Source organism: Vigna unguiculata, chromosome 7 (assembly GCF_004118075.2).
Source record: "Vigna unguiculata cultivar IT97K-499-35 chromosome 7, ASM411807v1, whole genome shotgun sequence".
NCBI classification, from domain to species: domain Eukaryota; kingdom Viridiplantae; phylum Streptophyta; class Magnoliopsida; order Fabales; family Fabaceae; genus Vigna; species Vigna unguiculata.
The window spans coordinates 3,366,474-3,438,562 of record NC_040285.1 but is presented as its reverse complement, the minus strand read 5'-3'; the positions used below and the strand labels follow the sequence as shown (position 1 = coordinate 3,438,562).

The 72,089-nt window shown below is 31.0% G+C and overlaps 7 protein-coding genes and 1 long non-coding RNA gene across 11 annotated transcripts; 4 read left to right on the top strand and 4 right to left on the bottom strand.

Annotated features, from left to right (window-relative positions):
* Positions 1–147: 147 nt before the first annotated feature.
* On the top strand, positions 148–1,061 carry LOC114192351 (22.0 kDa heat shock protein-like). Its single transcript, XM_028082049.1, has 2 exons — positions 148–285; positions 383–1,061. The coding sequence occupies exons 1-2, from the start codon at positions 204–206 to the stop codon at positions 937–939; spliced, it is 639 nt and encodes a 212-aa protein (XP_027937850.1). The 5' UTR covers positions 148–203; the 3' UTR covers positions 940–1,061.
* Positions 1,062–6,578: 5,517 nt separating this feature from the next.
* On the bottom strand, positions 6,579–11,052 carry LOC114192656 (S-formylglutathione hydrolase). Its single transcript, XM_028082431.1, has 7 exons — positions 10,835–11,052; positions 10,616–10,733; positions 9,790–9,837; positions 9,076–9,272; positions 7,362–7,460; positions 7,217–7,282; positions 6,579–6,927 (listed from the first exon to the last, which is right to left on the bottom strand). The coding sequence occupies exons 1-7, from the start codon at positions 11,045–11,047 to the stop codon at positions 6,745–6,747; spliced, it is 924 nt and encodes a 307-aa protein (XP_027938232.1). The 5' UTR covers positions 11,048–11,052; the 3' UTR covers positions 6,579–6,744.
* A 1,906-nt stretch (positions 11,053–12,958) lies between these two features.
* Positions 12,959–18,546, top strand: LOC114190043 (probable glycerol-3-phosphate dehydrogenase [NAD(+)] 1, cytosolic). The gene is made up of 5 exons (XM_028078797.1): positions 12,959–14,436; positions 15,350–15,571; positions 16,734–16,981; positions 17,740–17,879; positions 18,260–18,546. Exons 1-5 carry the CDS (start codon positions 13,779–13,781, stop codon positions 18,384–18,386), a joined length of 1,395 nt encoding a protein of 464 aa, XP_027934598.1. The 5' UTR covers positions 12,959–13,778; the 3' UTR covers positions 18,387–18,546.
* Positions 18,547–27,239: 8,693 nt separating this feature from the next.
* Positions 27,240–28,838, bottom strand: LOC114190134. The gene is made up of 2 exons (XM_028078916.1): positions 27,719–28,838; positions 27,240–27,649 (listed from the first exon to the last, which is right to left on the bottom strand). Exons 1-2 carry the CDS (start codon positions 28,836–28,838, stop codon positions 27,240–27,242), a joined length of 1,530 nt encoding a protein of 509 aa, XP_027934717.1.
* Positions 28,839–44,181: 15,343 nt separating this feature from the next.
* On the bottom strand, positions 44,182–47,681 carry LOC114190615. 4 transcript variants are annotated; one of them, XR_003605833.1, is made up of 5 exons: positions 47,528–47,681; positions 46,738–46,930; positions 46,555–46,645; positions 45,267–45,362; positions 44,182–44,702 (listed from the first exon to the last, which is right to left on the bottom strand). XR_003605833.1 is itself a non-coding variant. In XM_028079571.1 (5 exons), exons 2-4 carry the CDS (start codon positions 46,912–46,914, stop codon positions 45,293–45,295), a joined length of 330 nt encoding a protein of 109 aa, XP_027935372.1. In that variant the 5' UTR covers positions 46,915–46,930; positions 47,528–47,681; the 3' UTR covers positions 44,182–44,702; positions 45,267–45,292. The 4 variants fall into 4 exon arrangements, 3 of the variants coding, with proteins under 3 accessions (XP_027935372.1, XP_027935373.1, XP_027935374.1); XM_028079571.1 differs by having other exon boundaries at positions 45,267–45,354; XM_028079572.1 differs by having other exon boundaries at positions 45,267–45,354; positions 47,503–47,663.
* A 5,192-nt stretch (positions 47,682–52,873) lies between these two features.
* LOC114190119 lies at positions 52,874–60,422 on the bottom strand. The gene is made up of 5 exons (XM_028078888.1): positions 60,388–60,422; positions 60,198–60,292; positions 60,052–60,146; positions 59,866–59,956; positions 52,874–53,086 (listed from the first exon to the last, which is right to left on the bottom strand). The coding sequence occupies exons 1-5, from the start codon at positions 60,420–60,422 to the stop codon at positions 53,013–53,015; spliced, it is 390 nt and encodes a 129-aa protein (XP_027934689.1). The 3' UTR covers positions 52,874–53,012.
* LOC114191956 lies at positions 53,272–55,712 on the top strand. The gene is made up of 3 exons (XR_003606042.1): positions 53,272–53,776; positions 54,424–54,534; positions 54,714–55,712. It is a non-coding gene; the product is annotated as an uncharacterized LOC114191956 (long non-coding RNA).
* Positions 60,423–66,102: 5,680 nt separating the features above from the next.
* On the top strand, positions 66,103–71,488 carry LOC114190530. The gene is made up of 5 exons (XM_028079456.1): positions 66,103–66,257; positions 70,131–70,173; positions 70,271–70,362; positions 70,450–70,542; positions 71,210–71,488. The coding sequence occupies exons 1-5, from the start codon at positions 66,183–66,185 to the stop codon at positions 71,246–71,248; spliced, it is 342 nt and encodes a 113-aa protein (XP_027935257.1). The 5' UTR covers positions 66,103–66,182; the 3' UTR covers positions 71,249–71,488.
* Positions 71,489–72,089: the final 601 nt, after the last annotated feature.

Genomic DNA, 72,089 nt, shown 5'->3' with positions numbered 1-72,089 from the left:
AATAAGTTCAAAACCCTAAGAGAGGAATTGCAGAGATGTATAAATGTTTCCTGAAGAACACGAAAAGAAACGTAGAGCTAGCGTGGAAGTTAATTCACAAAAATGAAAGCACATGTCTTCAGTTTCTCCTGAATGCAAAGTAATGGAGCAAAATGATGATGTATAAATGAAGCATAAGAGAAGAGATCAAACTTACTTCAACAATGGCACAATACGAAGATTTTGAACCATCTTATGAATGGGCTCAAGATGCAGAAAGCGACACGCTCATTCTTGTGCTCAAAGGTCATCATCTTCTTAATTCCCTCTAACTTAATTTAGTTCATTTCATTCATGGTTGTTTCTAGTTTTTCTGAAACAAAAGTGTTTGAACAATGTGCAGGGTTCAGAAAGGAGAATTTGAGGGTTCAAATAGGCACAAACCGTAGACTAAAACTGAGTGGTGAAGAAGAGATAAGTGAGAAGAAACGGCGTAGAATTAACAAAGAATTCAGCATTCCTTCTCATTCTAGCACCAACGGGATCAAAGCCAAGTTAGAAGGTGGCCTTCTATACATAAGGATTCCCAAAAACATCACTGAAGTTAAGCCACCAACACAACAACCTTATGAAAATCAAAAATATCCAAGAGAAACCAGAGAAGCACCAACACCAACACCAGAGGAAGCAAAGAAAGGGGAAGATGATAGAAAGGTTGATGAAGATAGAGTGAAAGCTACCAGTTCTAAAGCTAAGGAAATGCATGAAGGAGTTAACCAGGTTGAGAAAAAGGTTTACCAGAAGTTACCAACAACACTTTATGGTTTGGTTGGGGATATTATGAAGCAAAACAAATTACCCAACTTGGTTGTTGCCATCTTCTTGTTCTTGGCCATGGGAATTTATGTCAAAAATGTAATCATGTCAGCTTTTGGAGGATCATCAAACCAAGACCATTAAATCTTGCTTCGCTAATGTATTTATATACATAATATGCCACATATGATATAAATTTTATTTGTACTTGTAAGCATCAATTGCATCAATTGAATCATTAATAGTAACTGTTGATGGTTATTATGATAAATAAAAGTGTATTTTCACGGCTAAAAATTCTCATAAAATAATTTACAAGAAAAAAAAATTTCTGCTATCGTGAATAATTATTTCTTATAAAATTATAAAATTTATTAGTATATCTTACAAATTTTTTTGTGAATAGTATTTTATACAAAATATTTTACAAAAATATTAGTAGTAATATTTTGCAAATCTTTTTTCATAATCAAATTTGTAAATATTTTTTGTAAAAAAAATTTAAAATAAAATTAGTAGAAAATATGAATTTTTTTTAATAATTTTAAACGTATATCAAGCAAGAATTTTTTTTTCATGTAATGATTAGGACGAACTTATTAATATTATGTTAGATATTTTTTCATTTTAATAACCCACCTCCAACTGTTTGATTAAAAGATATTATTGAATTGAATAGATACGATTTTTTTTAATAAAATTTAAAGTTAGTAGAAGATTTGTTAAATATACATTCAATTGAATGAATAATATACTTTCACTCTTTAAGTAAATGAATATAAAATTATCTGTACCTAAAGTCTACGTTATCCAAAAACTAATGTATATAATTATTGAGATAATATTAAAACATTTTGTAAATTAAATATGATTTCACTTATTCTATGACAACATTTTTGTAAACTAATGTATCGCACAACTATATTACAAAAAAAACATTGATTTACAGCTCATGTGTGATATTTTTAACTCCAAATAATACTCCACATCCATATCCTATAGCCACTGGTTTTCAACCAAATCCAAATTTCTCTTCCTTCAAACTCACCAACAACATTTGGAATCTCACCTTCAAAATTATTGTTTGATAAATCAATGTCTGCAAATCTTACAGGAATTTTGGTGAATGTCAAACTCATAGCTTTTGTTGTGACAGTCACATAATCAAGATATGATTTTCCAATCGTTGTTATATATCTTTCAATGTATTGCAAACTACCATCCACCAGAAATTGATTCTTCATGGCCTTAAAATTTTTTACGTATGTTTTTGGGATTAGGCCACTGAAGTTATTGAGTGAAATATCAAAACAGTTTTCTTTGTTGTCTGATTTCAACTATTTAGTTTATTTCATTCGTGATTGGTTTTGTCCAACAGTGTTTGCATTAAATTGGCCAAAATAATTTAAAATAGTTGAAGTAACAATTGAAAATAAATGAAAGGAATAGAGAAAGAAACAGGTGTGAAATTTATTATGTGCTTCATTAAAAATGTCCAAGAATCTAAATAAGAAGCATTGCTACTTAAATAGTTCTGAACTTAATTTCATTTTGTTATTAACATGCACCACATCAATTTTGATGGAAACTATTATTTCAACATAATTATTTATTTGTAGTTGAATAAGAAGAGTAATATATACAAAATTTTATTTAAGGTTTTAGATAAAAAAGATGACGTCTTTTTATATGAATCTATATACTATTTTTTTCTTGTCAAATTTTGCAGTGTCTTTTCTTAAAGGGTTATAGTGTTTTTTTTTTCAACTTAATTATTATTATTCAGTTATTATAGATAGATTTCGTTTTGGTTGTGCTAAAAATCAATCAAATAATCATAATGAATTCACAGGTAATCTTCCACTTTCTTCCTGAAATATCTGCATAATTTTGAAATAGTTTAATAATGTACAGAATGAATATAATATATTTATTATTAAGTGCCATATGACAAAACCAATCAAACTAACTTTTTTTCATTTTCCACCCTTTCTAATACGCTTAATTTCCGATTCTGCTTTTTTGTATTGACTTGACATGCTTTCCAATTATGGATAATTACACGTTTGATTTTCATCCATAAACTTTAGTTTTTCTTTTACAATTGATATTTTCACTACTAAATTTTAATAATTTTCTCTTATAATTTTAGATGATATATTTTGAGTGGCTTTCACTTTTTTCATTTTTTTATTTTTTAACACCTCATTTAAATAATAAAGCTAATTAAAGGAAATGTCACACAATATAATATAAGAAGCAAGATCAATGGAGTATAATGTCACTCCTACATATATCCCAAGCACTTAAAGGACAATAATGCCAGATACAAAGTAATGTCAGAGAGAGATAATAATTTAAATAAATCCCAAGAGAAATCAATACATGGGCCTTAGCCCTAGATGAAAAGCCCAAAAAAACATGAAGCCCAGTCCCAACAAACAATGCAGCGGAATCAACCTTTCCTGGTTGACCTCGAGTGCCTTTCGCATCTGCTCACATCAATAAATTGATGATTATCGCAAAAAAGGAGAAGAACCACATACAAAGCAACCAAACAAGCAAAAGGGTAAGCTAGAGTATACAATAGTCTATCATACAGTTACATGCCATTCCACATTTCCAATCAGTATATATATATCCAAACATGTTATGACCTTTCAAACAATACACTAAGACTCAGACTCGACTCATCCGGATACATATAATCTAGTTGGATTCAACGGATGCTTGCACTTGTGGTGGATTACCCTGCTCACCCCCGAGCTAAGTGTTACAATGTTTCAATCCCCTACACACAAGGTTAGCCCTTAATAAGTTTCAGGCCTCCTGCTACTCTCACCACAAGAGTCAATCCGCTCTAAGTGAGACTAACTGACTCCTTAGAGTGTCAGGATGCAACCTTACCTTGAATCATTACCAAATTATATAGATGGGGCACCACCATGAATTCCCACTAACAGGGATCATGGAATTACGTCCTGACCACTGAAGCACGATCCTGAAATCTCACCTAGATATTTCAAGGGATTACGTATTGACCACATACCAAACATATACAAACAACCAAGTAATATATTTATCACGCATATACATCTCATGTCAACCTTTATAATCAACCTCTTTTATATTCCAGGTTAAACCCATACCAATTCCTCATACTCCATCCATGAATATAGAATTTTAACTCATCTCATTACCATGCCACTTTCATAACCAACCAACTCATGTTCATTACATACCAAGAATTATCCAAGTTCGTCATTCACAACCCATACACCCTCCCACTCATGCATATTCATCCCCCCTCATGCCATTACACAATAATCTAATCAATTACATGCCAAACATCCAAGAACAGGGAAAAATACCAAACCAGAACGCACTCTCGCCTAGTTCTTCGCTCAGGCTGAAGGGTCTCGCTCAAGCGAGAGGGTCTCTCGCTCAGGCGAGCTCCCTTCGCCTAGGCGAGAGCTCGACATACAGGAACAGTGGCCTCTGCGCATTCTCGCTTAGGCGAGACTCTCCTCGCCTGAGCGAGACGCTCGCTCGCTCAAAACTGAGCTGGTCGCCTAATCGACTACTCGCGTGAAAAGGCTTGGACGAGTCTCTGCTCATCTCGCCTAGGCGAGGCATACTCGCTTAGGCGAGATTATCAGCCTTCGCCACTGCTCACTCGCGTAACAGACCAAAAATCCAATCCAAACAATGCAATAACACATTTCATAAGCTTATAGCAGTATACCATCCATCATATCACGAAAATATTATCAAGGCAATCATGGAAAACAACGATTTAGCAAAACCCTAACTTCCCTTACCTGGAATGAGCTAGTAACTACTACGACATCTAAGCCCACCACCATAGCAGCTCCAAGAGCATATTTAAGAGGTGTAGGAAAAACTGAGTTGAACTGACTTGAACGGGACGAGGAGCAAACCCTAGCATAGCACAGTTTTGGAATAGAAGAGCAAAGCGGCTGTTTTTCTGAAAAATGAAGAGAGTGAAAGTGTTTCAGTTGGTTTAGGGGCTTTGCTTCCTATGGGCCAACCTTAGGCTCAACTGATGTGGGGCAGCCCCTTTAAATTTTTAGGGCAGAAAAAAGAGGGTTTTACAATTTTTAATATTCCAAAACCACTTAAAAGATGTCACGTCATGTTGTAAGAGAAAGTAGTTAAAATTTAGCAGTCACAAAATTATTATTATTTTTTTTGCCAAACAAACATTTTTTTTCTCTATCCCATCTTTGTAACTATTTTACTCCAAGACTTTAGGATTCTTATAACACAGAGTCTATAGTAAAACATTATTAACAAGTGACACTTTGTTAAATACACATTTCTTTTATGTAAAAAGAGTGCTCTTAAATTTCCTAAACATAAAAAGAGTGCTCTTAAATTTCCTAAGCACACGTACTAGTATGACTATCTATCAAACCGTCTAGTTTTAAGACAAACACATTATTATATTTTTCATCTAATGAAATTAGTTTTCATTCAATAATGTATATTTGTATAGCCTTCCCCATACGTAGTCCCTTAATTTAAATATAACTTTTGTAAAAAAAAACATAAAAAATATTGGTTAAATCAAGAAGTAATCTCTATAAAAAAATATTCAATATTTTTAATTTTAATTATGTTTGAAGTTTCTAATAAATTTGGACAATTTTAATTGAGTTCATAAGAAATTTTGATGGAGGACTCAATAAACTTAAAATTTTTAATTGAACTCACGTGGTTAATTTCTTTTGTTAACTTAGTTGTCATGTTGTTCTACGGCTAATTTCTTCTGTTAACTTAGTTGTCATGTCATTTTACTAAGTTTTCGTCATAGGTAATCTTATTATTAACTTAATTATATTTTAAATTTACGATAAATTTAAATTTTTTAATTTTATTATGTTATAGTTTTATAATTATATAATTATATAATTTTATAATTTTGTGAAAATCGTTTTTATATATTAAAATAAAAACTCTAACAAATATAAACGCCAGTTTATTAAATCATCTACCAAATGCTTCATGTTTTTTCAAGCATCTAGAAAAAAATAAACCCACATCCCAATTATAGTTAACATGTTATTTTAATAATGCTGATAAATAATTGTTATTTTAATAATAATTCTTACTATACATAACTTCGATATCTAACTTTAGTTTTCTACAAAATTTGTTCTCTTTTTTCAATGGTAGTATTTTAGGACATTAAGATAAGATTGATGTACTAAGATGATTACATTTAAATAGTTTTAATTTTCAAAAATAATTTAATCCATTTTATTACGTATCCTATACATGAAAATAAAGCTGTCTTCAACAATATTCGATTATCCTAATCTTTAAACAATCATATTAATTAATAATTTACAAATTACAATTAGACAGTGACAACTTTTATACATTACATTAAAACTATAATTGATCATTATCTTTATCCGATATTAATTCTCAATTTTTCCACTAACAACTATAAGACTTGATTATTAGATTTCATCTTGATCAGAGTTTTTTTTTTTCAACAAATCATATCATACTATCGTTTTGAATTTGAACTAATATATTAACATGATTATTTTTCGTACTTCGCACTGGTATGATCTAGTTTTAGTAAAAGTTCAATTGTCTTCCATAGAAAAATCCTCAGGAATAATACATTGTTCCACAGTTAAAACACAATCTCCATGATTCATTGATGCAAGCGAGGAGAGATACTTTAGTAAATTATTTAACATACTTTAGTAATAAAAGATAATATAATGTATAATAAACTTTTCAGAAGAAGAAAAAGCATATTTCATAGTAGACAAAGGATTAGTTTTTAACTAAAATGAAACAAGTTTCATTCCAAACTGAAATGCAACCCAAGGAAGTACTAGGAGAAAATTAACAGAGTAGATTCAGCAGAGTTCAGAAAAGTACATAATTCATCAAAGTGCACACATCTTAATTAAGCCTAAGAGCCTGTGCATGATGTCGGATGTGATCATCTACGAATGTGGCTATAAAATAGTAACCGTGGTCATAACCAGGTTGGAAACGTAACAGTAGCGGAACATTGGCTTTTCTGCAAGCCTCTTCAAAGTTTTGTGGCAGCAGTTGATGAGGAAAAAAATGGTCATCTTCGCCCTGAAAAGTGGATTAACAGTGACAAATATAAAACCAGTAAAAACTCGATAAGATCATTTAAGTACATGCTTATATAAACTGAAACCATGCCATACGACAGATAGCACAATATCTGCCAGATCAGATCGTATTGATTTACTCATATTCATGCTAATGGATTTCTTAAAACATAAAAAAATTAAGTACAATTAGATGAAACCGTGCAGGACAAAAATTAAAATATTTACCACTTTAAATCAATCATTCACAAGTATTTTGAAAATAGTAAACCAAAACCAAAATCTTTTACCTGATCAATCAAAATGGAGGAAGAGACATTGGGAAACTTCGTTACCAAACAAGTCGCGTCATACTCCTGCATTTTTCCACTTCTTATTATAATGAAATATAAAGACTTGTTTAAAGTCAACATGCAGTTTCCTCATCAAATTTACCTCCCAATCAGATTTATTGTCACCGAGATAATTTGAGAATGCCTTCTGTCCCCAAGGACAATTTATAGGATTTGTAATCGGAGCAAAGGCAGACACTGACTGAAACAAGCATGTTATGTAAACCAAAATAAGTAAGAATCTGAATAAGTAAATAAAAGTTATTTATCATGACAAAGTACGGTCTATATATCTTATTTTACAAATTATGTTCTACAAATTTCATAAGGTCACCCAAAGGATTAAATAATTGGTTTGGTTCTAATTTACAAAGGACATAAAATGCTATGCAGATTGCGTCAAGTTTACATTACATGTTTTTGGAACAATAAACTATAAATAAACTATAAATGGGTGTCTAACTTCTTCTCAGTAGCTGTAATGTCAACTTCTCCTCAATACATTCGTTTCTAGTCTTATCCGTTCTGTCCCACCATCTCCCCCTCAACATACTCTTTTCCACTGCATTTTTTTTTTCTCTTATTAGCACTGTACTGTTCTACAACATGCACCACACCACTATAGAGCATTTCAAGACTTCAAGACTTAAAAGAATCCGGTACAGTTTTCCTCTCATAAGCATACGCAAAGACAAGATATGGTTGAACATTGTTTAGTTCATCCACTGAACTAGAATATTGTATGTGTTGCATCTCCATCACCTCATAAGATGGATGCGCAAGACTGCTAACAATACAATTGGTGATATAATCCCTAATTTTAGCTTCAAAACATGGTTAACTGGTATTTTGCTAAGTTTGCATAGCACACACTCCTGGACGCATCAACTAAGACTCAATCATCTCTAAGAAGTATCATTAGTATTATGCACTTTAATGTGCCCCCATAATGTACATAAAGCTATACTAAGGTAAGAAAATATGGTCACAATGTCAAATGTTGGTGCAAACCTACAGGAAATCCTTTTGTTGACTCCCAACTCTAACTTAGAAGCTTCAAAACTAGTAAAACTCCTAAAGAAATATCCTAACATTCAGTATTCAATCTCAATGCAGAGAAGATAATTGGTGTCATTTAACCAGAAAACAGGGCTCTCATATCTTGAAGCTCACAAGTTTTATGACTGAGTGACTGCCATGTTGCTATCAGTATTCATTTTCAGCTGTTCTGATAAAGGTCAAGCAATAAACATCAAGTTCGCTGCACTCATTACCTATTCATTCCAAACTTGCCTAGTTAAAACATATGAAAAGGGAATGTTCTAATTGGACCTCAAATGAAACAAAACATGATTATCATTTAGAATTTGGTACCAAAAATCCAATAAGGAAAACATTCATCGTCCATTGACATTTTTTCCAACAGTTAAATAGGACAAGTTCAACATAAAAGATTAGCATTATACACATCACATCTAGAGTACCACATATCCTGAAAAATATCTTAAGCCTCTAACCTCGATGCAAAGTGAACTCAAGAAATAAAAATTCATCATTAGTATAAAAAATCCAATAGGGGAAGGTAACTAATAAGAAACCTGTACAATGTATTTGCAGGCAAATAAAATAATAGTAATACCGGTACAATGAGCATGAAACATACAAATTTATTAACGTGCAATATCACAGTTAGGGAAGGTAACTAATAAAAAACCATATGTTGCTTAACAGTAAAACTATCCTTTATTTTCAGGAAATTCAAATATTTTCAAACTAGCACTTTAACTTAAAGTTTTCAGTTGCATAATGATCAAAACCTTATACTTATCCTGGTTTTTCAGGTAGATAGTCAGAGCACCATGTCCGCCCATAGAATGACCAAATATAGAAGCCTTTGATGTTTCGAGCTGTGGAAAATTATCACTGAGAAGCTTTGGCAATTCCTTGACAACATAGTCATACATGCGCCAATTTTTCCATTTCTCTTGTGTGGCATTGAGATAAAATCCAGCACCTGTTTCAGAATTTACATGAAATTAAAATATCTTCTGTATATTAAAACGTATACATTGAACATTGCAAGTTAACTCTTTAGTTATAGCCCATAACAATTAAAATTATCCCACACAGCAATGACATTGAAGGATGAGAGAAACAACACTCGTTCACAATAGTACTTCTATATGCACAATATATTCATCCCCAAGTGTGCAGCACATAATTGGGTAATACAAAATGAAAGTTTACCAACTTAGCCACAAACAACAGAGGCAGAAGAATACAGAACATCATTAAGTCTAGTACCATACCAAAATGTCAATTTCAAGAAATTCAACATTCTCATATGACAAACAAACAACAAGACTTCCTTCCTTCAAAAATAAAAACAATCAAACATGAAGCTGGCCAAAGCTTAAGTCTGATAATTTTCAAACAGGCCCATCCCCAAGCCCAACCAAGCCAGGCACAGGGTTAATGTCCAGTTCTATTCAAAATTCAAAGCGCAAATGTAATGGTCTCACACGGCATACCTACTCCAAAGTCCCAGCTGTCGGCTTCTCCTTCCACATTCAAGCCTCCTGCATCATCAAGTGAAGACTGAGAACATATAAAAGCTTAACAACGAAAGGAAAAGTATAAACTCCACAACCAATTCATATAGTAGACAAAAATATATCCATGTAGAATATAACTTTTCGCATCCAGCCCTCTTAATTTTTTCTCTGTTTTGGTCTCTAAAATTTTCTTTTTCATGTCGGTATTCTCTTCTAAGTAACGACATGACTTAACAAATATTAGAAAATATGCATTGCTTCTTAACATGGACTAAAATAAAAATCTACCCACAATAGCCCATACCAAAAGTTTACCATTTTATAAACAACTTCAGAGAGTAAAATGAAAAAATAAAATTACAAAGTATCAAAACACAAATAATTTCAGAAAATAAATATGCATGATGGTTCTTACCATGGACTAAAATAAATATCTTCCCATAAAAATCTATCAGAAGTTTACAATTTTATAGGGCAGAATAAGTATCATCCGAGACTAAAACGGAAAAAAAAAAGCACTAAAATAATTTTAGGATGAAAAAACGAAAACATCTACTGGTTTAACAGACATGCAATCAGAAAAAAAAATCTTCATGTGAATTTTAAGTAATTATTATAAAAATAAACAAACTCATTATACTTGAAGGAAAGTATAAAAACACCCTCACACTGTCCATGCATTACTAATTCAACATGACATTCTGAACAAAAAAATTACCCAAGCCCCTTTTATAAAGTTTCGCAGTTTTATTTGGGGAATTCGTGGCAAAAATTAAAAAAAAAAACTAAAAAACTGATTTACTTGGGGAAGTGTCGGGAGTAACCAAGGCAATGCCCTCAGCAGCAGCTGCGCGTTGAGCACCAGACTTGAATAGGAAGTTTTCATCGGTGCATGTGAGGCCAGACAGAAAATACAGAACCTTTTGATTGACAGCATAACAACAGGAGGAAACGAAGAAAGTGTGAGAGGTTGAATTGGGGTGAATTGGAATGAGAAAGGGAAAAATTGAGAGGAACTCACTGGGAATTTGTGAGAGGGAGAAGGCGAAGGAGGGAAGTAGATGTGGAAGTTCATGGAGCAGCCGAGTGTGGGGCTGAAATGTTTGAACCTCTTGTTGTAGCCTCCGAACATCTTGCCGCTGCTGATCTCACTGGGCTTCGTCTCCATCGCTCGATTCTGATTACGACACTCACACAGGAAGTTGGGTTTGAGTGGTGAGGGAAAATCTCTCATTACAGTGACCTTTTATATGCCTCATTTCCAATGTAATTTTCATGGCCACCTTTCGTGAGATGATAATTGGGTAACACATAGGCCCAAATTCAAAACAAAAAGAAAAGTGTGATCCATTTTTTAATTGATTGCAATTTTCAAGTTTATACATGGGCTATTTGAATGTATCCAAAATTAAAAAGTGTACAAAAGATAGCTAGACATAAATAATAATGAAAAATTGTTACATAAGGTCAATAGGCACAATATCAAAAGACAAAAGATTCCTATTAGAATTTAACTTTGATACAAAATAAGAATTAATTTCTAGTCTTAAAATTTTTGATACATTTCTATTCTTAAACTTAAAATATAAATTGATATAATTTTTTTAACTTAATTACATTAATTTTTTTTATGTATATAACATGTTTCTTAATAAATATTGAAGTGAAAAAAAAAATGTTAAAAGGTTAATGTTTAACACATAAAAAATAACACATAAAAAAAATTGATGTAACTAAATTTAAATGATTATATCTATTATTTTTAAACTTTGAAATCAATTTCTATATAAAATTTTCGAACATAAATAAATTCTAAATTCGAGTAAAAGTTCAAAAATTAAGACTATACATAACCCAACCCAACTATAAAGAACTGTAACAGTTAATAGGATATCTAAAAAATATATTAATTAAAGCTGTAAAAGCAAATATAATGGTAAACTTAATTGTATTTCAATTTTTATTGAATTTTGATAAATCATTTCTAGTCTTAATTTTTTTAAATAAATATATTGATGAAAGATAAAATAATAGATTGATTTGGTTTAAGTGAGAGAAGGGAAGATATCCCTGATGATGAAAATAAGATAGATTTACTTCTTGATCTTCTTTACATATCTTCAAATATGATACTAAGATTCAATAATTGGATTAGGGAAATCATTTCTTAAAGATTCAAATAATTATAAGTAAATATTTTATATTAATTATTTCAAACTTAACTATTAACCAAGAAATATTTTTAAATATGAGAGTATCAAATGAGTAAAAAGTGAAAAAGATTTTAAATGGATTATGTATCAAATACAATTTAAAAACTGTCATTTTTCTAAAAAGATATTCAATACTCAATTTTATATATATATATATATATATATATATATATATATATATATATATATATATATATATATATATTAACAACCCTAAGCCCTATATACTATGCATGAATCTGTTATTTTAAAAATTATGAATTTTGTACTTTACTTTATGTATATCATATATTATTGAAGAGTTATATATACACCTTAACATTGAAAATATATTTTGTATGGATTTCAATCTAACTTTTGAATTTAAATTTATTCGCAATTAAAAATTTATTTTTAATAACCTTTTACTGAAACATTTCTACTGTAGACATGTATAACCACGTGTTCTTTCAATTTTTTTAACATTTTCTTATTACTCTTGATATGATTCCATTTGTAAAATAAAAATAATATGTTTTAAGTTGAAAAATTAATTTAGCAAATTTATACGGTAAATAACAATATGAATACATATTTAAAAATAATAACAACGTAAATATATATAAATACAAAATATATATAAAAAAAGTTGGACGACCAAATGGCTAAAAACGAACAAAAAGGTGTAATAAAAATTTAATTATAATATACTCACATAAAATAAAATATTACAATTTACATAAATATAAAATTTAAAAAATAAATATTATTTACATATAATTATCATTGTTTGTCTAATCATATTTTATGCTTGGTAAGAAAAATTTTTTACTCAGTGCTAATGAGGCATGTCACATGGAGCATGATCAGCAAAGTCATCCCATATTAATGAATCACCGAGGGGAGTTGGAAACAGCCACAAACCTTAAATGCATGCCTATAGGCTTCAACCATACACCTTCATTATAATTTATACTACACCCTCTCTTCTCTTTGTACCTCTTATCTCTTGCTTTCTGTTTGTGGTATCACCAAATGTGAAGAAGCTGCTTCTGGTTTTCACTTCCATTAGTGGTTTTCACTTATTTTGCCCAACTTCAGTTACATTTTTGGTGCTATATTATTTCTCACCTAATCTTTGTTTGTTGTGTCCTTTGTCTAAAGATCGGTTTTTGCATATAAAGCAAAATATTTTTTGACTGAAGAAAACAACCCTTTGGTTGGATAAACATAACTGTTATTCCCACAGAAAAAGTTAAGGGTGTTTTTGTATTCTGCTTTGTTTTTTACTGGTTGTGGCTGCGTTCTTAGCTGGGTAGATAAACAACTATAGACGGAGAAAACAAAGTTACATTAGTGTCTGCATTTTATGTTTTTGTTTTTTGCCTCTGGTTTTTAGGCATGTGAGCTGTCTGGAAAGCAAAAAGGAGCACCTTTTAGTGGTTATTGTATGATATATTTCATTCATTCTTCTATTTCAACTAAAGTTTGGGAGTGGAGAATTTCTGTCCGATTTTCAACCAGAAAGATTTGATTTTGCAGTTTAGTTTACATCTTAGTGGTAACACAAATCTCTGATCAAAAAGGGTCAAATTGGGTAGTTGAGTTAGAGGAAAGTGAAGGGCCTAAGATTTAAGGGGGTCATATAGGATTCTGTGATGTGTTTAGTTTATTTATGGGCATAAAACCTGGAACAGAAAGAAGTCACCTTTTGAGAAGTTCATAGAACTTGAAGCAAATAAAGTGTTGAGATTTCAAGGCTTGTGTTTATGCATGGTGGGAAGCATCATGGAAGTAGTTAGTAATGAGTACTCAAATGGCTCTGTTCAGGCCTGCAATGGCTCAGAGGAGAAGCTTGATGATCTTCGCAGCCTTGTTGGGAAGGCTGATGGTGATCCTTTGAGAATTGTGAGTGTTGGTGCTGGTGCTTGGGGCAGTGTTTTTGCTGCTTTGTTGCAAGATTCTTTTGGCCAATTCCGTGATAAGGTGCAAATCAGGATATGGAGAAGGCCAGGAAAAACAGTTGATAGAGCAACAGCAAAACACCTCTTTGAAGTTATCAACTCCAGGGAGGATGTGTTGAGAAGGTTGATCAGGCGTTGTGCTTATCTGAAATATGTTGAGGCCAGGCTTGGTGATAGGACTCTTCTAGCCGATGAGATTCTGAAAGATGGATTTTGTTTGAATATGATCGATACACCACTTTGTCCGTTGAAGGTGGTCACAAACTTGCAAGAAGCTGTTTGGGATGCTGATATTGTGGTTAATGGTTTGCCTTCAACAGAAACAAGGGAGATTTTTGAAGAGATGAGTAAATATTGGAAGGAGAGAATCACAGTGCCTGTGATAATCTCTTTGGCAAAGGGTATAGAGGCTGCATTGGAGCCTGTTCCCCATATTATAACTCCCACAAAAATGATTAACCAAGCAAGTAAGATTTTCTTCTTACTATCATGAGTTACCTTTTCTCCATTCTTGTGGCTTCTTTCTTATAATTGAAGGGCAATCTTTTTCATCAAAATTGCAGGCAAATGCAATTTAAAACCTTGGGTTGCATGAGCTCTCATATAGCTTTAACTTTTTACTTTTATGGTAAAGATATCATTATTTAATTAGTAAATAGATGGGTGGTTTTGTACCTTTTTTTGCTATCAATCTGGTTGGGTGTGGTAGGAGTTAGAAAACATTTGTCTCTCAGAACAAGATGATAACTTTAAATCATTGAAGACACTTTTATGTGTCAAGATTCTGGACTCATTGGTATCTCACTTTGTAGCATTTCTCATATAGTCACATCCACCGACTTTTGGTATATATGGCATACTACTTCTTGAATAACTTTTCATCTTTTGACCAGTACAGCTAGAGAAGAAGTCTAGCCAAAGAAACTTCTGCAACATTCTTGTGAGTTTTATTGGTGGAGACAATGTTGTTTATTTTGAATGAATGTCAAACTCAACCTTCCCCACCCACTCCTAGCAAGTTCAATTCAATTAAAGTTCTCACTCATACTTAGGTATACTACAGATCAAGGATAATAAAGTGAAGCAATAAATCTTGATTCAGAAATTAACAGCATAAAATATGATCAATGCATACAAAATATATTATGAAGTTGTTTACATTTCAAAATTGATAACTCTGCACTTATCCTATAAAGTTTGCAACACACTTTATAGGAGGTAAATCTATATAAAATTTGATAATCCAAAGGCTAGGTACTGCTATTTGTTATCTATAATTTATTTACATTATGCCAACCAATAGAAACTAGTAACTTGGTAGTATATCTTTTTCATCTACCCTCATTCTCAGTTGTTTACAATGAATATATACTTTGACAGCTGGAGTGCCTATGGAGAACATACTCTATCTTGGTGGTCCAAATATTGCCTCAGAAATCTACAACAAGGAGTATGCCAATGCTCGAATATGTGGAGCTGATAAATGGAGGAAACCTCTGGCAAAGTTTCTACGACAACCTCATTTTATTGTCTGGGACAACAGTGACCTTGTCACCCATGAAGTCATGGGTGGCTTGAAGAATGTCTATGCTATTGGTGCAGGTAAGCTTCAAATTAGATAGAGATTGTTTGGAAAAACTTCTCCCTAAACACTTTCAGAAAAGAAAGTAAAATGAAAAAAAGATTAAATAAGCTTTTACAAAAGCTAAAGTTAGTATAGGCATAAGTTAATTTGTAGAAACTGTCATGTAAATTCTCTAAATTCATAATTTTAGCTTGTGCATAAGCTATCTTTATCTTACCTAGAGAAGTTGATTTCATTATTTTCTCTATATTTTTCCTTTTCAGAAGTGATTCTGAAGAAACTTGTCTAAACATGTCTTTAATAACATAGCTTTATGGCTAATGTAAAACTTGTTGTATTCTGTTTGCCATGACTTTTATATGTTACAAATAGTTGCAGCACTTGAAGATAATCCTTTGTGATACTTAATTCTAGTTTTTCAGTTTTCACCCCCAATTTTCGTTCTGACTGCTATTCAAGCATTACAATGTGCTAAAAAGTAATTTTGATTAATGACAATAGGAGAAATGAACAGAAGTAAGAAAACTAGTTGAGAAACATGCCCAATCCAAATAAGGGCTTGAGGGCTTTGTCATTGGTCAATTTGCTTTAATATGATATTACCCTTTTTCTTACTATTGTTTTCTCCTTGGATGTGCAAGTTGTGTAGTTGGCTGTAAGTCAATTTCACTTGTTGATTTGCTTTCTTTTTCTGACATTGTATTCAACTTCGCTTTCTTCACATTCCAAATGTCTGAACTCCATATTTGCTGTTGTTTGGACCAAATCTCATTCATAGCTATTATTGCAAACAATCAAGTAATTTCATAGCTCTGCAACTATACGGTATCTAATGGTTATGAACTTGTTAAGAAGTCATAATAGAAGAGTTACTTTTATTGCAGTTTTTACCAAAATTGAATTTCCATTGCTCCCAAAGTGTGTCTGATTCTCCCAGTGGCAAGTGGTTAGATCAGTACACGAATAACTAACCTTTGTTATTTTTTGGTAATACTAATACACTTTTCGGTAATAACTAACATTGCTTGTTGTCTTCCTTTTGATTATTATTGTTGTAGCAAATGGAAAATGGGATTTTTATTTTTACTGTGATAATAGCACTCCCCTTATTCATTTCCATAGTTTCCATTAACTTTCTGATTGACAATCTTTACTTCATATTGTCCTTATTATTGTCAGGTATGGTAGCAGCCCTTACCAATGAGAGTGCTACAAGCAAATCTGTATACTTTGCACACTGCACATCAGAGATGATATTTATCACTCACTTGTTGGCTGAAGGACCTGAGAAACTTGCAGGGCCATTATTGGCTGACACTTATGTGACTTTGCTAAAAGGTCGTAATGCATGGTATGGCCAGATGCTGGCTAAGGGTGAATTAAGCCCAGACATGGGTGACAGCATCAGTGGCAAAGGAATGATTCAGGTATGTTGTGTAATTTTCCCCTTGTTCTCTAAATTCCTTAACTTTCTAATTGCCGCACCTTGGAATGTACAAATAGTATAATATGCATTAAAAGGTGAACATTATGCACAAATAGTATAATTCCACTTTCAGTAATTTTAGTTGTAGTTTAGTGGAACTTTTGTATGTTATTATGGTTTTAAGCATCATGCAATTTCAATTTTCAATGTAGATTTATTCTTAAATGTTCAGATTTGGCTTTGAATTTCTTCTTATCAACGTTTTTACATTCTAGTTAGATATCTACAATGGGACTTCCCCATGAATTTGATGCTTAAAATCTGTAGTTGGATTTAAGTGATATTAACAAATGGAAAATTTCATCATCTGCTTTGACGTATATGATATTACTATTCTGTGAAATTTGAATCCTACTAAATCTTATAAAATTGATTTAATAAGGTGAAGTGCACTCACTTATATATTATAACATTTCTCATATCAGGATATGATATCTTAGAGCGTGGGATTAAAGAGGACTGATAGTTAGTGACACCATATTAGAATAAGCTCTGAAACCATCTTAAAGTAATGGAATTAAATTTAACATAATCTTATAAAACCAGCTTAGTAAGGTGAAATTTCTTAATTACTGTGGATGGTTGGCTCTCAACTGCTTTTGTTACATAAGTTGTGGTTTTTCTTAGTTTGTGCACTGCATTTCATTCTCATTGAAAATTTTCTGATTCAAAAAATATGATTGCTGTTTATATTTGTAGGGTGTTTCGGCAGTGGAGGCCTTTTTTGAACTTTTGAGCCATTCAAGCCTGAATGTGTTGCACCCAGAAGAAAAAAAACCGGTTGCTCCTGTTGAACTTTGCCCCATTCTGAAGACACTCTATAAAATATTGATATCCAGGTAATTCATTTCTTCCGACCATTGCATGTCTCTTCACACCACCCTTCTAGCTAATGATATTCAAAACTGATTAATTTTATCCAGAAATAGACACATAAAAGTAGAGGATAAAATTCTACTTCATAGAGCTATAAAAGTAGAGGTTAATTATAACTTAATTACTTGGTTAATCATGTACATGTTTTCCACTAAATAACCTTTAACTGGTTAATTATGTAAATATTTTCTACTTATTAGAGAAATTACTCAATTGCTTGCATATATTAGACAAAGTAAAGAAATGAAAATTGTACATAAACTAAAGTATATAAGGGCTGAATGCACCATAGTTATGCCACAAGTTTCTTTACCTTGCTACTGATGCAATTTGCATTTCTCAGGGAACACTCTTCATCAGAAGCTATTCTCCAAGCTCTCAGAGATGAAAATCAGAATGATCCCCGTGAACGCATTGAGATTGCTCAAAGCCATGCTTTCTACATGCCTTCACTTCTTGGACAACCATGATTATTTTTTTACCTTGCCAAAATTATCCATTTGTGTGGGGCATCTCTCAATGTTTTACTTCTATGCATACCATTTCACGAATTCTTGTTTATGGCTTAGAATGCAGCACTTTATGACGGATTTTGCAATTCATACAAGTATAGTGAATTTTAATCTATTATGGATCTTATTGTCTCCTAATTGGCTAATTGGGTTTCCATGTATTGAGCTCATCACTTTTTTCTTTTGTTGATAGTCTGACATGCTCATCTAAATATAACTAAATAAGATATATGTAATATAATATCACTAGTGGTATGCCGGTTTTGAAACCAACATAGTTACGTAAGTCTTAATAAGTTTTCATTTTTTATGTCGGTTCTCACTTTTTATGTCAGTTCTGGAACAAACAACTTATAAACTTTTCCAAATTTTTCATAAAACCTTAATTCCATCATTGTTGGTTACCTTCAAACCCTCAACAATGGTGCAAGATCTCAAACTTCCCTCATAGATGACATACTTTATTCTAGCTTCATGCTCATTGCCATTATCATTCACTTCCTACTTCGCTTCCCCAACCTCTTTGTTCACATTTGTGAGGTCTGCTTTCTCCTTGTCCCTTTCTTCGCCTTCAATACCCCTCTCATTGCATATTTCTTTGCCAAGGAGGTCTAGGACTCTGGTACTGACATAGCAAACACATTACTACACATGCATTGATCTCAATAGGAATGAAGGAAATCCCAAATGAGAGAAAACATCCACTTACCAAATGAAAGAGTTATGAGTGCGAGAGCAGGAGCACCACGGGAGAGCGACAACCACCAAACTAAGGAGGAGGCGACAACCACTATAACGAGGAAAGGAATAGCGATGGTGCAATGGTGTAGAGAGGAGGAAAGTGTGAGTGTAGCAGAAGAATGTTAGGGAAAAAAGGAAATTAAACATATTATGCCTAATATAGTGAAAAATCGACATAGTATCTTTCCTTTAAATTTAAAATAATATAATATCTCACTTTCTATGCTGGTTATAAGCAAAACTGACATAGACATTGTAGTTTATTACAAATATGTCATCATTCTCACTTTCTATGCTGGTTCTAGATATAATCGGTATAGAAAGCCATGTACTTTATTACAAAGTGTCATTGTTTCTACCTTTATGCTGGTTCTATGTACAACAGACATAAATAATCTCATCATATTTACAATTTTGCTACTGTTTCACTTATTATGGTGGGTGGATTACAACTGCCATAATAAATCATCATAAAATCCAACTTTTACATTAGTGTATGTAAACTCTCTATAACTTTGGTCTTGGAGGCAATCGTGAGGTTGGTTTAATACATGCTCACAAAGTTGTCTAGAACAATCCACAATAAAACATAGAAATCACAAGGGAGAGTGAGACAAAAAGGAGGCACACAGCCTCGACGGCCATCACCTCTACACGAGAGAGAGCAGACCAAGAGAGGAGGCGCAAAACAACAACAGTGACCACCACCTAAACGTGAGGGACAACTAGATCAAAAGAGGGCGGACAACGACCACCACCACCTCGACGCGAGGGAGAGTGAGATTGAGAGAGGAGGCTTATAACGACAACGATTCCCACGTTTTACATTGATTTTGCCCAAATTTTGTTTTGTTTGATTTGGGTTGTACTGATCTTGGTGTTTCTCCATTTTGCTAATTTGGGTTCCATTTTGTTTCATTATCTTCCTATATGCAAATTTTCTGTCTTCTATAATCTATGTGCATAAAAAAAAAATCAAAACTGGCAAGCTAACTTGTTAGGTCAGTCTGTTGTGGGATGGGTTACACAATTTAACCAGACCCATTTTTAGGTCGTAAGCTAATTCGACCCGGTCCATTTTTGTTGGGCCAACAATCAATCGGGTCAGTCCATTTTGCCACCCATACCTTCTTGAGACATATTATCTCATAAATAATTTTTTTCCTAAATGTAACAATATTATTCTTCAACCTTAATTAAAAAATAATTATATTTTACTTCTATTTAATATTTCTATTTTCATTTAATTAGTTAAAAAAATTAATTAAATAATTAGAAAAATATTTATTTTCTATTCAATTAAATTGAATTTGAAAAAAAAGCAATTAAATTCCTACAACACAACAATCATGCCATACCTAAACAATTATGGTTAACTTGTACCATCTAATCAGGAGTAAAAAAACACCTGATTAAAACTAAAGTTTTGTCATTACAAGAAAAATATCAAGGAGTGGCAAATTTTATGATAAAAAAAAATGTTTAAAAACCAATTTCGTAATTAAAGATTAATTGAGAAATCAATTCTTTATTGACAACCCAAACATAAATAGATAATATTAATGATCAATTTAGAGATTAATTCATAATAGAAATTATTTTTAATTATCAATTTAAATATTAATTATAATTTTTTGAAACTATTTTAGTTACTGATAACTATTAATTTATAAATTTGTATCTAAATTAGTAATTATAGTGACTAATTATTATTTTTACTAGATTATTAATGAAAGATTTTTTTATGGTATGTCAACTTCACACGATTTTAATACATACCCATTAGTACATAAGCCACTCCAAACTAAAACTACTTCCGTTCTACGCTGAAGTCATATCAACATCACATGACTTCTTAAAAAACAATAAACAACCAAAGTCGTATCATTTCAATACAACTTACTCCTAATGTAAAAATTATTATATTAATCAAAGTCATATCACATTATACCAACTTTCTCCCCCCACACCAAAGTTATGTCATATACAAAGGACTTTAATTCAACTCAAGTAAAATCACATATAATCAAACCACTTCCTCTTAATAAAGTCATGTTAACATTTACACTATTTTTATAATTTTAATGTTAAATTGAATCAATTTACATTAAAAAAAGAAACTTTTGTTTTTCAAGAAAAAGAGGAATGTGAAAAGCATGTGGTGATAATAGTTGAGATAAGAAAAGAAAGGCAATGTGAGAAAATATTTAATAAATAGATGCTACAAAGATGATCCCAAAAAATAATATTTGATAGAAAATGTGAGGTACACAGAACACAAACTAAAATTAGGATTGCCTCCACTATTTGATAGAAAGTATATAGGTGTAGACTAAAAGTAACTCGTGTGAGTGTGAAAGTTTAAGGTGTCCTTATAAAGTTAAAATTTATATGCAGTAATGTTTTTCAGATATATACCAGACATATTTATATTTATGTAATGTAAAAAAATTTATTACTGAAAATACACTGATCATATCTCTTAAAGCGTAATTTTATTTACATGTTTTTATTTGCATATTTTATTTAAACGGTTTTAATGGTTGAAACATGACGATAAAATTGGTTGAAAATACGCCAATATTATTTATTATTTGGCTTTATTTGAAGGAAAATATATGAAAATTTTGAAAATCTCACTCAAGAACTAGTTTCACCTATATTATTTAATTATTTGGCTTTATTTGAAGGAAAATATATGAAAATTTCTCACTCAAGAACTAGTTTCACGAGATAAGAGTATTAGCAGTAGCAGTAAGATTTTTCTTTTAATTAAAAAAAAAGGAAGGGGAAAGGATTACGAAATGATTTATATTATCATGTATTACCGAAAATAGTTCATATTATAATATGACTTATTAAAAAAAATTATTTCCAAAAGAAATATGATATTATAAATAGTTTCCACAAATATCGTATAAAGTTTCCTATCTAAAAACTCCGCAGAAAAATCAGCATGTTAAACGTTTGATCACGTATTCATATATTTAATGTATTTAAATAACGTGATATTAATTTTTATTTTGATGCCTTTCCTAGTTAATTAGAAATGTAAAGGATTTTATTAAAAGACTGAGAAATATGGTATCTAATATAAAGGATATTAAAAAGTAAATAGAGAAAATTGATAGTTATAGTAATATGCTAAGGGTTAGTACAGCCATAGTTTTAAAGTAGGTAGAATGATATGGGAAATTCCTATATGCTTAAAATATCACTTATTTATATCCGTTTCCTTGGAGAGAGCTTCTGAAACATACCATTTATTTCTTCATATCTGCAACAGCCTTGGACATACCAAACATCTGAAATCAAACACAATGTAGGTTAAGAAAGAGCTTCATACAATTCCCCATATAACAAAGCTTACAATTTCAACACAACACAACACAAAAACCTTCTCAAGTTTTTCCTTGAAGCAAGTTTTATGCTCATCCATAGAAGCATGAATAAATTCGTCAATATGATCTTTCACGTTCTCAAAAAAAGTATATTATCTTTCACGTTCTCAAAAAAATAGCTTCTTCGTTCTTCTTCTTTCGACATGAAGTAACACTTGCAGCTAATGAACGTTTCCCGATATCTCCTTTTGTGGAATCCATAGGATATGTTCGACAACTGTAAAATTGAAATTATTCCAAAAATCAAATACTGGAATTCTTCACATAAATTTATAGAAAAATACTTTTAAGATAATTGATTTCATCTGAATGTAAGAAAATCAATTTTTACACAAGAAAAGTGGAGTGAACAAAGCTTAGATTTAAGAAATTGACTTATTTTTCAAATTTTGTTCGATACAGAATTAAACCATTATTCTTGACACAGTTGATTTTAAAAATAATTTCATTCAAACATATTTCAAGACTGAAATTATTCCAAGCAAAAGTCAGTCAGCATTATTAAAGGCAGTAAACTAATACGAACTTAGATCCCAAAACACTGTGCTACAACACAATACAATGGTTAACCTAATTCTTTATAGGCATAGGTTTCAAGTAATCTTTTTCAATACAAAGACAGGGGAAATTACATTGATTATACTGTAAGACCTTAGCAACGCAATACAGTCTTCAATAGTTCTAAAAATAAAAATTGAACAAAAAAAAAAGAGAGCGAATGAATGAAAACGATGAGAAGTAGTAATGGTGAGGGAGAGAACCTTGTTGGCAGAGAGAGAGAGAGAGAGAGAGTGTTGGTGTTGTTAGTTGCAGAGAAAGAAGGAAAGACGATAACTTATAAGAGACTGAGGCTCTGTTCACTTTAGAAGATGAATTTGGGGGAGAGTGTGAGGATTGATTTATATAGATTTGAGTGGATGAATATGTGTGTTTTTTTAAGAGGATTTAGAAAGTAAAGTGAGTGAATTTAGAGATGAATTTTATGAAAGTTAGTGAATAATTTGATTGATGTGATAGATTAAAAAAATTATAATAGATAAAAAATTTAAAATTTACCAAAGTACCCTCAAAATAAAAATTTAATAAAATTATGATTAAATAAATTAAAAATATATTAATTATTATATATATATATATATATATATTATTAATAATAATTAAATATATTATTACTTATTATATATAGTTATAATTATACATATTATAATTATTAATAATTATTATATATATTATTAAAAATAAGTATTAAATTTATATTATTATATTATTTATTATTATAAACTATTATATATATATATATAATAAACTATAAAAACAAATAATATATATTTAATAATTAATATAATAATTATTATAAAATTATTTATAATGTATAACAGAATTTTAAAGCGTGAGGAGAAAAATGTCAAAAATAATATATCCGCACAAATCTTTGCTGGTATGGTGAGATGAAATTGTGATAACTTTTTCTAAATCAATCTGCACAGATCTTTGCATATCTTTTAAAGCGAACAGAATTTCAATTCTAAATCCGTTCTTCCAAATCTACTCCTACAGTACTATTTGTTTAAACGAACACAGGCTGAGAGAGATGAAATAGGAGAAAACGGGGATCTAGAATCATCTAACTTGTAAGCTAAGACACAACCTTCTTTTTACGCTTAAATTAAAATGTAATTTTGCATTTCAATTTTCTTTCTAAATACATTTTGATATGCATATTTACTTTTTATTTTTACCATTTAAATAATTATTTCCTTAAATTAAAATAATTAATTTGTCAATCTTATATTTTAAGTGATTGTTTTCAAAAATTGATTTTTTTATTTGAGATTTAACTATTTTCTTAAAACTAAATTTTTTATAATAAAATTATGAAAATTATTCATACTTATTTTAATAATTATAAGAATAGTAACTTTTACCTTAACAACTTTGTCTCGTTAACATTTTATTTGTATTTTCTAAATTATAATGACATATTTTTTTGTATATCTTTATAAAGATTATATTATAATATACTCTCTAACAAAATAATAAAAAATATTAAATTAATAATAATTTAAATTTAGACATATATTTTTCATAATATAAATGTCAATCAAAATGATATTAAAACATTATATTATAGTAAATAAAATATTTTTATATAATTATGGTAATAAAATTAAATTATGATAAATTAGAAAATATAAATAATTATGTATAAAATCATTTAAACAATATTTTGTATAATAAAAATAACAAATGACAATATTTAAAAGAAGTAAGAATGATTAAATGTGTGTCCTAAGATTTTATACACCATCCAACAAAATTGTACAAAGAAAAAAATATTTATAATTAAAAATATAATAAAATAAAAATACCTTAAAGACAAAAAATTTCATATATTAAAGTAGTTGATGAGTTAAGAAATAATTAAAATTATATGAACGAAACAAAAAACTATACAAACAAACAAAAATTATAAAGATAGTAATAGTAACTTTTACCTTTAACAACTTTGTCTCATTAACATTTTATTTGTATTCTTTAAATTATAATGACATATCTTTTTTTATGCCTTTATAAAAATTATAATATATTACTCTAACGAAATCGAAAATAAAAATAAAACTAATAATAATTTAAATTTAGACATCCATCTTTCATCATTTAAATCTCATGACAATGTTAATCAAATATTATATTATAACAAATAAAATATATTTACATAATTATGATAATAAAATTACAAAAAAAAAATCATATTTATGTAAAAAATCATTTAAACAATGTTTTGCATGATAAAAACAATAAATAAATAAAAATTAAAAGATAGTAAGAATGATCGAACTCTAAAAATGATTTAATACATTATCCAACAAAATTGTAAAAAAAATTATCTATAGTTAAGATATGATAACAGTTCTTGTAGAGATTTTCAAATAAAAACCGACTATACTTTTATCACTTAAAATTAGAGAAGTTGGAATAACAGTTCTTGTAGAGATTTTCAAAATATTCATATATTTAAATCCAAATAAACTCAAATAATTAAATAATATATTCGTATGTGAGGGTTTCACGTTTCAAGCAATAACAAGGTCTAAATAAAATTAGGCTTAAGAGATAAAACATAGAACTTCTTTCTGCAATAAAAGAATATTACAGACCTAAATACATGAGAAATGTTTATAAGAATGAAAGAGATTATTGTACACGAATGTTAACCCATACTAATTAAAGGATAACTTGAATTTTTACTCTCTCAAAACTTAAGCAAAAACTGTTCATAATAAGAACATCAAATTCATACAAGAAACATATGAAACAAAAGTTGGAGAATAAGATCCTTGCAGTTTTGATCTGATGAACTATAGAGAATACGAGGATCCTTGGTGAGTGCATGGCATGAGATCTTGAATTTTGTAAACTCTCTGCAACTTTGGTCTTAGAGGTTTTATCAGAAGAGTTATTTGTCCTGTTAGCATTGGGGGACAGTTATCAACCTCCTATATTGTTTCTATCAAATGTTGAATTTCTGGGTCCATCTCTGCATATTCCCACGCTGCTTTTTCTTTTCTTCTTTGAACCATTCTCATCACTTTTTCTATCAACCCTAACTGCATCCTCTTTTCTTCTTCTTTCACATTTCATCCCTTCTTCACTCTTTCAACCATTACCATTCATCTTCTCCACTTTCTTTTCTCAACAACTCGATCCTTTCTTTTTTACACTTGTTTCTCTACCGTTTTTACAATTCTCTACCCATTTATATATCACAAATGTTTTCGCTCTTCAATATCTTCTTTCTTGATTTTCTTGTTTATTTATTAGAATAATCATATCTTCGTATATCAGTTTATCGGCTTTTTTTGTAAATTTGGGTCATTTTGACCAATAATTTGTAAATATTAACCAATAATTTGTAAATATGGGTCTTTTGTAAATTTGGCTTATGTCGTCCTCCCAAAGGCCGGTTTCCTTTTTTTTTTAATCGAAGTCGTTAGGCAGGATACCAGAGTTGTCAGGCAGAAGACCAGTTTCAGTTTTTTTTTTTTTTTAACGTTGCACTTTTATTTTATTTTTTAAAAATTTTCAGTTTTCTTTATTTTTAACCTCAATTTATTTTACACAATTTTCTTAAAAGTAGTTATTACATTTAATTTATTGGGAATTAATTTTGTTATTGGTAAAATAAATAAATTTTAAAAAATACAGAAATAACATAATTTAAATGTGCAACCTAAATGATACGTAATAAAAATAACAGAATAAAAGTTACATAATAAACATAACATAATAAAAATTACATAATAAAATTATTGACGATAGGGACAGTTACCCCTATGATATCCTTCATTTCTATAATATGAACATTTGCTTCGTCTATTTGGATTTGGTTCATCCATCTCATTATGGATTCTATTAGTTGGTGGTCTTCCCCTTACCCTACGACACATGTTTGGGTCTGGAATGAAATTTGATCCGGTGTATGGTGACCAATATTCTTTATTCCTAACCGGATGAAATTGTATTTCATATGCTTTATTGATGTTGTAGAGGCTATAAACTGGATGGATGTATGAGGTTAGTTCTATATGCGAGAAAGAGCAAACACCTATTACGTGATGACAAGGCAGTCAAAGAGCTTGAAAATGACCACAATCACACCACCAATCATTTAATCTAACTGTAAAAGACATTGGTAGGCGGTGATCATGTGGAGAAAACGAACTTGACACATTTTCGCTTGTTGTTGATTTTTTCTAATGATAGCATTAATTTCCTTTGTATATTCGTGGCCTGCTCGTAACATGAAATCTGCCTTAACCCCTCTCTCAACAAACCATGTTGCGGTCCTTTCAAATGTTGCCTTAATTAGAGCACAAATTGCTAATGAACGAGCTCTTTTTAAAACAGAATTCATACATTCTGCCAGGTTTGTTGTCATGTGCCTGAATCTACTACCTCCATCGTAGGCCTGAGTCCATTTTTGTAGTGGTATCCTGTCAATCCAAGATGCCACTTCTGGTGAATAGGATCTCAAAGCTGCCAATTTAGCATCCAATATGGGTTGTTTCACCTCGTAAGCTATAAAAATACAATTATATTAGTTAGTTTAATTATTGAATGTGGTGAATGAAAGAAAAAAATTATTACCCATATTCTTTAACCAGTTCTTCAATTCGTGATTCTTGAATTTTTTGTTGAAATTTGAAGCAATATGATATATGCAGTATACTGATTGCAGTCCATCTGCTTCCCATTGTACTTCTTCAGATTGTAGGGCTGCCAATATGCCTTTCCCCCTGTCTGTTATCAAGCAGAGGTTAGATTGTGGTGTAACATGCTCCCTTAAGAGTTGAAAAAACCATATTAAGGCCTCCTTTGTTTCTCCTTCCATTATTGCGAAGGCCAAAGGGAATATGTTACGTGACCCATCTTGAGCTAGTGTTGTTAGCAATGTCCCTTGATATCTTCCTGTCAGAAATGTGCCATCTACTTGGACAACTGGCTTGAAATAGTTAAACCCTTGGATGCATGGTCCAAAAGACCAAAATACACATTCCATAATATAGCAAGAAGGGTCAGGTTGGCCACTTACTTGTATAGGAGATCCAGTGCATTGAATTATTGTGTCGGGATTGCTTTCTTGTACAGCTTGATACCACCTGGGAAGTTCATTGTAAGACTCTTCCCAATCTCCGAACTCCTTAGCAAGCGCTTTTTGCTTACCATTCCAGGCTTTGTCATATGAAACTGAATATCCGAAACGATTTTTAATTTCAGCTACCAAACTTTTGATAGGTATGGAAGGATTTTCCTTTACAGAGTTCATCACAATAGAACCAATTTGATTGGAATCAAGGTTGACATGATCTGCAGGTTGCATGGTTGACAAACACGTGTGTGATCCGTCAATCTTTCTAATTTCCCAATTCAAACTTCGCTTGCTATAAGCAGCCCGTAAACGCCACGGGCAGTCTTTTTTGTAGTCGACACATCGACATATAAATTTTTCAGATTTGCTCTCAACAACAGCAAATCTATAACCATTGTCAATATGGTATTGCTTGATACATGACACTGTGGACTCTTTTGTGTCAAAAGACATGCCAACACATAGTGAATTTTCAGTCACTGGATTTGAAGCTTCAAGTGAGGTGTGACTTGATGACCCACTATGATACGTTGTATGGATTGTATATTGGTTGGTAACCAAATCATCTTCACTAAAATCAGACAAAATATCTAGATATTGATTCAATTGATCTGTCATTTGTGTATAAATTTGATGAAGGTACGAACAAAACAAAATGAATGAGTCTCTACTAAAATGTTACTGAAATGAGTATAAATATGAACTTTAAGAGACCCTGCTTCCTGCCCACGAGCACATTTAGTATGGCTGAAGCCGCTTTTAATTACAACGTCTTTCTCTTAAAAGTAAGCGACTTCATTAATTAAACCACCCACTTCATTAAACACATGTCAGGACGGACGACCCACTTCATTAAACACAAACCGGTGCATGTCAGGACGGAGTTGGTGGCCATTAAAGAGAAATCGTTAGGCCACCTAACGATTTCAATTGATTGTTGTCCGCGTGGATGACGACTTTAATTGGGTTGTCGTCCGCGTCATTGACGACTTTGCCTTCACTCGACCTGACACCATCACGCGCGCGCAATTATTTTGCTTGATTGTGCTGTTGACTGTGCGCTACACCACCACCATGGAATCAGTGTAATTAATGGAGTGGCAGAGATTCCTCCTACTCCCTATGCCATGCACAGATAAAAATTTGCATGCATTCGTCCAAAATGGTGGCAGCCTTTAAACCTTTAAACCTTTAATTGAATGCTCTCACAACCACAAGCCACGAACAACTTTTAAAATTTGATAGACAGTGCATTGTGGAAAATCACGTCAAGAAATTTCGAGCATTGGTTCAAATACTCTCAAGTTGCACATATTCATCACTTTGTGCATTCAGCTTGGATTAGCAGTTTGAGGTTGCGCGCATTGGGAGAGTTTTCAACACTTCACCACACATTTCATTGCTTCTACTTTCAAGGTTCAACTATCTTTTAATATTTTGTTGTCAATTAATTCCAAATTATGTTCTAATTTTTATTTTCAATTTCTAAACACGTTTAGCATGACACAAAATGGACGTCTATCTCAGGATATGTCACTACTTCGGCTTCAACACGAACATATCACTCACGACTTATGGGAAGGACGAGAACGGGTTCTTAGACCGAGAAGAGCTGGAGTTTGGATACTAAACAACCAAGACATACTTGATCCCCATGTCATAAATTTAATTCAACGGACTGGATTCGGACACGCCTTATATATCCTGGACATGGATGTCAACCACTTCCTCATCAGTTCTTTATTAGAAAGGTGGAGATCAGAAACTCACACATTTCACCTCCCCCATGGAGAGACTACTGTGACACTAGAGGATGTAGTCGTCCTCCTTGGCCTACCGATAGATGGAGATGTGGTCACTGGTCCCACTACAGTTGAAGACATATTTGCCACCTTCCATGAACACCTAGGTGTCATCCCACCACTGACGGTGATAAGAGGGAACTCAATTAGAGTTTCTTGGTTAAACTCTACTTTCCAACAGCTTCCACCGAATGCAAACAATGAGGTTATTGCTCAATATGCGAGAGCGTACATTCTCACATTGATTGGAAGCATTTTAATGTCAGACACGTCTGCATCTAGAGTACATGTCATGTATCTACTTAGGCTAGCTGACTTAAATGTACTCAGGAATTATAGTTGGGGGTCTACAGTTTTGGTCTGCCTATATTGTTGCCTAGATCATGGCATTCACCTACGCCAAGAAAATATTGGTGGATGCATGATCTTGTTACAATGTTGGGCTTGGGAGAGGATTACTTCTATAGCCCCACAACTTCAACCTTTAAGTGATCAGGAGGTGGCTGATGGGGATGGTTTCCCTGTTTGTAGAAGGTAAAAAGCTAACTTTTAAATTTTTTTTTTTGCCATTTAACTAACTTGAAATTGCTACATTTTTTTAGGCGGATGAATGTAACGCATCGGATAAATCCAGCTTCAATTTCAGTAACTGAATTTCGGTTGAGATTTGATCAACTACGTACAAGACAGGTAATACTTAAGGTAAATCAAAGTTTTTTTCTTTTTTAACATTTCAAACTAATGTCTACAATTTTGTTTCAGTTCTTGTGGAGGCCTTACACTTGACAAGAAGTTAGTCGATTGATTGTGGTTGACATCCCTCCGGTATCCAGAGCAACAGTCCCAATAATTTGCTTCGCCACAGTAGAAATCCATCAGGCGGATAGGGTGATGCGTCAATTTGGTTTAAGACAAAACATTTCGCCTGAGCCAGTTAACCTGGATCAAGTTCACATGGATGACTTGAGGGGGAGAAACGACAGAGATTGGGTAGGACATCATCACCAGTGGATTGCAATTTGGAATGATCGACAAAATCGGATCGTTCAAGGTACACCTTTCAGCGGAAACGACCATTTGCGTGATGAAACACCGTATATGCAGTGGTACATAAAACACATTATCCACTATATATCTCCATCGACAGAATCTTCCGACGATGAGGTTATTTATACTACAATGTTGTACATCTATTTATCATACATACTTATTCATAACAATAACCATGTTATTTATTTTACAGTACGATATGTCACAAGAACCTTCCCAGCCTGCTTCACAACCTTACACTGGCCATGTTGGGTCTTCTCCAGATTTCATACATCATCCCCAACCCTTTTTCGGACAGTTGCCTATGGGTCAGGGTCAAATGTTTGGACATTCACATTCTCAATTTGGCAACCCATCAAACACCTCATTCCAACACGTCCCTTCTCCATATGGTTTCTTCCCGCATCAGTCAAGTTATGGTGCTGGTCCATCACATATGTTTGGCACCACAACTATGACACCACCATCTGCCTATTATCTAGGATCTTCATCATCAATGTCATTCTATCCTCCGCCAATGCCTTCCCAATCACCACAAATTTCGCAAAATGTCCAAAGTCATCAAGATGAAGATGATGATGATGATGATGATGATGAACCACAACAACCTCCAACACGTCCCAACAGACCCAGAAGAAGACCAACATGTGGAATTGGAGGACATAGATGACTGTTTTATTATTTTCCAGTAACTAAATTATTGTATTTTATTTTTTAATCAATTTAAAAATATATTAATGTTTATTTTTATTTTTATTTATAATATTTTGTGAAATTTTTTTTTTAAAAAAACTCAAAATGAAGTCGTCATTTGCAAAGACGACTTTACCACGCGCCAAACAAAAATCGTTCCCCTACCTGACGACTTTGTTTTTTAAAAAAATAAAATAAACCGTTATCATGGAAGACGACTTCAGCCTCAAAGTCGTCCTCCCTCCGAGCAACATAACCCACTTTCGTAAAAAAAGAATTTGAGAAACCTTTTTTTACAAATTCGAGTAAAAAGGGACCAAATACAAAAAAGCCCGGTTTATCTTTATCATCCATCTTCATATTGCTTCTAGTAATAATTTGATTTGATTTTGTAATCAAAAATAATTTTAAATGTTACACATCTAAATAGGTTTTAATTTCATTGCAACCATCAAAAGTTGAAATTTTGTTTGTTTTCAAGATTTATATAATATCAACCTATTATATTTTTAAAAATATTGTAAATTATATTTTATTTAAATAGGATTTACAAAATATTTCAAAAATATAAAAGATTAAGAAATAACAACTGTCTCCATTTTTTTCCTTATTTAAAACGTTCTCCTTACATATTCACATATATTGATAAACACGGAGTACTATCCATTTTATATATTGTTATATCGTTATACATTGTCATAGACGAAAAGAAAAAATTATATAACAAACAGAATTTTATCATCACTATAAAAACAAATCTTTGAATTTAATTATTGATTGTGATAATATTTCAAATCAAAATATATACTCAGATCTTATATATATCATAACGGATTGTAAAATATATTTAATCAAAATATTTACTCAGACATTAAATGCATATCATAAATACATATAAAATAAAATAATGAATAAGGATTTCCTGGCCTCGGTTAACTGTTTTGATAAATCATCTAAAACTAAATTTGAATAATTAAATTGATAGTCTAAATTATTAATTTTGGTATGATTTGAAAACCAATAAAAAAATATAAATTTATATTTTTCTGGTTTAGATAACTGTAAAATTTTATTATAAGGATTATAGAGAAGGTTGTATATGAAGATACCAATATATCTTGTATTTATTATATAGATATCATCCATTCTTTATTTATTTTAAAGGGTTTTTTTCTCTACTTAAAAGTATTTAATATTCGAGATGTGATTCGGAATAATGAGGGGCTCTAATTTCTTATATTCTTTATTCTTTATATATTGGTTTTGTTATTATTATAGTAATATTATCTAAACCCCTTACATTAAAAATTATTATCAGCAAATATTCAAGAGAGTTTCTTTATATATTATAGTACTTTTATTTTTAAAGATGATAATCTACTCATTCTTTAAACTATTTATCTAATTTGAGTGTTATAAATTTTGTTTTTCTATCCAGGAAATTTACTTTATTCCTTCCTCATGATTAAATCCTTATGGAATGTACTAATTGTTTCATCTTTTGAAAGTCTTTGTAATTATAATCTTTGTAACATTGTAATAAATTCTATAAACTATTGGACAAAAAAGTCTTTTAACGTCCGACATTTTCGACCTTTGACGTCTGCCCAAACACCGACGTCGTATCGGGTGACGTCAAAATAACGTCGGTAAAATAGCAGACGTCACTTGACGTCGGTCCTTTTGGGAGTCCGACGTTATCCAACGTCGGGGCCAGTAATAGCAGACGTCAATTTTTGCACCAGAAAGAGGGAAAAAACTGAGCAATTTAACGTCTGTCAGAGACTGTCAGACGTTAAATAACGTCGGCCCTGCAACAGTCCGACGTTAAATTACGTCTGTTAGGGCACACCAGACGTCAAACTGCACCATTTTTTTAAAAAAATTTGACTGTTTTTACAATATCCACACACCTGAAAATCAGAAAATTCCCAGAACAATTTCATAAAACTTTCAGCACAATTTTAGAGTTACAGTTATATATAATAGAACTAAAGTTTCAATATATATTCTAAACTAATATAAATAACAACAAACTAAAAGTTTCAACATGAAATTCTTGTACAATAAAGTTTTTAAAACGAGTTCTAATTCATGTGGTATCAACTCCATCTCTCCAATAGATATGCTGCCCATTCTTGTCTTAGTGTGTGGATAATGTCATTTGGTAGAGGTGATGGATTCTTGAATCGCTGAAAAAGTAATACAATTTCATTATGTATGAATATCATTCTTTAAAGTTTGATATGATTTATAATATGTGAAAGATATATATAATTACCTCTATCCATTCATCTTTAACTGCAGCTCGAATGATTGTTCTTATCCAAGACATGACATAATATCCACATTCCCATGAATCTTCTTGCTTGTTACACTGAACATTACAAATAAAATAAACACATCAAAGTCATAAGTTGACATACAGAAATTAATAACTTTAAAATGAATGAGTTCTAACCTTTGGATATATGACTTTAAGTTGTTGGCCTCTAGGTTTACCCACAATTCTAATGAAATTTTGGAAACATAAAACATATATAAGTTTTTATAACTAAGTAGATACATAGGTTAGGATTGAAAAAAAAATAATACTTACTCTTGTAACATGTTTTTAAAAGCTGGTGGAATCTTCCTATGGCATGAACAAAACCATACAACTAGGCATTGTCTTGGAATGATGAGACAAAGTTGCCAATGATACCTACCATCAATCACAAATACTTAGCCAAAATAATTAATAATACTTCACAAAATATTATTAGCAAAAACACTTACGAATCAATGTATGGCGCAAAGTAGATCTCTCTATTTGACTCAACCATCCATGTTTGCAAATAAAGTTTGATTTGGTCAGGTGAGTTTCCCGAAGGTTGAATTGTTTGAGGTTCAATGAATCCATAGACGGAAGATCGACCTTGGTCCACAATGACTTTGTCCATGTACCTACAAGAAGACAGTTAGGTATAATATTAAAAGGTACCAATTCTTTGCTTTAAATATGAAATACAATAAAAAAATCTTACATGCACCATAGTTGTATGACTGAAATATTTAACATCTTGTCTCCTGTAATGATCTCTAGTGCATCATTCAGGTTTATGTACAATGGGACATGACAATGGAGGCCAAATACTCTTAACTCCCACTCTAGCTCTACCGGTCCTCTTTTCAACTTGTGTAATTTCAGAAGCAGCTTTCCTAGAGGATCATCTTCTGCTTCCGCCATTTCATCATCTTCACGTATAACACGTGGACGTCGGACCGGCTGTTTTTCAGGACGAGTGGACTGAAATAAAGATTTAGAAAGGTTTGACGTTAAAAGTTTTATAAATTGTAAGATTGAACTACTAAAAACATGATGTCATAATACCTTTGGTGGGCTAAAGTATGGCATGATCAATGCTTTAGGCCAAGCAATAAATGTGCCTAAAGCTTCCCCAACAAATTGGATTTCTGAAGTTGGCACAGGCACTTGGGCATGGGGATCTCGAACTTCATCAATCATCACACGCACATGATGGGGCAATAGAGGAACACCATGGATAATCTCCCCACCCTGAAGTTGTCGTCCTATGGCCACTACGCGCGGGGGGTCTTCATCAACCAATAGCTCATACTGACTTGTGTAGTCAGTATGATCTACACCAGAGCATGAGCCTTTTGTACTCACACGTTGTCCTGTTGGAGCTTGAGTGGGTAATTCCATGTTCTGTTGCTGCATGGACTGAAGCTTTTCTTCAAGTGTTCTTTGTATTTGTTGTTGCTGTTGAAGTTGTTCCATAAAACGTTGCTCCATAATTCCCATGCGTTGGTTGAATCTTTCCTCCATTTGTTGCTCCATCTTCCTCAAGGCCTCTTGACTCAACGATTCATTACTTCTTTGTGGAGGACCAAAGTAATCTCGAAGACCAATGGCACCTCCAACACCACGCACACGTCCTGGGTGCTCTGGCCTTCCAATTGCCGTTGTGAGTATATCGTCCCGACCATGGCCAACAAACGAACCCTGAGTCTCTTGCTCAATTAATTCATCCTACACCACAAAAGAAAGTTTAATCAAAAGGAGAAACATATGAACTATGATAGTCAAATAAGATTTGTACTTACTATTTTTTGAGATATGATTTGAGCTGATTGTGATGTCATTTGCCCATCGGACTTAGTCCGAGCAGCCTTCCACATCTCGTACCTAGGAATTGCATCCACTAGGTCAGGGGACTCAAGTCCCAGAGTCTGTGCACGCGACTTTTTCAATTTTTTCTCCAATAATGCATAACCACCTCGAAAGAGTACATGTGGTGTATCATTAAGCCTTTGTCTTTGTTGGGCTGCTGTCCTTTTTTCCTGCCACACATAACATTATTTAATAGTTTGAATACAGAAATGTATGACTAGTGTCACTATAAACAAATTTAACAAACAAACCTGCCAGTCTCCAGACTCTCTACATGCACGAAATTGCATCCACTCCTCCTCCGAGATTTTGTACTTCTCACAAGGAGTGTCATGTTGTCTATCTCCAAACACATATAAACGTGTGAGCCTTGCCTTGAAGTCCCTCCATCTGGTGGCTATGTGAGATAAGACTTTCTTTCTAATTCGCTCAGTGTTCGGAGTAATCTCAAATTTGTGCTGTTTAAAACATAAAATATGTTATGTTAACAGTAACATAAAAAAATACTATAGTTGGTTTAAGTAAACATACCACAAGATCCTGCCATAGAAGGTTCTTCTCGACCTCCGCGACGTCATCCCAACATGCAATTGCAATAGAAACTTTCGTTTTGGCCAACATTCCTATGTAGCTACGGTACTTTTTTTCCCAAGGGCCATTGGGTTCACCCGATCGAGGATCAATGTGGACCGGCATCCTCTCTCGTCGGTTTGTGACATCCGGCAACCGAGTCACAGATCTACCAGGTCCCTCCTGGTCTGATCCGGAGCTTGTCATACCTGAAACATATCATTAGGAAATGTTAACAATGAAAATATACTCAATTAACCTCTATTATATTAAAACAGGAAGAAAAATAAAAAAAAAGTAAATGTGACAATATTATTAAATAAACACCTATCAAGAAATTGTGTTCTCCCATATGCCTTCATTGTGATCACTTCGAATAGCATGGATGTCATCAGTTACATCATCAACTTTGTCTTGAATGGTTCTTGATGAGAAAGACGTTGTCTCAAGTATGTCTAGACAATCTTCATCATCATTTACGTGCATGTTTCTTCCTTCCAATACAACTGACAATTTCTGATTGGCTGGATCAATGACATAAAAAATTTGTCTTGCTTGACTAGCCATAATAAATGGTTCATTTGTATCACTCATCTTGTTAAGATCCACCAAAGTAAAGCCAAAGTCATCTGTGCTAACACCCGAATTACTATCAACCCATTTACACTTGAAAACTGGCACTCTAAAAGTCACATAATCAACTTCCCATATTTCGTGTATTATTCCAAAGTAACTCATGGATGCTGTAACTGGATTCTTGTCCTTAGAACTGGCAAAATGTACAGATTCAGCTTGAAGTGTAACCCCACTATTTTGAACTCTACTTTTGTCATCTTCCATCTTTGAATAAAAACAATGATTGTTTATGTAGTACCCGCCATATGTAATGACATCATTGTTCGGTCCACGAGCTAGCCTCAATAGAGTTTCAGAAACATTTGGAGTCGCGTAAACCTTTTTCTTAAACCATGATAAGAATGTTTTGTTATGTTCATTAAGTGCCCATTTTTCACTCATTCGTGGATGTGCTGATTTCGTTTCATCAATGTGTTGCGTTATGTAAGGAATGACCTCTACAGTGTTGTTTAAGATGTACAAATGGGCTTGATCAACTAATTTTCTACTAACACTTTGAATCTTCACTCCACGCACACCCTTACCTTCACATTTACCTTCATGTCTAGTCTTAGGAACTCCAATTGGTTCACAACTTGGCATATAACTTGAGCAGAATTCAATGGCTTCTTCTGCAATGTACCGCTCTATAATATAAGCTTCTGGTCGATACTGATTCTTGACATATCCCTTTAAGATCTTCATGTATCTTTCCACTGGGTACATCCATCTCAAGAAAACTGGCCCACATAATCGAATTTCCCTCACAAGATGAACTATCAAATGAACCATGATATCGAAAAATGAAGGTGGAAAATACATTTCCAATTGACACAATAGTCTAATGGCCTCATTTTCCAAATCGTCTAACACTCGAGGGTCAATAACTTTCTTGCATATGGCATTGAAGAACATACACAAACGTGTTAGAATACCTCTGACAGAAGTAGGTAAGATGGCTCGAAAAGCTACTGGTAAAAGTTGTTGCATCAACACATGACAATCGTGAGACTTTAAACCGACTAACTTTAAATCTTGCATAGAAACAAGGCTACTAATATTTGAAGAGTAACCTTGGGGAACCTTCACACTTCTTAAACACTCACAAAAAATTTGCTTCTCTTTTCTAGAAAGAGTGTGACAAGCTGGAGGCAGGTAGGTTCGTCTTCCAATTGATTGTGCATGTAACTCAGAACGGATGCCCATTTCAGCCAAATCTTGTTGTGCTTTAACTCCATCTTTAGTCTTTCCTTTTACATTTAGTAAAGTCCCGATGACGCTATCACATACATTTTTTTCAACGTGCATCACGTCTATACAATGTCGTACATCAAGTTTACACCAATATGGAAGATTAAAGAAGATTGATCGTTTCTTCCAAATGCTTTTTTCCGTGGTCTTTTTCTTTGGATGTTTCCCAAACACAATGTCAATGTTTTCCACTTGGTTGTATATTTCTTCACCATTGCGGGGTCTCGCTACAACTTCATCCTCAGGACTTCCATTAAATGCTTTTTTCATTCTACGATAAGGATGATTTCGAGGAAGAAACTTTCGATGTCTTGTATACACAGTTTTCTGACCGTGCTTCAATTGAATATAACTCGTGTTTTTTTCACAAATGGGACATGCAAAATGACCTTTAACACTGTAACCGCTCAAGTTTCCATATGCTGGAAAATCATTTATGGTGCAAAACAACATTGCACGCAAACAAAACAATTCTTCAGAATATGAATCATACACATCGACACCTTCTTCCCATAATAGTTTCAAATCATCGATCAACGGCTTTAGGTACACATCAATGTCATTTCCAGGTTGTCTAGGACCCGATATCATCATAGACAACATCATATATTTCCTCTTCATGCACAACAAAGGAGATAAATTGTAAATCATCAGCAAAACTGGCCACGAACTATGTTTGCTACTTAAGTTCCCATAAGGATTCATACCATCTGTAGCAAGTCCAAGTCTTAAGTTTCTTGGCTCAGCACCAAATTCTGGATATGTTTCATCAACATATCCAAAATTCTCCTCCCCAACATCACGTACCATATCTTCTAAATGATCATTCATCCAGTCATCTACATAATCTGTTCCTCGTGACGTTGTAGGCTTGTCTAATACTTCTCCATGCCAAGTCCAAAGTGTATAACTTCTCATTATACCAAAGATGAATAGATGATCACGCATTATTCCTAAGTCATGACGTATTTGATTAAGACAACGAACACAAGGACAAAAATATGTCCCGTTACTTGAGATTGCGTGTTCTTGAACATATTGCAAAAGCTCAGAAACCCCCTTTTCATACTCTTCACTTATGCGACGCTCATTCATCCAGCTTCGATCCATACTATATGTTCGTAAAAAACTCAATCAATCTCAAACTTTTAACTCTCACAAGGTGAGGCCCTACCCATTCGAAAAAATTATTTTTCATAATTTGCTAACACATGTACAAATAAGTCAAACATCATAAATTTCACAAAATTTCGACAGCATTTCGCATTGGTCTCTGAAGTACACGAAATGAAAGTGATTAATCATGATCACAATCAAGTATGCATCCATATAACAACACAAATTAGCCTCAATCGAAATTTTATGAAATTTATGCGTACACCTCAATGTACACATTGTAGCAAATTATGAAAAATAATTTTTTCAAACTGTCCAATCGAACAATTCAAGATTTAATACAAACGATTAAAAATTTAATCATTTGTATTAAATCTCAAACGGGAACTAAGTTTCGCTCACTGTATACTATAATATCTAATAATAATATTCAAAAATAAAATGCAATGAGAATTATTTAAAATGCATATATCTAATAATAAATATAATTTTATTTACTAATTTTACAAATATTATTATAAAATTTTAAATAAAATATAAAAATAGGCCAAAAAAATAGTCTAAGACTAAAACTATAATGACATTTATAAATTAATACAAGTAATTCTATACATACAATGAACAAATATATACATACAATGAAAAACTAACCTCCTCTAATTGAAAGACGAACTTTGAGAGGAAGTCTAGGGTCTCCGCACACTGCTGGCCAAATGGGAACGAAGTGCAAGTGGGACGAATCTCAAAACGCTGCAAATGGGGATGAAAACGGAAAATAATCGGTTCAAAACGCGTAAAATCAACCCATAATTAAACCCTAACAAGTTTGATGGCCAAAACCTTTCGAAACTCACCTGGAGGGGGTCGGAAATGGCGTCGCCGGCGGGAACTCTCGCGAAAACGATGAACAGCGCGAGGGTTCTGCGTTTCGCGCAGAGATAAAGCAAAACTTAACGTCGGGGGTGTTATGCCCGACGTTAAGTGACGTCCGGGGGGGGGGGGGCGACGTTAAGTGACGTCTGGCGCACGCTGGTCCGACGTCCCTTGACGTCTGTCGAGCTGGGGGCCGACGTCCTTTTTTGAGTGACGTCGGGGCGTTTTTGAACAGACGTTAAGTAACGTCTGACGTGGAGCGGGCAGACGTTAAAAATGTCTCATTATTTACAAAAATGCCACCGCGCATTTTTAACGTTGGGCTTTTTTTAGGCAGACGTTATTGGAGTGACGTTAAAGGCCTTTTTTGTGTTAGTGATGATTTTATTTGGGATTTGCACGTATAATTTTATTACATTACTAGTTTTTTTTTCATTTCTAACAATATTCATAGAAAAGTTTGGATAGCAATTAAGAAAGACATGAAGATTACTTTCTAATATTCCTATTACTGAATGATTGAATTTTTTAAGTCTAATATCTCTTAATATCATTAATATTGTTTTACTTACTCCTAAATCTATAATTTGGTTTTGTGATAACTTTTGTATTAATCTAAAGTGAATAAAATTATATCCATCTCAAATATGTTTCTATGAAATGTTAAATTATACTCGGTAAGAAAATGATCAGAACCCTCCTCAAAATATTACAATATGCCTATATCCTTACCTGAAAACCTTTTTATTTGATTTTTTGAAAACCTATAATAATAATAATAATAATATGTTAATTTATCTTTTATCGTTGTTATTATTTTTTGTTTTTTTAAACCTAAACATTCTAATTATTGTGATAAAAAAAAAGACGGATAATGGTATGATATCTAATTCAAAACAGAGACTGAGAATGGTATGATATCTAATTCTTTTTCTCTTGTCTCCTGGTTGTTCTTCTTCTTTAATTCGTAGTTGTCTTATTTTGTTGTATGATTCTGGTTGTTGACGAGTCTTATAAAATTACTCCATTCCTTTTTAACTTCTAATGCTTCGAGAGTCTCTTCATATTTTTTTCTCAAAAATTCATCCTCCTAACCCAAGACAACTTCTTTCTCCTTTCATCCTTGAAATTCTGAAACACAAAGTTGTGCTTTCACAATGTGCTCTTATTAATTTTTACATGGCTTTCGAATATTGAATTTGCATCCACTTCACGGTTTCTACCATGTCGATGCCTTTTATTCCATGTCGATACCTTTTATAAAAAGGGTTAATTTGAATCGATATTTAGAAAATAAGATTGGTTTGACTTTTATTTTATAAAAAATATAAGTCTTTATTGTACACGACATTTTTTTAAGTGAAATTGTCATGATTCTGACCGGTTTTGTAATCTCAATTGAATTGAAGTCGACTTCAATTCTATATATTTTCTTTTATTAATTAATGTCCTCACATAAAAGAATCAATTAATAAAAAATACATAAAAAATAGATAATCAATTAATTATATATATATATATATATATATATATATATATATTACTAAACACTTTTTATTTTTTATTTCTTCTAACTGTTTCGTTTATCATAAAATTTATCCACGTCTCCAAAATATTTTTATCTTATCATAACCTTTATACAATTATGTTCAAATGATGTATGTCAATTAAATATTTTTTATGTCTTACATTTGAATATTTCTATTCTTTTTTAATATTTTTATTTATTGTATACCGTCTTTTAACATAAATGTTTAAACTTTCAATTTAAGTGTTTAATAGTATAAACAATTCATTTACTAGGTAATATAAATTTTTGTTTCATTTGAATAACTATTTTGTTTCACTAAACAACTTTTGTTATTTCTTGACCATTGACTATATTGATATTTAAAAGGTTTTTCAAATCTTGAAAGTATCATACATTTGTTTTCTTTTGTGTGGTTTCATTTAATAGTCTCTCAAATTGTTTCTAACACAAACATTTGATAAGTTTTTAATATTTTTATTTGTTGTTTATTTTTATCATGTTAAATATTATTTTGATACCATTATTTTATATTTTCTAACTCATTATTATATTATAATTTTATTACTATAATTGTATAAATAAAGTTTATTTACTATAATATAAAAGTTAATGTAATTGTCATGAATTTTTTTTTTATCACCATCCATTGAAATTCAAAATATACAAGATCTATGTTAAAATTTTATTATTAATAGTTTAATCTTTGTTTTTTGCATAATTATGATCAAGTGATGTATTATAATTTTATTAGTATATAAAAAAGATATTTATTAAAATTGAAAAAATTGAAGTAAACATAACTGTAAAATACATTTTAATTGAATAACGAGATCAGTCTCTGTCCCCTAGTCTCCATAAGTCTAATTCAAATGTGAAATCTACATGAATTTATTAGTTAATTTTATTTTATTTTTGTTCTTAGAATAGTCGATTTGCAACTATGAGATTAGAACAACTGATATCACGTCTAAACTACATAATAATTATATTTAAATATTCCGTTGTCTTAAACAGAAAAGAAGGTCTTACAGAAGAAGAAGCAGTCAAGGATGTCACTGCAACCTCTTTTCTTCTTCCCTGACCGTATTGACTACTACCATTATACAACCTTGACTACTACCGATAAAGAAAACCATAAAACTTTGACTATTTTTATTCTTTTTTTATCTTAACTCTCATTATTTTTATTATTATATATATTTTAGTTTTTTTTTCTTTTGCTATAGTCACCGAACATATAATATAATATTTCATATGATATAATTAATGATGGAAAAGAATTAATAAATAAATATCTAATATAATAAACTAAATATTTATTATTATATCCTAAAAAGGACATGCTATTTAAATAAATAATATCTACTATTAAAATTTATGTTTTTTATATGTGATATGTTAATATTATATCATTAATATTATATTACATATATTAACCAATGTTATAATTAAGTATAATTGAATAATTAAATATAATTGAAAAATGATTTAGATGTGTATGATATTGAAATAAATATATAATAAGAATAATTTCAACTAAATAAATGATATCATAACATATGAGTAAATAAGAAAGTATGAATTGATATAGAGAAAATAAAAAAACATATTTGAAAATGAGATCTCATCTTCAAAATTGTTTATTCTATTTTTAATATAACTGAATAATTAAATATAATTGGTAAATAATTGTAAATAATTTAGAATGTAAGTATTGATATTTTGAAATAAATTCATATGAGTTATTAAAAAAAATGTATTTAAAGGCGTTATTATTTTGGTAAAAAGAAAATCAAGAAACTAAGAAATAGTAAATAACCAAAGCCAGGAAAAAAGTGGCAGCAAATGAAGTGCAAAAGAAAAGATTTGATTTCTTAAATAAAAAGGCATTGAACATGAATATAGTGGTGGAAAGAGTAGTTAGGAGAATAAAAAAAGGATGAGAGGGAAGGACCGTTGTGAAAGAAGAAAAGATGATGCAGTTAGGGTTGAAGGAATTGAAAAGGTGGCCAGTGAGTTTTGTTTCCCAAGAAAAGAAGAAAATGTGAAAAGCATAAGAAAATGAGAAAAGCATGTTTCCCAAATAAAGAGAAGCATGGTGAGAAGATTTTTGATAGATAGATGATCCAAAAATTCAATATTTGATAGAAAATATATGAGAGGTGGATACTCCACCATATCTAATATGTCTCCGAAAAAGTTGCATAGATTCTACCAAATTCAACATCTCATGTCAACCAAGGAGTATTGTCTTCTCCTTAGTTCAGGTCAAGTATAAGTATGTCCTTCAAAAGTTCAAATTTATTAAAATATACAAAATAAGATAACACCCAAAAAGAATTACACATGGCCTACACAAATTTTTCAGAAAATAAAATAAAATAAAACACTTCAAAATCTATAAAAAAAACAAAAGGAAACCAAGGGATTTGACCCTCTAGAAGAGAAACATATGGCTCTCTACAAGGTGAACATGGAACACTGACTGACGCGTAACTTTCTACAAATCGATTAGTGTTGCTCTTCTAAAATGAAACATGTCTCTCATCTCTATTTTGCTTTTTGTCTTCTCTACCCAGACTAAGCAATTCGGATCCAAACACGATTAATCATACACAACCCGAAATTATTATTTTAAATCTAAATCCGACCAATTAACAATTTGGATTAGTAAATTTTGGGTAATTTTGAATTAGATTAGTTTATTACGGGTGAACGACATTTTACCCGAATTGCTAACCAAAGAGAATAAAGCGTCTTCACCACATCAACACAACCCACACACCAAGCTCGTCAGCGTCGTTCTACAAACACAACCACCTTCTAGAGGTTACAAATCGTATAACATGCACGACGAAAATATTAGATCTATATTTCTATATTTATTAAAATTATGCATTAAGATATGTAGGAGACAAAAATTATGCAACACTCATTAATGAGTAGTATAAATTATCTTTTATTTTAGAACCACAATAAAATTAATATAATATTTTCTTATAATATTTTCTTTTATCTTTACATATTAATTTTAAAATATGGTATAATTGTCAAATTTTAATAAGTTAACACATGTAAATGACTTAAAAAATTTCCTTTCTTCTTTCATTCATAATACCAACCACAATAAAATTAATATAATATTTTCTTATAATATTTTCTTTTATCTTTACATGTTAACTCTAAAATATTGTATAATTGTCAAATTTTAATAAGTTAACACATGTAAATGACTTAAAAAATTCCTTTCTTCTTTTATTCATGATACCAAGGCCTGTTAGAAATTCAAGTATGAGTCTAAATCTCACATTAACTAGAAATGAGAAAGTAGATTACTATATAAGAATAAAGACCCATAAACTCATTACCTTAAGATTTTGGGTTGAGAGTGGTGTCAGTGTCTTATGTGGTTAGACTCAGGTCTCATTGGTGTTGTATCTCTCCAATGGTACTCTTCTGTAATCCTAACAAGGCCAAGGTCTTTATTTTTATAGAACTGAAACTCGTTACTAAGAATTGATTAATTCTTTTTTAATTAATTATTAATCTTATAAGAATTTAATCATACCCAATAATCAGTCGTGAATTGTTAGATGTCCAATATCAAAATTTAATAAATAACTTATTAATTTCTATAATAATCTCAACACTAAGAATGTTATATATTATTTCAAAAAAAAAATATTGTTGACAATTCAAAGTTAATATAACTATTAAAAATAATTTTCCTTTGAGCAAGTTTAATTGTCATATCTCTACTATATGTGTACATTTATATATGTATAATTTAAAAATGAGATCTTTCGATTTTTATCTTATAAAAACCACTATAAATATATTGATCCTATTTTCATCGATGTGTATACTCATCTATGCTAAACTTTTCACATCAGCAAATCCTCATTCCATGCAGATATGTCAAGAACTGTTTTTTTTTATTTCTTATGTGATCATTTGGAAAAAGATTAAACTTTTTTCATGACCCGATTTCTCACTTCGTTTATTATTTTTGTCCGATGAGTTCTATTCCGTAAGCTCACATGTTGAATTGGTAAGATGTACCTTCGTTTAGATGAAATAGGTAAAATTGTAACCTTTAGTTTTGAATTTGAAAAAAAAAGAGTGGTGAACTATAATGCCTACTTTGATATTTTAAGCACCAAATTATACAAAAGTTTGAATTTCAAATTAAAAAGGTAAAATACGGTAAAATATAAAACTGATTAAAATATTATTTAGAAAAATTGTTTAGAGATGAAAAAATCCTTACCAAAAATAATAACAATTAAATGTATATTCTTTTTATTTTTTTCAAAGAATAGAAATAGATTATCCAACCAATCTTATATATCAAAATTGTCGTGGGAGCTGATTAATCCACAAACTTCTTCCGTTCTCATATTTATAATTATGTCAAATTACACATAAATTTGGTCAAAATAAAAAAGAAGTATATGCATAGTAAAACATAAGAAAATAGCAGTGTTTATCAAAAAGATTAGGTTGAAAACCTAATCCACTGGACTATTTTTTCATGAAATCAACTGTTCTTCAAACAAGTATCATCCAACTTAATCTATCACTTAAGTGTATCAACATTCTTGGAGAGCTTCTGAAACAGAGCATTTATTTCTTCAGAACAAATCGGAAACTAACCTTCCAAAGTTGTCTGAAGAGGCAGAGAACTTTCAACTTCTTTGGGGGCGTCAGTGTTCCTCTCCGCAACAGCCTTGGACATACCAAACATCTGAAATCAACCAAAGGGAACACTATGTAGGTTAACAAAGAGGTGCACACAATTGTCAAGATAAGAAAGCTTAGGTTCAAATAAACACAAACCTTCTGAACTGTTTTCTTGAAGCAAGTTTTATGCTCATCCATAGAAGCATGAATAAACTCGTCAATGTGATCTTTCAAGTCCTCCATAAAACTGGCTTCTTCATTCTTCTTCTTTCGACATGAAGCAACATTTGCGGCTAATGCAGGTTTTCCGGTGTCCCCTTTTTTAGAATCCATAGGATACGTTTGACAACTGTAAAATTCAAATCATTCCAACAATCAATTTTATAAAATCCAATATTAGAATTCTTCAAATAAATTTACAGAAAAAAATACTTTTAAGATAATTAATTTCATCCCAATGTACGAAAATCAACTTTTACAAAAGAGAAGTGGAGTCAACGAAGCTAAGAACTAAAAAAACATAGAAAAAAAATAAGCTAAAAATGATTAGATTTGAGAAATTAATTCATTTCTCAGATTTTGATACAGAATCAAACCATTATTCTTGACACAGATGATTTTAAAAATAATTTCATTCAAACATACGTCAAGACTCAAATTATTCCAAGCAAAAATCAGTCGGCGTTATTAAAGACAGTAAAATAATCAAGTAACGAATTTAGTTCCCAAAACACTCTGCTACAATTGTTAACCTAATTGTTTATATGCATAGGTTCCAAGTAATCATTTTCAATACAAGAGACAGGGGAAATTACATTGACTATAATGTAAAACCTTAGCAACGCAATAGAGTCTCCAATATTTCTAAAAAAAAAATTGAAAAAACAAAGAAAAACAGAGCGAATGAATGAAAACGCTGACAAGTAGTGATGCTGAGGGAGAGAACCTTCTTGGCGGAGGGCAGGCTGTGAGGAAAGGGAGTGAAGGCGTTGTTGCTTGCAGAGAAGGAAATAATTTATAAGAGGAGAGAATAGGAAAAGATGAAAGAGTTGAAAACGGTGGGCTCAATGGTTCCAGAATGATCTAAAGTACGATAGAACGTTGTTTTTACGGTTAAATATTAAAATGCAATTTTGCATTTAAATTGTGTTTCCAAATACGTCTTTTTATTTTATATTACCTAAATAAAATATTTTCTTCTATTAAACTAAACCATTTTAGTGTTAACCGCGAAAACGGATATATATATATCCCATAAATTAATAATTTTATTTATATTTTAGGATAGACAAATTTTATCATTTCATCACTCCATTTTCTAAGTAAAAAATTTATATTCGTCATCATTTATTCTCATCTCATCACATTTTAGTCACATAATAGGTATATATCTGTGTTTATACCTTTTTTTTTATTGATTCAAGATTAAATTTTACAAAATAACACAAAAAAAAACGATATTATCATATATATATATATATATATATATATATATATATATATATATATATATATATATTCAATTTTTAAATATTTGTGAAAAAATTATATAAAATATTACACAATCCACACATATCTTGAAAACATTAATGAGATAAAGTTAAAATATATCTTTAAAAGTTATAAAAAGAAAATAAATATTTAAATTTTAAAATATTTCAAATATCTCTTTAGTTTTTTAAATATTGGTTTATACATTAATTAATAAAGATTACAATAAACTAATTAAATAAAATCACATAAAAAAGAATTAAGTTAATAATAATTTAAATTTAGACATAAATTTTCAACTTTTAAAATGTCATGATAATAACATTAAAATATTATATTATAATAAATAAAATGTATTTATATAATTATGGTGATAAAATTATATTTATGAATGAGTTAGAAAAAAATTATATAAAAAATAACTAAAAAAAGTAAAAATGATAAAATATGTATCCAATAAATAATTTGATAAATCATTGAGCAAAATTGCAGAAAGGATAAATATGAATAGTTTTATTAAGAATATGATAACACGTAGAACTAGTTGAATCGTTAAAACGTTAAGAGATAATGAAAATAATTTGAACCAAACAAAAAGTTCTACAAATAAAACAAAAGTTAATGGTCAAAAAAATTAAAAATATTTTATTTTTTAAAATTACCAAAAAAATAAAAGGTTTACACAATTAAACGTTTGAAATTAAGAAAGTTAAACATTTTCATGTGAAAACAAATGATAAATAAAATTCTAAAAAGAGTAAAAATAATATTCATTGTTTGAACACAATTATATAAATAGAAAATGTGTAATCAAGATTGTCATAATAGAAAATGTATATCAGAGAGGTGAGTGAATTTTTTAGAATTAGAATAAGTCAAATAATTAGAAGAGGAAAAGGAAACTTGTGTAGAAAAAAAAATTTAGAAAACTAAATACTAACAAATTAATATATATATATATATATATATATATATATAAAAGTTACCTGATAAATTATAAATATTTTAATAGTTTAAATTATAATATAATGAAAATGATATAAATATCAGGACAATTTATGGAAACATGAACAAAGCAAATAAATATATATTCATTTTAATCCCCGTGTCTAATTAAAAAATTAAATATTATCAATACCTAAATATATTTTTTATTCTTATAAAAAATATATGGAAAATGATTTTTTGACTACTAAATTTTGATAACTTTCTTATAACTTGATGTGTCATTTTTTAAGTGGTTTTTCATTTTTTCATTCTCAATATTCCAAAACCACTTAAAAGATGACATATCATGTTGTAAGAAAAAGTTATCAAAATTTAGTAGTCAAAATATCCAAAATATATTTAGGATCTTATAAACACCCAAATTTTGAGTCTTAAATTTTGATATATTATGCAAACACTCCTATAGAAGAGTTTTTTTTTTTTTTTTATCAACAAAGAATTAATAAATATAAATAGTAAAGTACTTATGGAGTGTTCTAACCCTTTAAAAAAACAAGACAACCCATTTCATAAGAGAGGCATGAGTATCTAAAATATGAACCATAAAAAACTATTAGAGGGTGAGCAAAACATGTATACATGCTCATAGCATATAGATTTGCCCATAAAACATATACACCTGCTCATAAAACATAGTCTATCCTAGATAAAAAAACAAAAAATAAAATAAAACAACATACATATCAAAAGGTAGCTAAATGATACACAAGGTACGAAGGTGACAATCGAATCTAAAGCCTATCACCATGTCCTGATTACCTTTCGAACAAGAGAAAGTGACCTTTTATAGTATTCAAAGATATACCCATGCATCACCCCTTAATGAGCCCCAACAAAATTGGATCACCTGTTATTCTTAAGAAGACAAAAGTTATCGAATCACAAAGATTTTAAGCACAAAGAAGGACATAAGTATATTATAAGAGAATTTAACATTACAATTTTGACGTTTTATCCAAACTCATGCAGTCACTTGAGCTGAACAAAAAATTTCCTCTAAACCTACCTTCCTTTGCTTAAAGATAACTTCATTCTGATGTTTCCAAACTTCTTCAACGATTACTAACTAGATATCTCTTCAAATCATATTTTGCTTTCTATAAAGATTAAAAGGGTGAAAATGTTGAAAGTTAATACTAGCTGGATTGTAATGCGGTGAACTTATTCCCAACTATCTCTCACACATATTTCACAACTTTTGATTTACACTGTATAAAGGTTTTATAAAACTCTCTGACTGAAATTTTGTAGTTTGTGAAACCTCTATGATGAAGATGTTACCATGTTTCTTGATTTTTTAAAATCACGAGTTTCTGTATCTAACAATAAGGATTATTATTGCTATAAAAATTAAAGATTAATGCGACGTGTTTTATTAATATAATAAATATATAATACATTATAATATATTCCAGATAACATAACTATAAATACTTTTCGTATGCAGTTCTCTTTTTTCTGAATTGCTTGACAGAAACCTTCGTAAAATATTTGTGTGAAAAACTAATTACTTAATGATTTATTTGGAGAAATACCCTTTTATTTGTAATAAATCACAGTATAATATGAATTGTTCAGGTAATACGTTATAATACGAATGATTTAATCTTTCTTGGGTATCACGTTTCAAGCAATAACAACATCTAAATAAAATTAGACTTGAGAGATAAAACATAGAACTTTTTTCTGCGATAAAATAATATTACAGACCTAAATAAGTCTGTTATACATGAGAAATATTTTTGAAAAAGAAAGAGATGATTGTACATGAATGTTAACCAATATTAAAGGACAAGTTGAATTTTTACTCTCTCAAAACTTAAACAAACACTGTTCACACGAACATCAAATTCTTACAAAAAGAAAAATATACCAAATAAACTCAAGAAAAACAAAAGTTAGAGAATAAGATCCTTGCAGTTTGATCTGATGAACTATAAAGAAGACGAGGATCCTTGGTGAGTTCGTGGCATGAGATCTTGAATTTTGTAAACTCTCTGTAACTTTGGTCTTGGAGGTTTAATCTGAACACTTATTTGTCCTGTTAGCAACGAGGGACAGTTATCAATCTCCCATATTGTTTCTATCAGATGTTGAATTTCTGGGTCCATCTCTGCATCTTCCCACGCTGCTTTTCTCTTCTTTGAACCATTCTCACCACTTTTTCTATCAACCCTAACTGCATCCTCTTTTCTTCTTCTTTCACATTTCATCCCTTCTTCACTCTTTCTACCATTACCATTCATCTTCTCCACTTTCTTTTCTCAACAACTCAATCCTTTCTTTTTTACACTTGTTTTTCTACCATTTTTACAACTCTCTACCCATTTATATATCACAAATGTTTAGAAGAGGATCATTTCACTCTTCAATATCTTCTTTCTTGATTTTCTTGTTTAATTATTAGAATATAATAATATCTTCTTTGATTTTGTAATCAAATAAGATTATCAATATCAGTATATTAATTAGGATACATATCTGAATTATTTATCAATTACATATTATATTTGATTTTTCAGATATATTAAAAAATCCTTAGCAAAATTCTAGACACTTACAGATATATTTGAAATGAGAAGGATATTGAAATGTAATGTGTATCTCTGAGTGACGTTTAACTCAAAATCCTTAGCAAAAGGATTGTTTTACAACTTTTGAAGTATTGTGATTTTTTTATGTTGATATTTCTTGATTAATTATCTTAATATTAAATTTTTAATATTTATAATTTTATAATATATTTTGAACTTCCTAGTAAAATTGTAAAATGCACTTTTTGGAAAAAACATTATGAAATTAGAAACACAACTTAGTTAAAGAGAATACAAATATTTAATTATCTTAATGTGGTGACAACCAATAAAAGGTACAAGACGTTTGATCTGATCTCTCACTACTAAAAACATTCACATTTCATATCACTTTTATTTTAATCTTTTTTTTAAGAAATACTTATAAATTTTGTTATGAAAAAATATTTGTAGGAAATTACAGTCAATTTTTTTTTGTAAAATATTTTGTATAAAACATTTTTTACAACAAATTTTGTACTAAATAATTACTTACGAATAAATTACATGTCAATTAAGATTCTTAAAAAAAGACAAAAAAAAATCTTTTCTAACAAATTTTTTCAACAAATTACAAGAAAATTTTCATATAATATGAAAATTTTTAGTATTACGTGATTGTGTTCGTCCAACTCATCTAAAACATTAACAAGTGAGTTATTATTCCAAATAGACATTTATTTATTTTTTAAGTTAATTCTTCACTTTATGGTTCTTATTATTTAGTTATTAATATTATTATTTTTTAAATAAATTCACAGATTGCTTCAACAACAATGTGACGGGATTCTGTGGATGTCATCGATAATTTTCCTCTCTTGAAGATATTTTTAATTTCACATGGAATGAATTCTTTTTTTCAAATGACCCTGTTGATTTTTCGGAATCTTCTAAGAGAAAAAAATGAGCTAAATCCGTGGATACAGCCCTTATATTTTTTTATCTTAAGGATCATAGACTAATTCTAATGAATGCAATTCTAATTAATCGAACGTATTTCAATGAGTATTAACATGCATGAAACATGTTTAGAACTGTCAAAATACTTAGAATTCTCAAATTCATTGTTGAAACCAAGATTTAGCAGCAAATACATTAAACCAGTACACTAGGTTTTTAACAGTAAATGTGATTATGCATAAAATTGGTTCAGATGATATGAACATCTAAGCAAGTCTAAAAGAATGCGTGGAAGAACCATGAATATGTTGGTGAGTGGATGAAGATGATAAAAAAACGTGAATTGCCATTTGTTGTGTGTGAAGGTTTGTGATATGTACTTTACACAACATCGAGACTAGCTTACCAATCAACACTGAGAATGATTTCGACTCCTAAGTCCTTTATGTACACTACCCGTCAATGCAAAAGGCGGAGGAACTTATTTGTTTCTTTCCTCTTCATAACCAAGGAAAATGTTGCAGAAACCATTCCTATTTTAATCAAACATACAAGTAATATCATGATATAAATCAGAAAATAAAATGTAGTTTAAACTATATAAAAATAAGAGAAATGATATTTTAACAAATAAAAGTTTGACAAACTTGACAAAGTCCACGTGGCTTAAATTTTTATTTTTTTTTAAATATTCCTTCATGTTATCTATGCCAAAGTCATGAACTCCATTTTTCACTATTTATCTTCTCCATAACCCTGCATTACATTTTCCCTTTTTTGTACTCAAGAAAGAATCTAAATTAGAAGTACCACAAATACTCTACTTTTCAACTTTCCCTTTGAATTCGACCCCATCTTCCTTTCCTCACCACAAACTGTCTCTGCAACACTCTTACAATTCTTTCTCGATCCCTCGTCACTCTTCCTAACACCAAACACAAATTCCACACCACCACTCCTAATTCCCCCCATCAAATCTCCACCACACATTCAAAGGCGCAAAAGTGTTCTTGCTTCACTTCTCATCCTTTTTTATTTTGTTCTGTTTGGTTCAAAGTTCATTTCTCTCACTTTCTTCCCCATAAGTTTTGTTCTCTTTGGCTTCTCTTGTGTTTTGCATATGTTTCAGTTAGGGTTTATTGGATGGTTTTGTAGACGGCGTAAACTCGAACGACGGTGGGCTTTCGTTTATTGTGCGGGCTTTCATAGACATAAACATCCATGTATACACATTTGTAATTATTGATAGGATATATGATTTTATTATGGAACGTTCACTTATTAGCAATGCAGGATGAACTCGAAGCAATTAGAGAACACTTTTATGTTTGTGGATTTTGTATGCACAACGAATTTGTGTTTCATTAGTGTGATGTTGATATTGTTATTAGGCATTGATGAATTTGTATATTTACACTCTTTTGCAATGGTACAAATGTTAAATGTATATATAGAGGTTTTTTCAGTTAGATTGTGTGATTAGATATGTGTATAGACTTTATGGATAAATGTTATGTTTAATTGTATTTGTAGGAAGTTATATATTATATATATGAAAAAAAGTTGCACTACGTTTGCCACGTAAATAGTTTTTGTTTGGTGTCTAATACTTTAAGACTGCTTTATTAATTGGTCCAGCCCCTAGTTTGATTCATTTTATTGATTTTGTCTACAATATTTGTTTTAGTGATGTTGTTGTATTCCATGTCTAATTGGTTTCTGGTCTTGGTTTCTAATTTGGTGATTTAGTGTCATGTCTATTGTTGTATGCCATGTTTGTTTCTGTTTTTGAAAATATTTTGTACTATTTTTTCCATATGATTTGTGATTCACAGCATGGGGAAACTCACAACACTCTCAATTCTTATAGTTGAACATGGACATGTGACTCATGCCAAATGCAGTTTGAAATAGTGGGGCATCTTAATTTGGTTTAAGTGGTGTGCCAAATCATGAATTGTGTTTGCCACTTAACGAGAAGGTATGTGGTACTTAAAGATTAAAAAAAATTATACTCTTTTTTCCAAACCATTATTGATGTTCAGACTCAATCTTCCATGAATATGGTATCTTTGTAATTCATAACTAATTTTAGATGTCCCCAAAAGACGAGAAAATTTTATATGTCAAAGAAGTAACTCATCGTGGTGACATTTACAGGTTCCAAATGTGCAATGTAGTGGTTTTGCATGAAGAGGATGTACCCATACAACCAAACTTGTAAGTGGAGGAACTATGTATTATATGATTTCCAGTAGTATGATGTTGTGATGTTATCTTGAAATGGTTATCCTATGTTGGCATATATGATTGTGGGGTTATGGTCATGAAGTATATCCAAATGTGGGATGATAATCACATATATAATGGCAAAAGCATCCATGTATACACATTTGTAATTAGATTGACAATTATGTTTAATTTGAGGGTTTTATTTTTTTTCACTATATTGGACGTCCTAATGACTTCACCTAGTAACACTTCATAAACACCTACAAGAAATAAGGAACAATGCATTTGTGATTGGATTATGGACGAAGATAATCTCCACAAAGACTTTGTACTCAAGCATTTTACTTTTAATAGTCCTAGCCAATGATGCAAATAGTTTGTAGTCTCTGATAGTCTTGTGTTTTGGTAAAATGTTTATGTTTAATGCAACACAAGTTTTTCTTTGTTTATTGTAGTCGCTAATACATAATTGAGGATGATATTTGATATGGTTATTGCAATTGGATATTGTTGTTTATGAATTTATGGGAAAATATTCACTTTTGCGAAGTACTTAAATTGAATATAGTGTTCTACATTATTTATATTTGACAAAGTAAATACAAAATGTCACCCACCAACAATACATAATGAATATGAATATGTTTGACACTTAATTATTGGGTTTGTCACTTAATTACATTCTGTTTGGCATATAATTATTGAAAAGATTTTACAGTGTTTTTTACACATCATGTTAAAATAAAATAACAGGGAAACCCACACCCCACAACCTTTCCTGAATTTCACCATGCAGTTGTCATCCACCCCAAACACAGATTGAAATAGATAATGAAATTGAATGTTTGAACTATTGTTCAAAAAGTCTGACTATTTTTGCCACTTAAATACATTATGTTTGGTACGTAATTATTGGAAAGATTTTAGAGTATTTTTGGCAAATCATGTTAATTTCAAATCATGGAGAAACCCACACCCCCACAACCTTTCTTGAATTCCACATACATATATCAGCCACCCCAAACACAGACTGAAATAAATAGTGAAATTGAATATGTTTGACCTGTTGTGCAAAAAGTCTGATAGCATTGCACTTAAATACATTTTATTTGGTATATAATTATTGGAAAGACTTTAGTGTTTTTTTGCACATCATGTTAATATCAAATCATGGGGAAACCCACACACCACAACCTTTCTTGAATTCCACATGCAGCTATCACTCACCCCAAATACGTTTTCAACTATATTGTCAATCGGAATTAGTTTAATGTGCTATGTAAAAACTATTACAACGTTTGTCACTTAAGTACATTGTGTTTTTGACATATAGGTATTACAAATATAAATTCCTGGATAAAGGTATGCCACTGTAACATGACGGAAATAAACTTTGAACAAAAAGAACAAAGAAAAAAAAAGATGAGAAGGGAAACAAGTACAACTTTGTGTTTATGAATGTGTGGTGGAGTCCGTTAGGGATTTGAAGGGGAAATTGTGAGTGATGGTGTGGAATTTGTGTTTGGTGTTAGGAAGAGTGACGAGGGATCGAGAAAGAACGGTAAGAATGTTGCGGAGACAGTTTTTGGTGAGGGAAGGAAGGTGGGGTCGAATTCAGAAGGAAAGTTGAAAAGTAGGGTGTTTGGTTTTGGTGCTTCTAGAAATAATTTGGATTCTGGCTTGAGTACAGGAAAAGGGAAATGTAATGCGGAGTTGGGGAATTCGAGTGCGACGAAGGAGTGTAAATATGAATGCACGGTGGAGAAGATGAATGGTGTGAAATGAGATTCATGACTTGACATAAATAACATTGAAGAATATTTAAAAATAAATAAATATAAGCCACTTGAACTTTCTCAAGTTTGTAAAAGTTTTGTTTGTTAAAACATCATGGCAAAGTACAGGCCACAAAAATTACCAATGTTGTTCTTTTACAGTGTCGCTTTTCATGAGACTCTTAATTATGGTGGCACTGATATCTCGACCACATATTCATCTCACAATTGATGGGACATTACAATCAAGGTTCACCTCTCTTTCCGTGGGTACTCAATCTAAGGATCAAATTCATCTCCTTCACTTCAAATTTTATGGTTTTATTATGAGTGAATAGAATTATCCCACCTTTAAAAAATATTAGAAAAAATATATATTAAAAGTTAAATATTAAATCTTTAAATCAATATATGTTGCTTGCTTAATATGGTCAGCCACAGGTCAACTTTAATAACATTTGAATGAAGCATATTTTATTCTTTTGGCAAATCAGTATGTATTGATCATTACATACCAATTTTTCAGAGGGAATGACAGAGAATAAAAGATACTCCATTAAGTTGATCATTGTAGTTGACTAGTGAAAGATCTTATCATACAAGCAACACCCCGACTAAAGTGTTAGTGAAGTGGTAACATTTATATTGATTTAAAGTTTTAGTATTTAACTTCTTTTTCTAATATTTTTTTAGGTGGGATAAAGCTTCTTAGCCTTTCCTATTTAAGGATAAAACCATAAAATTTAAAGTGAAGGAGTCTTGACGACTTCAAAATCAAATTCATGTAAACTCGTGATGACTTTTGTGTAAATAGATAAAAGATGAAGTTATCCAGACTGATGATGACTTCTTTGTAAAAATTTTGAACTAAAGTTGTCAAGATACGTGATGACTTCCAATTGTGTTCAAGAAATAGGAAACCCTCATCGTTTATGACAATTTTACCTGAATGGAAGCCACTAGGATCGATGACGACTTCCCTTACACAAAAGTTACCGTGAATCATGACGACTTCGGTTCTAGACTTCTTTTTTGTTGGTGTGTTCTTGTGGCATGAAAACTAGTTTTGTTCATTTAATAAAGATGACGTGTAATTCATAATTTAAGATATTTATAGTAGTACATAATGAAGATGAAGTTCCCATACAATGACCACACAGAGACAATCTCGAAGGAAAAGTTGATAGAAATTGGCAAACCTATCATGAATGGTGGATTACAATGAAAATAACCGACACAATTTTGTCATTAAAAGAAAGGCCATTTCTGTAATAGTACACTATACATGCAACGGTACATCGAGCACACCATGCACTATATATCACCTTCAATGTAATCTTCCAATGACAAGGTCAGCTTAGTTTAAGATCATTATTTTTCATCAACCATCTTCATTTATCTTAATTAAATTACTATCATACCGCACAGGAGCCTTCTCAAGCCCATTCACAACCCTACCCTCACCATGTTAAGTTTTCTTCAGATTTTCTTCATCATCTATATCAATCTTTTGGTCAATCTTTTATGGACCAAAGTCAAATGTTCAAATTTGTGAACCTTCAACCTAACATCTCATCCCACACCCCCTTCCAATAAGTCCCTTCCAATTTTTTCCTTCTCAGTCAACCTGTGTTGCAAGTCCATCACAAATGTTTGTCACTTGAAGAGTGACACCACCATCTGCGCACAATCCTGGATCTTCATCAATGTCTCTTTATCCCCCAAGAATTCCTTTTCAAGAATCACAAAAATGTTGTTTATTTTCCTCTAACTGAACAGAGTGATGAAGATAACGAACCCTCCAACAATAACAAAGACAACCTAGGAAACCAAGAAGAAGACCAACATATGGCACTAGAGGTCATAGATAAATGTGTTTCAAGTATTATGTAATGTAAACTTTTGTGTATCTCATCAATACAAACTTATTTTTTTCAATCTCACTACTATCTTTCATTTATTTTTATTTTTTATTTCACCAACACATTAAATCTTTCTCATTATAAATTATGTTAATTATACTTCATCTTTGAAGGAACAAATAAAAAATTTGAACTAAAGTCACCAAGATGTGTGGTAACTTCTAATTGTGTTCGAGAAATAGGAAAACATCATGATTCAAGACGACTTTACCTGAACGAAAGTTGCTAGGAGTGGGGACGACTTTCCTTGCATAGATGTCGTCAAGAGTCATGACAATTTCTGTTTTGGACTTTTTTTAATTAGTGTGTTGTTATAGTGAGGTTTGTGGATGATTTGTTCCTCGAAAAATGAAGTGTATAATTAACATAATTTATAATGTGTTGGTAAAATAAAAAATTTAAATAAATGAATGGAAGTAGTAAGATTCAAATAAATAAGATTGTGTTGATGACGAGAGACAAAAGTTTATATTGTATAATAGTTGAAATACATTTATCTATGACCTTCAGTATCACATGTAAGTCTTTTTCTTGGTCTCTTAGTCATCTTTGTGGTTGTTGTTTGAAGGCTTTGTTATCCTCGTCACTCTGTTCAGTTTGAGGAAAGTGAACAACATTGTGATCCTTGAAAAAGTATTCTTGAGAGATAAAAAGACACTAATGAAAATTGAGGATTGTGATGGTGGTGTCATGCTTAAGGGGCAAACATATCTGAGGGACCCACAATAAAGGTTGAGTGAGAAGGAAAAAATGCACAATGAGGAAGGGGGTGTGGGATATAGGATGTTAGGTTGAGGTTGCACAAATTCGAACATTTGACTATGATCCATAGAAGACTGGCCAAAAGATTGATAGGGATGATAAAGAAGATCTGAAGAAAATCTAAGATAATGAGGGTAGGGCCGTGAAGGAGGTTGAGGAGGCTCTTGTGCAATACTCTAACCTAAATAGTGGCTTAATTAAGATTAGCGAAGATGGTTGATAATGAATTAAAACTAGTTGACCTCGTCGTCAAAAAATTGTAGAGAAGGTGGTATATAATAAATAGTGTATATAATGTACAGAGGATGTATGATGTACTATCAATCAAATGGTAATTTCCGGTGAATAAAGTTTCTTGAATGAAAAGATTGTGTCATTTCACATTGCAATCTACCATTCTTAATAGACTCGCAAAAGAAGTCCTCACCGGTCTCGACACTTATTTGTTTTTTTTTTTATTTACACATAAATCATCATGAACTGGTATTTCTTTTTTTCGTTCCATTTACGAAATAACGGGTCAAATAATCTGTCTCATGTACGTAAATCTACCATATATGTATGCTTCATATTCGTAGTAACATATACCATTTATTTATTCAGAACAAACGATAAACTAACCTTGCAAAGCTGTCTGAAGAGGCAGAGAACTCTCAACTTCTTTGGCAACGTTAGTGTTCCTCTCTGCAACAGCCTTGGACAAACCAAACCTCTGAAATAAACCAAAAGCGCACACTATGTAGGTTATAACAAGGAGGTGCACACAATTGTCGAGATAAGAAAGCTTAGGTTCAAATAAACACAAACCTTCTGAACTGTTTTCTTGAAGCAAGTTTTATGCTCATCCATAGAAGCACGAATAAACTCATCAATTAAAAAAGACACCAAAATGATCCACGTTCCTCATCATCGGCGCTTACCTCACAAAGACAACCACAGAACCACCAACTAACCACCATGGGCACCACCGCAAGCCACCAACTGCACCACTTCAGGGAGAGCTCGAGGGAACGCGAAACTCCCAGCGGCACCAAGGACACCACCACAACTAACAACATAAATAAACCACTCAACGATACATCCAAAGCTTCATCTACTTGTCTGCGTACACAGTCCACAATGGCAGGGAATCCGAATCTTTACTGTGCACGGAAAGGAATCGAATCTCTGCGTGCCATGCACAGTGAAACCTGACTAGCTGAGTGTCACGTTGCGTTGTTGTTGCTTGCAGAGAAAGAATGAAAGGCAATAATTTTATAATAGGACAAAACTGTGGGCTCTGGGGATCTAGAATCATCTAAACTGCTACAAAACATTGTTTTTACGAAAAACAATTAAATTAAAATGCAATTTTGTATTTAAGTTTTTTTTTTTCAAAATATATCTTTTTCTTTTAAACCCCCTCAAGAAATTTTTCTCATCTATGCCACCAAATCATTTTATTATTCATTAGCGAAAAAACACACACACACACATATATATATATATATATATATATATATATATATATATATTTCCATTTTTATTACATTGAAATAATATAGTTTTATTATTAGTATTATTTTTAAATTTTCTTACTTTTAAGAGTAATTAATTAGAAAAATAAAAATAATATATATAATTTTGTAAGAATTGCATTAGAAAAAATATATATGTAGCTCTTATTTTTATTTAATTATTTTTAAATTAATAAAAATTATTCAATTATTTATTTTGTTAACTAAATATTCATGTAATGATATAGGTAATAAGGGATTTAGTTTTATAGAATCCAATTATAGCATTCATTAGTCCATTCCCCTCGTAGAAATGATGGGAATTAATTTTTTTAGAAAACTTAATTTTCAGGTGAGGAAATATATTATATGATTTTAAATATATTTTATATTTATAAAATTTAAAATATTAATTTTGGAGTATGAGATTCTTGTCATGAATTTATCTTTTTTAAATTAAAGGATTATTAGAAGAGGAAAATATATTTTAACTATCTTTATTCTCAAATTTTAAATGGCATGAAACTTAGAGCTATCAAAATGAGTTGGAATTTGCAAGACAATTCGGCTCACCGCGGGTTCGGATCGGGTTGGGTTGAAATTTTCTTACAAATTTCAATACAGGTTAATTTTTGACCCAGCTCACTCGGGTTGAACCCGTGGATTGGCTCACCAACCTGCAAATAAAGGATCAAACAATTATTTTTTGCTAAGTTAGACTTTGTATTTGGGTCATGTTAGGTTGTTTTCTTTTAGCCAACACATAGATCATTTGTATTTTTGTGATTTTGGTTTGTATTTGGATTATATTAAAGTTTATTTAGATTTTAATTAGAATTATAATCTAGTTTTGACTAAAAAAAATTATATTTTTTTCATTAAGTGAGCCCGTGAGTCAAACCCACCAACCCGCGGTGAGCCGGGTTGGGTTGGAATTTTTTTGGCTCGCTAATAAGTGAGCCGGGTTGGATTGACTCACTAAGTGATCAACCCGTGGTGAGTCGAGCTAGGTCAGGTCGGGTTACCCGTTTTGACAACTCTAAGGAAACTATCATAATTCTAAATTATATGGTTAAATATGTTTTTAGTATTTGAATTTTGATGCAAAATTGAAATTTGTCTCGGTGAGGAACTTTGATACATTTTGATCCTCAAACTTTAAAAATGAATGGATATAGTCATTTTAACCAAATTACGTTAAATCTTGTTTGTCGTGTCAAACGTGTTTTCTGGCTGAAGCGAAAAACATGTCAAACAGTGTAAACAACTCAAATGTTAGCATGTGAAAACGTGTCAAACGGTGTAAACGACTCAAGTTGTATACACCCACTACTTGAAATTCTCATATTACATGAGATTTTTCTCGCAAATTTGTTAAAAATTTTGTAAGAAAATACTTTTTTCTGTCATTTTTTCTAAGAATTTTAATTGGCAGGTAATTCCTACAAAATTATAAATTTGCAAGTATTTCCTACAAAATTTGTTGCGAAAAGTGTTTTATACAAAATATTTAGCAACAAAATTGGTAGCAATTTCTTGCAAATATTTTTTCACAACAAAATTTGTAAGTATTTCCTACAAAAAAATTTCAAAACAAAATTGACAGGAAATATGAGTTTTTTTACCAGTGATCGTTTGACAAGTTTTTGTGCTGACTTTTCTAAATCTTTTCACACTTCATAGAGAGATTGTTGGGTATCCAAGTATAAATCTAAGTCTCACATTAAGTAAATTGAGAAAGTTGAACATCATATAAGATTGAAGACCCATAAATTCATTGCCTTAAACTTTTTGGTTAAGATTGGTGTTAATCACTTATGTGTGGATTGGGCTCATGTGTAGATTGTGAGATAATGTAAATTGTTTTAGCCAACCAAAAAATGAATAAATCAAACAATTTAATGATCAAATAACATAAAAATAACATAAGGAGTGAATAGAAATAATCAAATACAAGACCTGAAAACTATTTTATTAATTGAAGATGTCAATACATCATTTTATCTATCTATCTATATATATATATATATATATATATATATATATATATATATATATATATATATATATATTTTGGCAGATCTTTTATGTGACAAAGCGGGGTGATGTCCCCCTCCCCCAATTTTTTCTATATTTTATGTAATTTTAAATATATTTTCTAAAACTTTTAATATTTTTAATATAATTTAATATTTTAAAATTTTTTATATATCTATATCTAAAGGAACTCCTTTTTTTGACATATTTACTTTTCAATTTTACCTTTTAAATATTTTTTAAAATAAAAATAATTATTTTATTAATATTATCTTTTAAGTGATCATTTGTTAAATTTAACCATTTTCTAGATTTGACTATTTTTTTTAAATTTAATCATTATTGATGAAAATTAATTATAGTAAAATTATAAAAAATATTTGTATTTAATTTTATAATTATAATTATAATAATGACAATAATTATAATTTTACTATTTTTTATTATCATAAAAAAAGTAAATACGATATTTTTACTAGTTTATATAAACATTTTAGGATTACTTTTTTTTTCATATTTTCGTTCAAAAATATCAAGTTGGTCATCCAATTTTTTTAATCTGAATTTGATCACGAATTTTGAATAAATGATGGAATTTGATCTTTTTAGTTCAGTTTTTTGAATCAAATCAAGGGTTTTTCATCAAATGATAGTTTGTTTTGTTGGTGTAATTATCATAATCTTAATGTCAATTTTGATGAAAAATTCTTGCTCTACTTTAAGAAATTTAACAAAATGATCAAATTACATCAATTTTTAAAAAATTGGGACCAAATTGAGACTAAAAAAAATAGAGAACCAATTTAACATTTTTGAACAAAAAATGAACCAAAAGAGTAATTCAACCAACATTTTGACACCTTAAAATTTTGGTTGAAGATCCGTCACTATATATATATATAATAAATAACTAAATGTGTTAGAGTCATTATATTATTAGTCAAAATGTGAAATTGATCTAATTATTTAAATCTATGGCTAAGAACATATACATGTCTCATGTCATCATATATTAAATGTGTAAATTCCAACAATATTCCAATATTCTAATTTGATGAAATGGTCAAATTAGAAATATTGAAATTAAGCAAGTAACTGAAGTTACAAATGGGGTTATAGTCTCCATCTGTGAGCACGATACATATTATTCATGTTCCTTTCTCTCCTCCTTATCAAAGAAAGAAAGAAAAAAATCAAGAGGGAACCTTCAGGTGCTCCATAGTTGGAAGACCATGTACTAATTTTTCCATCTATTGTTCTCACTAATCAGGTACACTTCCGCTTTTCGTCATTTGAGTATTGGGAAATATTTTATTATCTGAAGGGTTTATTGCTTTCATGTTTTAATAAACTAACAATTGGTATCATAACATTGTTAGTTTATGATTAATGTCCCTTAATTATGTGAAATCTCAATTATGAGTATATTGAGCCCTAATCAAGAAAATCCCCAATTCTGGTATTGCTCTAATCCCAAAGGAAGATTAAATATTTGGTCGGATTATATACACATATGTGATGGTAAATATATGATAATTATAAGGTTTTACTCTGTTGATGATACATCAATCTAAAGATGAGTTTGTTTTTTGACATGCTTTATTATCAATGTTTGATCATTACAACAATATACCACTAGCCTAGCAATTAATATTACTGTCAAGAGACTTAATATTAATGGTGCATTACATGTCTTGAGATGAGTTAGACCATTATTTGAATTTATTTATTCTTTTTAGGATGTGAGCTTAATTGTATTTCTTTAGTTCTAAATTCGGCTACAATTGCTTTTATATCTGCTAACCTGAACCCATTTTCGCATTTGGGAGTAAAACCCCAAAATTCTCGATGGTGCAATGCTGCCCTTTTGTCAATCTAGCGCTGCCCTTTCGTTTTCTATTTTGCAGGATGTTATGAGGCATCAAATAAGGAATATGATTGAGGAATTTTGTCACAGGGTTGTGCATTGTAAAGTAATTGAAATACCACTTAAGTTATATTGTGACAATAAATCAATTGTGTTGTACTCAAACAACAATAAGGTATAGAGTGAACAATTTTCAATAGAACAATAAGGGACATGATGACAAATCCTCTTACTAAGGGACTTCCACCCAAGGTCTTTCATAAGCATATTGCTCATATGAGTGTTTTATTGTTTTAAAAATCTTTGGTTTAGTGGGAGTTAGTCATTTTTACGTGTTTTGCGTTCTATGTTTGATTTTATGCATGCATACAATGTCTTTGGACATACTTTGGATATTATTCAGAAATTACACTCTGTATATTAAGGTTATTATATTAATCTTATTGAGATAAAGTAAGGACAAATTGAAAATAGATGTGTATAAATCATTTTCACATAATTTTCATGCTACATGTATCATGATGAGTCCATGTCATTTGGTTATGTCAGCATTAGTAATCATTGTTAGGTTTAGTTGCGACTAATGCAATTAAAACTGTTTTGGTTCTATATGCATGTGTAATCAATGGACGAGATATTTTGAGTATGCTCAAGCATATGATGGCAATTTTGAGCTCATAAAGGTCAACACATTTATAAATATTTATAAGAATATATACATATATATATATATATAATAAATAATTAAATGTGTTAGGGTTATTATATTATTAGCCAAAATATTAAAGTGAGCTAATTAATTAAATCTATGATTAACAACATATACATGTCATGATATATTAAATGTGTAGATACAACTATTCTAATTTGATTAAGGAGTCAAATTAGAAATATTGAAATTACAGAAGATACAAAAAAGATTATGGTCTCCATTGATGAGATACCAATTTTATTTTTTTCCAGCTATTGTTTCCTATAATCAGGTATGCTCCCGCTTTTAGTCATTTGAGTATTGGAAACTATTTAATTATATGAAGAATTTATTACTTTCATGTTTTAATAAACTAACATATAATTGTCTTAACAAGTCACTCGTGTATGATTGATTAATAAAATGAAACATGAAAAGCAATCCATAGAAAAATAAAATATTTAAATAATTAGATTCAATAATTATTGATTATATTTATATTGCTCTTTTATATATTTTGAAACACAATTAGAACAAATTATTTAATTGTTTCAACATGTAATGGATTAAATGCCAACCATGCTTGCGAGATAACTAATTACATCTTCACTTTATCTATTGATTTGCTCTTAGTTGGTTCCGAAAATAGATGAAAAATCTAAAAGAAAAATATGCAATTTTTTTAAAATTGAAAAGGATCCAATGGTGGTAATAAAATAAAATTCCCATGGTGGTCACATGTATTAGTCTCCCACCCTATTAAGCTAAACCTATTTCATATTTTCATATTTGTGTATTTAAGCGAGAAGGAAGAGTTGGAAGCGTTGAGTGAGTGCGATACACAACAATGGCGGAGAGCGCGAAAATTGTGGACCTTCAACTCACCTTAAAGCCTTTCTATCAGAGAGCCGCAGAAGCAGAGGTCACTCACTCTTCATTTTCTTATCTTATCGTTCTCTTTCATTCCTTCTTTCTTTCAAAACCTATCATTCCTCAAACTATTTGCGATTCAAAATCCGTTAGTCGAGCCCTTCGCATTTCTGTTTAGTATCGAAGCAAAATCAAACTCGTATTCGTAGGTACGAAGAATCCAATTGTTTGATAAATTTTTGAAAAATCAATTGAGTTAAAGATAATACTGTAGCAGAGCATGAAGTGGAGTGAAACTCCGTTTTGCATACTGAAACGTGGAAATTTTGATTAATTTAGTTTGTTCGATGTTTTCAACTCGAAGCATGAAAGCATTTATTAGTTTAGTTTTTTCTTTCTTTCTTATCGTCATATTAGTGATTGGTAATTTACACGACATTTTATCTTGTGTTTTCTATTTTTTAGTGTGATAGGAGGGTAGAAAGTTATTGTCGTATTTACTTTGTAGAACAGAAATGTGGTAGTGTTGTAAATATGGTGGAGTTTTCACATTTGTGCCTCTCTTATGACATTTTGATAGTCATTTTCCATTATCAAACAACAAGATGTGAGAGTTAGCATTTTGTTGGTTCCGTATATTCCTTATATTTTGCTTTTGCTCCTATTATAGCCGAAGATTAGCACCATTTTGAATCCCTCTAGTGCGTGGTTTTTTTATGTAGTGCATCGATTGTGATTGTAATTCCATGTAAATTTCAATTTCCTGTAGCTAGTTGAGACACACCACATGACTTTAGGTGGTTAACTAGTTCGTTGGTTGAATGTGAGTGATCTAACAGATGTACAAGTAGCATTTATAGCTTCGTTTAGAAAGAACTCAGATGATCAATTCAAGATTGACTCAAAACTCTCTCTCTATATGTATATCACTCAACCCTTCATTTTTGTTTGGTTGGTTTCTACCTTGACTAACCCCGCATTACAAATTTGCATCTCTTGAATTTTTACTTGTAAATTTGGGAGCTGTACCATTTGTGTAGCTTGTTTTTAAAAACAGTCATATTATTTTGGCTTATCGAGAGAACAATAAAAAAGACGATTGTGGGTTTTTGTATGTCTCACTGCTTGAAACACTAGTGCAATAGAGCTGGTTTTTCTATTCTGGTTCCATAGCTAAAGAAAACTTTTAGCCTGTCTTTTGGATGAGTGGAAAGAGATGATGACGTCCATGCTATTTTCAAGCTTCAAATTTTGACATTGGTCTAACTCAATCCACAAACCCTTTAGTATTCCATACTATTTTGCAACAGAGAGGGCCTCCTATTTGACACTAATATCTTGGTTTCTAACTCATAACTCATAACATGTAGAGATGTCCTATTGCTTAGAATAAGTATTTCCAAGATATTCCCAAATTTCACAGGCATTATAGTAGAACATATAGTTTCTACTGATTTTTGTAGTCAAGGACATGTAATACTCTGCAAGTCATCATCGTCCCAAATTCAGAAATTTGGCAGATCTTAGGGTATGACCTCCCTTTCAATATGGTTGAGTCTACTCATACCCTTCAATGTGTGTCTAATAAATTCAGCGCACTGGAGATAATTTTGACCATTAAGAGGGCTATCATTAGAGGAATGTGAAAGGTCAACATTGCTTAGTAGAGTTGCCTTGCAAAAAGAAGAGATTCCTTAGTCGTTCTGTTTTTGCATAGAAAGTAGTGAACAATGCCCTTTTTAAAGGAGACATATGCAACCAGAGGTGAAAGTGCTGAACAGGGGCATGTTTGGAACTGCCACCTTAAGTTGACTCTGACAAAGTGAGCGGTGGCAAGAATGGCAATCAAACGTGCCGTCACACACCAATAATAGGTGGCTTGTGAACTCCATGCACAAAGAAGGGGCGGTGCATGGGTGCATGGCTGCTCTGATGGTGGGGCAACCCCAGGAGTCGTGAAATTGGAGGACGATGACCCATCTAATGTGCTTGCTGTTTAGGTTGGCGGCTCCAGCACCAATGATGGTGGTGGTGATGATGGTGACAGTGATAGTGGTTTTGAAACACAATTTGGGTGCACTTAAGGCAACCCAAATAAATAAAAGAAATGAGTGTGCTTTAGGCAATCCTTAAAAATTAAAAATGTAGTTAAGATGACAACAGGAAAAATGCGGAAGCATAGATACCAACTTATGAGAGAAAAGTTCTTATTGAATTAAATTAATGCAACAATACATAAGATCCATATACAAAGAACTTTATCCCTAATAATTCGAAGAGATCTCTAGTATCATACAGGAGGACACTTGTAATGATTACAATATCCTATTGTAACTTAACAGAATGTTTTCTCCTGACTCAACAATTCCATTAGGACTGCTCACCTTTGCTTTAAAATAAGAGTACAATAATGGTTTTTCTTTCAGTTTTAACAGTATGATTTAATTTACCTAATAATTATTATATTTTGCATGCCCTCTTTCTGGCTTAGCTTTTAAATAACTACACTGATCTCTTAACACATTTTTTCTAGGCATGTAGATATGCAACTAATTTATTTTCTTTATTTTTAATTTTGGAAATTGATTTTGTCACTTTTTTAATCGTGATGTTCTTATATAAACCAAGTCAAGACTTTTATGAAATGTTAGTTTCAATATCCTCAAAGTATTTTAGTTTCCGGAACATATTTTACTGCCAAGTTGTTGCAAAATGTTGCCATTAGCTTGTGAGGATGAAGATAACACATGATTGAAGTTTACGTAGTTAAGATGATAATATATGAATAAAAAATGAGTTATTCTGTTCCATTCATTGGACAAACAAAGAAATAAAACTTTTTTCTATTCATAATATATCCAAACAATAGGACTGAAGTTTATTTCTATTGTTTCACCCACTCCATTCCATTCATCACTTTTCAACAATCCAAACATAGCCTTAGTTCTGTCTTTTTAATTATTTTCAGTTGGTTTTGAGTATTTTAGTAGTTTGCATTCACTTCATGCTGGAGGGAAAGGCTGAGACAGTAGCTAGAAACAGAATTTGGGTTGAAGGATTGGGGTATCAAAATTAAGGGGTTGAGAGTAGAAACCTCAGATCAAAAGTTCACTAGATTACGAGGAACATCCCTGGATTGATTTCCATGAGTGAAAAGAAAATGTTTATCTATATTGAAAAGTTCACTAGATAGATCCTTTATAGGTACCTTACACTTTACCTATGGGTCATCATTTTTCAAGGAAATTGATTATTTACAGTGCTTTCATGTAAATTCAGTTTTATGATAATAACTTACCACAATTGCATAATAAAAAGTATTGTTATAACTTATAATTGACCCCCTTTCTTGCATGTTCTGCACCAACATTCCTTCTATTTCGAATAGGACTAGCTCATGGTAGGTTGCTGTTTCAAGTATTAGGTTGAACTCTTTACTAAGTTGCCAAATCAATTACCTAGATTATGTAAAACTGAACTGCGTATGGCTTGAGGTTAAATTGTATTTGACTCTGAAAAAATAGATATGTAAAGGAAGGACTTCCCCCAGACATTATTTTTTCTTTGCTTTCCATATCTTGGGCTGATATGAAATCAAGCTTCCACTATGTACTCTGACGATAAACTTGCTGCAATACCAACTGCATTTTGGCACTGTTGTGACTTGTGAGACACGGCTTTTCTATAATAAAATGAAAAGGATTTTGAAATGAAATTTTAATTCCCATGTCAGAATTGGAAGGACTTAAGAGAGCATTTACTTGTGTTTTTATTTCTTGTTTTGACATTTTAATTACAAAATTTCATCTTATTTTCAACCAAATACAGCACAACTCTTTTTTTTTTTTTCAGTTTTTCCTGTACGTATTTTTTAAAAGGATTTCTTACAAGTTACAACTCTCTTACCAGCATATCTCTATTGTAGGAGCGCTTATCAAGACTAGAAGCTACCTTGAATAATAAAGAAGGTAGGTGCTAAGGTATTCGACACAACCATTAGTATATTCTGATTGACTGTTCTTGAGATTGTGGACCTAAATTACCTTTATATGAGATTTTGCTCAGATGCTAGAAATGAGGAAAACACGAAAGTGATTAATGATCTTCAGTCAAAGCTGAAAGCTGCAAATGCCGAAATTGTTTCGGAAAAAGAGAAGGTTGTCCTCATCGATGTCTTGTTTATTTACATTACATTTTCTAAATGGTTCAATATCATACCTCATTACTAATAATTTGATTTTCAGATTCGAACGCTTACAGAAGAAAATGCAAAACTTCAATACCGAATAATTCAACTCGTGAGATCACACAAGGAAGCTAATTTAAAGTTAGAGCAAGTGAGTGCCGCCGGTGTTTCTTTCAATAGTTCTGATTAATTAATAAATGCGCATTATTTCAGCGAGTGTGGCTTTAGAAGTTTGTACCCATAGTGTCATACAATTATTTGGATTATACCTTTCATATAGAAATGAGGCAAATGATTTTCTTTTTCTGTTACACTTTTGAGAAATATATGGTTCAAGTTATTTTGCATATTTTAAGATGTAGCTTGCTTTGAAGTTCAAATTAGGCCATTATATCTATTTATAAAAGAAAGAATAAAATTAATATGGATTGAAAATTTTAATATAGGAATGATGTTTAAATAATAGCTTAGAATTAGCTTTGCAGCCAAAATTAGTTTTATGTGCCACTGCTTTTTTTCTTCTTCTTTAAGTCAGAAAAACAAGTAGTTTAATAATTTGTTAAGCTCTTATACGCAACCATTCAGTTATAAATTTTAAATTTAGTCAAAAAGAGTGTTAAACTATGTTTGAGTTTTGAAACTCCATCTGGACGGTGAGAATTTGCATCAATGTTTGATTGCTCTTCCAATGGTTATCCAACATGATTTATTGAAATTTGTTGTACTTAGTATATACCTTTTTACTGGGTGAAAGTTATGTAATGATGTTGTTTGAAATCTGGCTCATGGCTTCGCACTATTTCTTTTCCTGATTCCAGGCTACAGCGCATGAGCAGCTACAGAGAATGAAATTGTAGAGTTCTTGAGTTTATGAGCTGAGATCGACAGTTGCTTTTTCTTTGTGCACTTTGTTTTATAGTTGATATTCGTGGCGATGCTAAATATGTTTAAGCTTTATTGTTTTACCAACTTATAAATCAGATCTTTGTTTAGCTCATACATTATGATAGACAAATTTCTTCCAACTTTAGCTCATACATTGGGCATTATTGCTACACAGCCACAGAAAATGAGCCAGGATTAAACACTCGGTATCAGAGATGGTGTAGTGAGGACCCATGAACTGACTGCAGGTTTTTCGTTTTTTTTTTTGTTGATATAAATGTGAACTATAACTAAACAATATGCATATGAAAGGAGCATCTGCTGAGAGAAAGGACTTGCATTAGTTGCATAATTATAGTGAATAGTTTGCCTTTTTGTCTGCCATGCATACCATTGCAACTACGAACTACAAATGAAACGTTACTCCAAAATTGACCTATTATCAACCCAGTCTCTTGTTCTCGGGTTTCGTCGAAATGTGCATTTTTTTGTTTTGTTAATTATGGATTTGTGTGTGTATGAAAAAATTATGAAGAAGTTGTCTTTTGGTGAACTATTTAGTATGGCGTTAATGCTTTTCTTACACATTTTGTAATTTATGTTTTCTAATTTAAACTTAAGAATTAAATTTTATATCTATAAAGTTGTGTTTCATATATTTTTAAAAATAAAATTAGGCATTTATATTTAAGATAGTTAGGTTTTTTTAATGATAAATTTAGTTTCCTCAGACAAAAAAATTAGTAGCGACTAGGGTAAAAAGTTCATAGTTTGTACGTATTGTCTTTATGAACTGATAATACAACTATAGAT

Bases quoted from the DNA above. Each gene is read 5' to 3' on its own strand.
- LOC114192351 (XM_028082049.1), top strand. From the start codon at position 204: ATGGCACAATACGAAGATTTTGAACCATCTTATGAATGGGCTCAAGAT. The intron at 286-382 runs GTCATCATCTTC...AACAATGTGCAG, and splicing joins GCTCATTCTTGTGCTCAAAG to GGTTCAGAAAGGAGAATTTG.
- LOC114192656 (XM_028082431.1), bottom strand. From the start codon at position 11,047: ATGAGAGATTTTCCCTCACCACTCAAACCCAACTTCCTGTGTGAGTGT. The intron at 7,283-7,361 runs GTAAATTTGATG...GGAAAAATGCAG, and splicing joins ACAATAAATCTGATTGGGAG to GAGTATGACGCGACTTGTTT. The intron at 6,928-7,216 runs GTAAAAGATTTT...TCCACTTTTCAG, and splicing joins CCTCCATTTTGATTGATCAG to GGCGAAGATGACCATTTTTT.
- LOC114190043 (XM_028078797.1), top strand. From the start codon at position 13,779: ATGGTGGGAAGCATCATGGAAGTAGTTAGTAATGAGTACTCAAATGGC. The intron at 15,572-16,733 runs GTAAGCTTCAAA...TATTATTGTCAG, and splicing joins TGTCTATGCTATTGGTGCAG to GTATGGTAGCAGCCCTTACC. The intron at 17,880-18,259 runs GTAATTCATTTC...TGCATTTCTCAG, and splicing joins TATAAAATATTGATATCCAG to GGAACACTCTTCATCAGAAG.
- LOC114190134 (XM_028078916.1), bottom strand. From the start codon at position 28,838: ATGACAGATCAATTGAATCAATATCTAGATATTTTGTCTGATTTTAGT. The intron at 27,650-27,718 runs GTAATAATTTTT...GTATTTTTATAG, and splicing joins GAACTGGTTAAAGAATATGG to CTTACGAGGTGAAACAACCC.
- LOC114190615 (XM_028079571.1), bottom strand. From the start codon at position 46,914: ATGGATTCTAAAAAAGGGGACACCGGAAAACCTGCATTAGCCGCAAAT. The intron at 46,646-46,737 runs GTTTGTGTTTAT...GGTTGATTTCAG, and splicing joins TCAAGAAAACAGTTCAGAAG to ATGTTTGGTATGTCCAAGGC. The intron at 45,355-46,554 runs GTTAGTTTCCGA...TTAGGATTACAG, and splicing joins TCTTCAGACAACTTTGGAAG to AAGAGTACCATTGGAGAGAT.
- LOC114190119 (XM_028078888.1), bottom strand. From the start codon at position 60,422: ATGGCACGCAGAGATTCGATTCCTTTCCGTGCACA. The intron at 60,293-60,387 runs GTAAAGATTCGG...TTATGTTGTTAG, and splicing joins TCGATTCCTTTCCGTGCACA to TTGTGGTGGTGTCCTTGGTG. The intron at 59,957-60,051 runs GTTTGTGTTTAT...GGTTTATTTCAG, and splicing joins TCAAGAAAACAGTTCAGAAG to AGGTTTGGTTTGTCCAAGGC.
- LOC114190530 (XM_028079456.1), top strand. From the start codon at position 66,183: ATGGCGGAGAGCGCGAAAATTGTGGACCTTCAACTCACCTTAAAGCCT. The intron at 70,174-70,270 runs GTAGGTGCTAAG...GATTTTGCTCAG, and splicing joins TACCTTGAATAATAAAGAAG to ATGCTAGAAATGAGGAAAAC. The intron at 70,543-71,209 runs GTGAGTGCCGCC...TCCTGATTCCAG, and splicing joins CTAATTTAAAGTTAGAGCAA to GCTACAGCGCATGAGCAGCT.